Genomic DNA, 72,089 nt, shown 5'->3' with positions numbered 1-72,089 from the left:
GCAGAAGATGATCAATCAATCAATATAGAAGATCAATCACGTAGATCATTTATGAAATGCATCAATCAATCACGTGGATAATTTATGAAAGGCATCGATCAATCAGTATAGAAGATACTTTGAAAATATTCTTTCCAACGACCCACAAGGAAAAGGAAATCAAGGAAGCAACGAAAGGAAAAGTCCATTCTATTTCTGAAATGAAATCATCTTGATTGATTCACAAAAATCAACTCCCTTGGGTTGCTTCTCAATTATTTCACTATCACGCTGTGAAGAATGAGAGCCAATTCACCATATATATTCTACAGAAGACGTCAGGGATTCATATACTTTGATCAAACCAAAATCAATCTATTTGTCCTACTTCAAACAAGCACGGTAGTCTATCATAGATTTCTTGTGTAACTAAGAAGAGAATAGAGAGAGAGAAAAGATCACTGATGAGGCATTGTATCAATCATAATAGAGAAGAACAAAGTGATCAAAAAGCCGTTGGTGTATAACAACATCAACCCATATGTACTAAGTCACTTCATATTTGAAAGAGATTACCCTTGCAACCCAAGGGGACTAGACGTAGGATTCACCCTGAATCCGAACCAGTATAAAAATACTCTGTGTCATTTAATTTCTACAATTTTCTTTCTTATACTTTGTTTCGAAAATATCAGTCGACTAGAATACAAGTTCGTCGACTACCTCGAAAAAGAAAGAATAGTTTTTAATTCACCATCATTTTGCACTTTCAATTGGTGTCAGGGCTAGTCTCACACTTTTTGCTTAACAACTTGTGAGAAAAGATCATGGCAAATCAAGTAATTGTTGGAGCACTCTTTCAAGAAGGAACGTCACAAGTCAGGCCACCATATTTCAATGGACAAGATTTTTCTCACTAGAAAGTGCGAATGGAAATATATACAAAATCCTATGATGTCAAAGTATGGCGCGTTATCAAAAGGGGTAACTATCCATTACCAGCAGCATCTCAACCACCCGCTGATCCTGAAGATATAGATGAATACATAGACGAGCAAATGAAAGTTGTTCAGGTCAATGCTAAGGTACGAATTTACTCTATAATGCTATAAGTGGAGAAGAGTATAAGAAAATCTCAAGTTGTGATACATCCAAAGAAATGTGGGACAAACTGGAAGTCCCTTATGAAGAAACCAGCAAAGTGAAAGAAACTCGAATAAACATGTTGGTCCATAATTATGAACTCTTCTAGATGAAAGAAGGAGATTTCATCGAGGAAATGTTTGCAAGGTTCAAAAAAATCATTGGCTATATAAAAGCCTTTGGTAAACACTACTCAAGTGGTGATCAAGTTCGAAAACTTCTAAGGCATCTACCTACCACTTAGCAGACAAAAGTAGTCGCACTCGTATCTCAAGATCTAAACAAACTTTCATATGATGAACTATGAGAAAATCTTATAGCATTCGAGAAGACCTATCTCAAGAAAACAAACTAGGAAGAAAAGAAGAAAATAGTTGCCTTCAAAGCTACAATTAAATGACTTGAAAATGATATTGATGATGACCCATAAGCTCTTGAAGAAGAAATTGCCATGGTATCAAGAAACATAGATGGATTAATGAGAAGGTATAGAAACACAAGAAGGGGAAGGATGCCACCCAGGCAAAGCAAGCAATTCAATGAATGAATGCCCAGATCTTAAAAGAAAAGTCTCCAGAGGATTCAATAAAAATAAATCCTTCGGAAGCTGGAGTGATGAAGATAGCTCAGAGCACAAAGAAATAACAAACCTGTGCTTCATGACCATTTTGGAAAACAACATGAACATATACTATGGATGGTGGACCGATGAAGATGCATCAGAGGATGAATGCAAAGAATATGCTGAAAATTGTTTCATGGCACGAGGTGAAACAAGCGAGGTAAGATCCTATAACTGTGATAGATGTAATAAATTGCAGGATATTCTTGACCTTACTCTAAAGGAGTCTCAAAAAATATTGAATGAACTAAGGAGACTCAATAGAGAAAAGAAGGAATGAGAAATTAAACTTGAAGTCTGTGAAATCAAAAGAGATGTACTTAAAGATGAAGTTCAGGAATTGCAGATGCAACTTAATGGCATGCGCAAGTCCACCAGTCATAATTCTATCAAATCTAACCAGGAGACATACAAGTCAACTGGAAAAGAACTTACTAGAACTAAGTCCACAAGTACTAACACAAGTGGGAGATCAAAAACTGGATCAACCATGTGTGTCATTACTGTAACAAATTTGGTCATAAATACTCTTTTTGTAGATTTCGTAAATCGAATGTTTCAGGATAGATTTGGAAACCCAAAACTAATTCTGATTCAAGTAATACTAACCAACAAGGACCCAAGCAAGCTTGGGTATCTAAAATAAGGTGATAATTTTATTTTGCAGGAACACCACAGAAAAAGTCGTAAAGGAAAATGGTATTTAGACAATGCGTGTTCCAGTCACATGACGGGTGATAAGAATCTATTCAAATAAGTTACAAAAATAAATGGAGGAAATGTCAAATTTGGAGATGATTCAAGAGTAAATATAGTTGGTACTGACACAGTTCCATTCAGCAATAATTGCGATATTACTGAAGTATATCTAGTGGATGGAGTCAATTACAATCTTCCAAGTATTAGCCAACTATGTGATTCGGGGTACAAAGTTAATTTTAAGAAAACTGATGTGCTATTGAAGATGAGACAAGTAAAATTATTCTTCCAGGTAAAAGGTATGGAAACGTTTACATTCTTGATGGCATTGAAAATCTAGATAGTCATATCTATTTAGCATCATCCGATGATCCATGTCTCTGGCATAAAAACTCAGTCATGCAAGCATGCATCTTATTGAAAAGCTCTCCAAGCATGACTTAGTTATTGGTCTTCCTAAGCTCAATTTTTCTAGAAATCATGTATATGATGCATGTCAAATTGGTAAACAAACTAGAAACGCTTTCAAAAAATAATGTGTCTATTTCCAAGCCTCTACAATTGCTTCATATGGATCTGTTTGGACCTACTAGAACTGAAAGCATTATAGGAAAACGATATGATTTCGTTATTGTTGATGACTACTCACGCTTTACATGGGTGATTTTCTTATCTCATAAAGATGAGGCATTGAAAATATTTGAGATTTTATGTAAAAGAGTTGAACGAGAAAATGGGCGTCTTATAGCAACTATTCAAAGTGATCATAAAGGAGAATTTGAAAGCAGAATTATTGAAGAATTCTGCAACGATCAAGGATACACTCATAATTTCTCAGCACCAAGGTCACCACAGCAAAATGGAGTAGTTGAACGTAATAATAGAACTCTGCAAGATATGGCAAGACCATGATAATAGAACATTCTCTCCAAAATCAATTCTGGGCAGAAGCAGTTAGCACAACTTGTCACATTCTCAACATGTGTTTGGTTTGACCCATTTTGAAGAAAACTCCATACGAATTATGGAAAGGTAAGAAATCCAATATTGGATACTTTCATCCTTTTGAAAGTAAATATTTTATCCACAATAATGGCAAGGACAATCTTGATAAGTTTGATCCAAGGAGTGATGGAGGTATATTTTTGGGCCACTCGAATAATAGTAGATCTTTTAGAATCAATAATAAGCGTACCCTATGTGTAGAGAAATCAATTCACGTTATTTTTTTTTTAATAATAACTCTATGGCCGAAAAAGGAGATTTTGCAGGTGATGAAGAGATCAGCCAAAACCAGCCAAAGAATAGTGAACAGAAGACTTCAGAAGAAACTGCTGACAAAACGACTGAAATCCCACAGTCGACTAATGAAGGCATAAATGAGCACGATCAACCTCAAAACGAGTCGACTAATCAACATATGAAAACAATACCAAATGAGTGGAGAAGCGAACCGAAATATCCTCAGAAGTTCATCATTGGAAATTCAACTGATGGAATGAAAACAAGAGGAGCTTTAAAGAAAAAGGCCAACATCACACTCATATCTCAAATAGAGCCAAAGAAAGTTGACGAAGCCTTGAAAGACTCAAGTTGGGTTCAGGCAATGCAAGAAGAACTTGATCAATTTGATAAAAATCAAGTCGGGACATTGGTGCCCAAACCAACAAATACAACAATCATAGGAACCAAATGGGTATTCAGAAACAAGCTGAATGAAGAAGGTAAAGTTATATGGAATAAAGCAAGGCTAGTCGCTCAGGGTTACTCTCAACAAGAAGGAATCGACTATGATGAAACATTCGCTCTGGTAGCACAGTTAGAATCAATTCGTATTTAATTAGCATATGCTTCTTTTAAAGGTTTAAATTTTTTTCAAATGGGTGCTAAAAGTATTTTTTTAAATGGCTTCATTGATGAGGAGGTTTATGTTAAACAACCTCCCGGTTTTGAAAACTCGTAGTTTCCTTAACATGTGTTTAAGTTGACTAAGGCTCTCTATGTGCTAAGACAAGCACCTAAAGCCTGGTATGAAAGACTAAGCTCATTTTTGGTTAGTCGTGGATTTTTGAGAGGTAAGATTGTCACTACTCTTTTTATCAAGAGATCATCTTCTAGAAACCTCATTATTCAAATTTATGTTGATGATATTATATTTGGAAGTGATAACCCTGTTTTATGCAAGAAATTCTTACATCTCATGCAAACTGAGTTTGAATTGAGCATGATGGGAGAATTAACTTTGTTCCTTGGACTCCAAATTCATCAATCAGATGAAGAGATTTTTATTTGTCGGACAAAATACACAAAGGAGCTAATTCAAAAATTCGGAATGGACAATGCCAAGGCAATTGGGACTCCCATGAGTCCGGCTACATCTCTTGACAAAGATGAAGAAGGAAAATCAGTTGATGAATCAAAATATCATAGAATGATCGGATCTCTACTCTATTTAACTGCGAGTCATCCTGACATAATATTTAGTGTATGCAGATGTGCTAGGATCCAATCAGCTCCAAAGGAGTCACATTTAACTGTCGTGAAACGAATTATTAGATACCTTATTGGAACTATTCACATGGATTGTGGTATTCACGTCTTAATAGTTTTAAGCTTGAAGGTTTTTCAGATGCAGACCTTGCCGGTGATAAAGATAACAGGAAAAGTACAAGTGGAACATGTCAATTGCTTGGCAAATCATTTTTTTTCTGGAACAGTAAGAAAAAGGGATTAGTTGCACTGTATACAACTGAAGATGAATACATTTCCATTGGGCAATGTTGTGCTCAACTACTTTGGATGATTCATCCATTAACTGATTATGATCTTTTGTTTAAACCTGTTAAAATTTTCTGTGATAATTCTAGTGCTATATGTCTTTCTAAAAACCCTGTGCATCATTTTAGAGCAAAGCATATAGATATCAAGCATCATTTTATTAGAGACAATGTTCTTAAGGGCGACACTGAATTATCTTTTGTTAACACGAAAAATTAACTAGCTGATATTTTTACTAAGCCTCTTCTAGAGGATATGTTTTAAACCATTAGGAAATTACTTGGCATTAATACCTTTTCCAAATAAGGCTTTAATTTTTTTTTACTTGAAATATTGCGTATCAAATTACCTTTTCGTAAAAAAATAAATAAAGATCTTTTGTTATTGTGCTACTTTATTATGACTGCTTGTTGCATTAATTATACGCCTCCATTTTTAGCCTTTCTTTTCGCCTTTTTGGCTTATCAAGATGGAAACTGAATCAATAAGTCATGTCTCTTACCTTTCTCTGTCCCGTCAGTCATGTCGATTCAGTCTCGTTGCTTCACTCCTCTCTCCACCTCTATTAGTCCGCCTCTCTCTTGAAAAGTTCTCCGACCACTCCGAGGGTTTTTCGCCTTCTCAAGAGATCATCTCTGATAATGCTCGAGCAAAAAAGGTACTAGAAAAGCGGCCCATGGAAGAAGGAACTACAACGTACACTCCGAAGAAGGTGAAGATCGACCTGGACAATGCACTGGAGTCCGAACTAAACTATTAGGATTCTCCCAATAGAGATAAGTTTGTCTCCTTCAAAGGGAAGACAATCGCTCATGGAAGGATTATCAATTTGGAAAAGATGGAAGCCCTAAACTGCAAGGTAAAAAACTTCTTCACTTTTCAAGGTTGGACAAATTTCTTTGCCCCAACCCCTCTAAAAGTCTATGAAGACTTTGTTCGCATGTTCTATGCAAATCTCCGCTCTCAGAAATCTGACAAAATTGAGTCTCTTATATTAGGTCAGCGCATTATTCTAGACTGCTATACTTTTGATACCCTCTTTAAGTGTAAAAGTTATGGTTACTGTGCTTTGTTTAAGAACTCTTGGCCTGATGATTTTGAAGTGTCTTTTGAACAAGCCAAGGAATGCCTTGCTGATTCTCTGTCTGATCCCCTGCCACACCAATTAGGGCCCAGTGACATTAATTTTAAAACATGTATTCTTGCCTATATTGTTGCCACTACTATTCTCCACAGAACTAGTTCCTACTCAACTCTGTCTCAAAGGGACACCTTTCTGGTCTACTGTATTCTTACCAAGCATAAGGTGAAACTATCCTCCTAGGTAATAAATTTCATGATTGAATGTGCTGAAGATCCCTCAAGCCTACCCTACGGGATGGTCATTACTCACCTCTTCGAGACCTTCAATATCCCTCTTTCTAACTATCCCTATGTATCTGTTTCTAAGTGTTATAACAATAGGACGTTTGTTAGTATGGGATATGTCACAGTGGATGGTACTTGGGTAAAGAAGCAGGAAGTTGAAGTAAAAGTGATCCCCTCCAATTCCAAGGTAAAGGTTAATATTTCTCAGACTGCCATCAATAATCCAGAGCTGCTTGAAAAGATAACAACACTTGATGACAAGCTGACTGCCGTCAAAGAACTACTGCTGGCCACTCAGACTTCAGTTGGAGATATCTATGCACTTGCAAAAGAAACAGGTTCTGACGTGGCCAAGTTAAGAGTTATGGTACTGAAAACAATAGAAAAGACAGTGAAAACTTTCAAGGAGGTGCATGATCGAGTGGATGGAGTCTCAGTCACTTTGAACGCTAGCTTTAATCGCCTCAAAGAAGCTATCTGCAACACCCTTACCTATTCCCTACGTCGTTAAATCTGTGTTGGTTGTTTAAATGATTTCTTTTGGTCTTTGTGGGTAATTTTTCCTTTCCCTATTTTTTTTGGATACTTTGTGGATGACTGCAATACATTTATACTAACTTGCAGAATACGGCTCAGTCGACTGAGAAAAGATAACTACTGCCATCTGGATGATGGGGAGTCAACTCCAAGTACTCAATTTACCTCACACCAAATTGAGGGGGAGCTGACTAGAACATGGAAGTTAAATGAATTAAGTTTTTTTTTGTCATCATCAAAAATGGGGAGATTGTTAGATTTGGATTTTAATGATAGACAATAACTTAATTCAACTTGCAGGAAACCAATTCCAAAGGATGTCATGAGAATGGAAAAGACTCAAAGAAAAGATATGGAAGCAAAAATCAAGTTGTAACCGCGCGTTCTATGAAAACTGGATATTCGAATCAACCATTTATGGAATGCATAAATAATCAGCATAAGATGATCAATCAATCAATATAGAAGATCAATCGCGTGGATCATTTATGAAAGGCATCAATCAATCACGTGAATCATTTATGGAAAGAATCAATCAATCAGTATAGAAGATCCTCTGAAAATATTCTCTCCATCGACCCACAAGGAAAAGGAAATCAAGGAAGCAACGAAAGAAAAAGTCTATTCTATTTCTGAAATGAAATCATCTTGATTAATTCTGAAAAATCAACTTCCTTGGGTTGCTGCTCAATCATTTCACTATCACGCTATAAAGAATGGGAGTCAACTCGCCATATATATTGTACAGAAGGCGCCAAGGATTCATATACTTTGATCAAACCAAAATTAATCTCTTTGTTCTACTTAAAACAAGCATTGTAGTTTGTCATAGATTTCTTGTATAACTAAGAAGAGAAGAGAGAGAGAAAAGAACACTGATGAGACATTGTATCAACCATAAGAGAGAAGAACAAAGTGATCAAAAAGTTGTTGGTGTATAACAACATCAATCCATCTGTACTAAGTCACTTCATATTTGAAAGAGATCACCCATGCAATCTAAGGAGACTAGACGTAGGATTCACCATGAATCCGAACCAGTATAAAAATACTCTGTGTCATTTACTTTCTGCAATTTTCTTTCTTATACTTAGTTTCGAAAATATCAGTTGACTAGAACACAAGTTAGTCGACTACCTCGCAAAAGAAAGAATAAATTTCAATTCACCCCTCTTTTGCACTTTCAATTGGTATCAGAAGCAGAGTCGATCTAATTTCTCTTTTGAACAAAATTTTACACGTCATATATATATATATATAGACACTGCTTGATATAACTACTACGTGTCTTATGGATTTGTATATATCCAGAAGATCAAACAGTCATGTTCATTCTTCTATACCTATTATGAACTGGATTTACCGTTACTGAAGTGATATTGATTCATTCTTTTATCCCATTATTTAATCCTCAGTGTTTTGTTGGTAAACGAAGTTATGTTCTGCTATGTCAATGGAGATGTGAGTACTTCAGCTCAAGTTTCTTTTTTTTTTTTGTTAGTATCCAACTTGACCATATATGACTTAGGAGAAAACTCAGGCTTCAAACTGCCCCAATATCTAAAATCATGTTTGTTTGTAACAACATAGAGACCATACAATTCTAATGTGTAGGCTTTTACAATTAACAGTCATGAAAATTTGTTGAATAGGTACCATTATTGTAAATTTAAATTAGCACTTTGTACCACAAGGGGGATTTAGATTCTAATTGTAAATTCGGAGTAGAATGAAAGAAGGAAGGTGGGTTAAGATTTGACTAGAGGGATAGTATTTAGATTCTATTACAGAGAGTGATGCTTTAGCTTCTCTTCTAATTGTCTCTGATAATTGAGCACCCGTTAAATCTGCCTACAGATTAACAAACTTTATTGTGTTAGTGATGTTGACAAATCAATGTTGGATACTTTTCAAGTGCATCACCTGTTTACCCGAAAAATGGATAGAGTTGAATTTAAACGTAGTTCCGAAGATATGTGGTATAACTTAATACAGAATGCTAGGATAAATATAGATTGGAGAAAACGTAATCCCGGCAAATCAATTATGAACAGTGAATTTAGGATTTAACAAAATAGAATCAATCTAAGAAACTAGAAAGATCACTCTTGCTTATAGAGGAAATAATACAGTTTGTGATAGTCTAAGTCTTAAAAAAGATGCCCTCCCAGAATGATAAACAAGCTCTTTTATAGTGAAGGGGTTTGGCTCCAAGTATAATAAAATAAATATTCAGTGGGAGACCCATGATAAATCAGCTTTTCCATAATTTCTACCAAGATTCCCTCTAGTGGGATTACAACGGCTTTTGTCTGCGAGCTCGATCTTGCTTAGAATCCACGATTTTGGTTCGAGCTTGATTTCGGCTCGAACTCGTGATCTTGGTTCGAGCCCGATCCTGGTTCGAGCCCTCAGATGGATTCTAGGTCGATGCAGGTTGGTTTTTAGATTATCAACACGATAGATCTACCCGCGCCATGGTTCAGTTCTTGTTCGAGTTTGATTACGATATCGATCTCAACACGGACCGGCCTCCCCGGCTCTAGGTTAGTTCATGCCCCCCTTCGGGATCTTACTTCGATACACCACCCTTCGAACCGTACCGGACATGCCAAGGCTGAAATCCATTTCGACTGTATATAGATAGTCCCCTCGTTTCTCAGAAAGAAATATGGTGAGAAACGATATGATTTTCAACGGCTCGATCAGATTATATCTTGTCGATTCCATCAAATTCGACCATGACGCACATGATAGCTGTCCTGTCGGTTTAGTCTTTTGAGGCATTTAATGTATGTCAGGCGGTGGTCGGCCACTGCTAATAACGAACTGTCGTCGCTTTGAACCTATAAATAACTCTCACCTTTATCTTTTACCATTTTTGCATCTTCTATCTTCTAAAATTTTCCGATTTCTTCTTTATACTCTCCAGACTACCAAAACAAAAGTTGTGATTTCATTCCGAAAAGACCCCTCAATTCTACCAAATCTCTATCACTTTCTTCTACTCCTTATTTTTGGATTCAAAAATGGTGAAAACATCGCAAACCGTTCCTCAGAAAGAGAAAGCTTCATCTTCACATTGTGTCGCCGATGAGACACCGGCGGAGCCACGGCCAGAGGAGTATGTCCCCGAGGCATGCGTCCTTACTTCAGATTTTAAAGTTGATAAAGGTTCATCGGTCCCTGGCCGGTGTGAGCCGGTATCGAGGTACATGTGTTCGATTACTGAGAAGCACCTCGATCTGTTAAAGAAGGACTGCAATTGGGGGAAAAAAGAAGTGATAATACCTACCCCTGACGAAGACATCACTTCTCACGTGAAAGGGTTTTTGAACGTATATACTTACCCTTTCACTTTGGGTCCTCTCGATTCTGTCGTTATCGACTTCTGTCGACAGTATCAGGTAACCTTAGGCCAGGTCCATCCTTTTTTGTGGCGGATCGTTATTCCGATCCGATATTTTGTGAGCAAAATCGAGGGGATGTCGTTCACCCTCGATCATCTTATCCGGCTGTACCGTCCCCGACTTTTTCGGGGAGGGTTAATAAAACTCCAACGTCGGGCTACCAAGGCTTTGTTCTCGAGTATTGACAAGGACATGGACCGGGGTTGGATGAGCAGATTTGTTCGAGTAAAGACTTCGGACCTGATCCCGACTGAAAATATGCCCTTTCCCGAGGAGTGGAATTTGAAACGTAAGTGTGATTTTGCTGTTGCTTTTATTTTGTTCTTTCATTTGTTCTCTTATCGACACTCCTCTTTTCGTGATGTAGCGGTTCCCTGGATGCCCGGAGCGGTTCCCGACCTCAAGAATTGGGTACGGGATCTTATTTCGACTTTCACATACACCGAACGCTCATGGCGTGATTTGTCTAAAGGTCGGTGGGAGGCCAAAAATCACGGTAAGCTCATTTCTCGGACTCTGACGAGGCATTTCTCGATATTTTTAATAAGGTTTCCCATATGAAGGTTTGGGTAAGGACGCGGTCTTGAGGCCTCTGTCTAATGAGGAGGATGTCTCGACCTTCGTTCCAAAGCCGGTGAAGGAAAATAAAAGGAAGAGAGCTTCGTTGCCCGAATATCCAAAACCGAAGAAGAGGACGGCTCGTAAGCCAAACAAGAATGTTATTCCTTTGACCGTAGAATCCATTTTGTGCCTAAGGGATGAATAAGAAGAAGAGGAAGAGGATAATGAGTCCACGCTGGTGGTCCAGACGAAGAGAGCCACCGATGCTTCAACGCCGGCTGGATCGATGATGCTCTATGGGGCTCCGTCTCGAACTTAAAATATACCAGAGAGAGGTTATGGTAGAGTCCCCGAACTATCGGATGTCGAAGACGCCTCTCATCGGAATCAACCGGCAGGGGTTACAATCGAAGAGCCCTTCGAACCCCTCCAAGCCGAGGGGAATGCTCCAAGCGAGTCACTTGGGGCAGCAGCGATCGAGGACTCGCCTACCTTTCCCGCTTTTTCCGCAGGGGTGATTCGGGAAGCTCAAGCTCTGGGGGCCCTCGACCTAGGTAGGCCTCACGATGAAGAGGATCTGTTTTGTGACCTGTTTACTGGTATCGAGGATGTTGCCTGTGCCGGTGATGAATCGGATCTTTTTCACGGTTTGCGGCAGGCTTTGAACCAGGTGAGTCTTTTAAAAATCTTTTTGTTGGTATTGCCTTTATGTTCGTCTTTCGTTAACTTCGCTTCTTGTTCCTTCGTAGGCTGTGACGGTCCATCGAGAACAATGTTCTCGTTCCCAGAATGAGCTGCATCGATACGCGGCCAACCTGAAACGCGCTACCGATGAGAGAAACTCTCTCAAACTTTCCTTAGGGCAGAGAGAGGAGGAAATAAAAGATCTCCGGGCCGAGCTGGCCAAGGCTTATCGAGACCAGAATGATTTGTCTGAGCAGGTAATGATGCTTTTGAAAACCTATGGGTTCGATACCAGAACGATAGCTAACATTTCGATCTCACAGCTGCAGCAAAAAATCGAGATGATAGGGAAGCTGCGTGAGGAGGTCGATATGATAAAGATGGAATCCTTGCGGTGGAAAGAAGGTATGGACCGCTTTGCTGCAGAAAAAGAGACTGCTCGAGCCCAGTTATCATCGTCTGAAACCCAACTTCAGAAAATGAAGGAAAAAGGCCTGGTTCAAGCAAGAAAAATTGAGGAGCTCGAGGCTCGGTTGGCCTCAGTACTCGCCAAGGCCGAATCTGATGCTGAAACGGCAAAGACTTATGCGGATGCGCTCGTGGCCGTCTATCGGGCTAATGCTGAAGCTGCCCAAGTTCAGACAAGAAAGGCAGCCGAATCCGCCAATGGTCGGGCGCATTGGGTCGCCGAACTTGCTAAGTACCGATCCAGGAGAGAAACTCTCGAGGAGATTCATGCTCGCGGCATCGATCTCACGGAAGAGATAAAAAGGGCAAAAGAACTCGAAGCTGATGCTGAAGCTCTGGTTTTCGATGATGATGACGACAACGATGGGAGCAAAAGCGGATCCGAGAACGGGGGGAACCTGATAAAGAAGAGACCGCTCCCGATTAATTTTGTTGTTGTTGTTGTAGCCACCTATGTAGATAAATTTTGTGTATAGGCATATCTCTATGTATTAAACCACTTAATCAAACTTGAACCTCGTGGTCTCTGCAACCGAGCGAGCGTTTATTCAAACTTGGGGCAATGTAGCCCTTTAGACTTATTAATTGTCAATGATTCGATTTTGAAGAGAATATAGCCCGTAGGCTCGATCGAGTGAATGATTCGAACTCAAATTAATGCAGCCCGTAGGCTATTTGGTCGAGTGAGTGTTTGCTCGAACTGAAAATTAAAAATATCCCGTAGGCCTAGTGCATGAGCATTTACTAAGGAGTACAATAATAATACAATATCTGTCCGGAATGTAAATAAGACAGGAATAAGTAAATAGTACGATGGAGACTCTGTGGGCTTTGATACATTGCCTGGAATGCAGCTCACCATAAAGTCTCCTCAGCAACTGCGCCTACGCGCCAAGGTGAACACCAATTGAACCTGTCAGATCCTGCACATTTAGTGTAAAAGTGTAGCATGAGTACATAAATCAATGCGTACCCAGTAAGTATCGAGCCTAACCTCGGAAACGTAATGACGGGGGGTCGACATCGACATTTACTAGAGGTCCAATAAACCAATATGATAAATCATAACCAGATATGAAGCACAACAGCAATAATGGGGTAAAACTATAAGTTACATAATCTTCCAAAAAGTTCTTTTAAAGATATAAATTTCTTAGTCTCGTATTCTATCTCAATAGCTCAGATGTATCAAGTGCCAGTAACAAACGGATAAGGAATACCATATAAAATGCCAGGCATCAGTGGAAGGATAATCTCGTGAATATTCGGACGGCTAGCGATATAACGCACGATTATGCCGAGGTCGTACAGCTCGATCCAGAATAATGTGTACACTACCGAGGGTCAGCCAGCACGAACCATATATGTATCTATTATACTGCCGAGGCATCAGCTCGCTCTGAAAGAAAGGAAAGAACTTACCGAATTACGAGACAGGTGTATCCTGTGGCCCCCAATATCAACAAAGATAACGTTACCATTAAAATAGAGCAACTAATCTATTAATGCACACAAAACTTTTGGGGAACAAAGATTTGAGAGGAAAATGGAGATAAATGAAAGTACCTGAGGCTTCTTCTCGACCTCAACTTCTTCGACTATGGGACCTGGCATGGCTAACTCGGTATATGGTTCTACTACAGCTTTACTTTGAGGATGAAATTGTCTAAGGGGTTCCTCTGTTATGGGCCTATTTAACCAGTTAGCCCAGTTTCACTTCACTATTGGACTACTTCGCAAGGGCTCATAGATTTTCGAGTCCTAAATACTGACTTATTCAACCACTTAAAATAAAATTAGCCAAATGATTCGAACTCGAATTGATGCAGCCCGTAGGCTTAATTAGTCGAGTGAGTGTTTGCTCGAACTCAAAATTAAAAAATAGCCTATAGGCCTGGTCGAGTGAATGATTCGAACATGAATTGATGCAGCCCGTAGGCTATTTGGTCGAGTGAATGTTTGCTCGAACTCGAAATGAAAAATAGCCAGTAGGCCTGGTCGAGTGAATGATTCGAACTCGAATTGATGCAGCCTCTAGGCTTAATTGGCCGAGTGAGTGTTTACTCGAACTCGAAATGAGAAAATAGCCTGTAGGCCTGGTCGAGTGAATGATTCGAACTCGAATTGATACAGCCCGTAGGCTTAATTGGCCGAGTGAGTGTTTGCTCGAACTCGAAATTAAAAAATAGCCCGTAGGCCTGGTCGAGTGAATGATTCGAACATGAATTGATGCAGCCCGTAGGCTATTTGGTCGAGTGAATGTTTGCTCGAACTCGAAATAAAAAATAGCCAGTAGGCATGGTCGAGTGAATGATTCGAACTCGAATTGATGCAGCCCGTAGGCTTAATTGGCCGAGTGAGTGTTTGCTCGAACTCGAAATGAGAAAATAGCCCGCGGGCTTAATGGTCGCATTATATCTTAATTCTTCGCATGTTATTACACGCCCGGGTTTGGGCCAATTTATACGAGCATGGCTCGCTTCGACCATTTGGCTCTTTATAGTTTTCCTATCGGGACCCTGTTGCTGTGAAGTAACTCTCTTACAGGGCCTCGGATATCATTATAAATGCTGCACGACCAATGGTTGCCTCATTAAAAACCTTGCCGAAAAACCCATTTGGGATAAAACCAGTATAAGAAAAAAAGAGTGCAACACGTGCTTTCTGATGAGAGATCCGTCCCTTGTTCGGACTTCTGCAGGGGTCAGTTTTGAGATATAAACGAATATGGAAAGGTTATACCTAGTTTTGAGATATAAACGAATATGGAAAGGTTATACCTTAACAGTAGTACCGTTTTAGATGTGATACATTCTAGTTGCATGATAAGTGTTTGCCGTCCATAATGCCGATCCTGTACGACCCCTTTCCGATGTCCTCGAGTACCTGATATGGTCCTTCCCAATTTGGTCCTAGCTTCCCTTCATTCGGATTCCGGGTATTGATGGTAATTTTTCTCAACACTAAGTCCCCAGGCTTGAAATGGCGGAGCTTGGTTCTTCGATTATAATACCTTTCGATCCACTGCTTTTGGGCGGCCATTCAGACTAGGGCAGTTTCTCGCCTTTCGTCCGATAGTTCGAGGCTTGTGTTCATAGCCTTGTTATTTGATTCTTCCGTCGAGAATTGAAATCTGGCACTGGGTTCACCAACCTCGACTGGTATCAATGCTTTGGATCCATATACTAAGGAGAACGGGGTCGCCCCCGTACTGAATTTTGATGTTGTCCGATATGCCCAAAGGACTTCGGGTAGGATTTCTCTCCATCTCCCTTTAACATCGTTCAATCTCTTCTTTAAGTTTTGAACGACAGTTTTATTCATTGATTCGGCCTGCCCGTTCCCACTGGGGTGGTACGGCGTCGACAATATCCTTCTTATCTTGTGGTCTTCGAGGAATCTTGTTACTTTGCCGCCAATGAATTGTTTTCCATTGTCACATACTATTTCGGCGGGTATCCCGAACCGGCATATGATATGATCCCAAATAAAGTCTATAACTTATTTCTCTCTTATTTTCTCGAACGCCTGTACTTCAACCCATTTAGAAAAATAGTCAGTCATAAACAAAATGAATTTGGCTTTACCTTGGGTCGATGGCAGAGGGCCGACGATATCCATTCCCCATTTCATGAAAGGCCACGGGGATAGGACCGAGTGGAGTTGTTCTCCGGGCTGGTGGATCATTGGTGTGAACCTTTGACATTTGTCACATTTACGAACGAATTCCTTCGTATCTTTGCCCATATCGATCCAATAATACCCTGATCTGATTATTTTTTGGGCTAATGTGTCGGCTCCCAAGTGATTCCCGCAAGTACCCTCATGCACTTCCCGTAGGACATAATCGACATCTCCCGGACCCAAGCATACCGCCAATGGTCCGTCGAACGTTCTTCGGTACAGCGTTCCATCTGAAGCCAGAGTGAATCGAGCAGCCTTGGTCCGTAGGGTTCTGGAATCTTTAGGTTCTAATGGGAGTTTTTCGTTTTTCAAATATTCGATATACTTGTTTCTCCAATCCCAGGTTAAGCTTGTAGAATTTATTTCGGCGTATCCTTCTTCGATTACCGATCTCGAAAGTTGAACTACATTCCCCGAGCCCGTATCATCTACCTCAACCGATGACCCCAAATTCGCCAGTGCGTCGGCCTCATTATTCTGTTCCCGTGGAACATGTCGTAAAGTCCATTGTTTGTAATGGCGCAAAGTGATAAGCAGTTTATCTAAATACCTCTGCATTCTACCTTCTCGAACTTCGAAAGTTTTGTTTACTTGACTTATCACCAACAAAGAGTCGCAGTTGGCTTCAATGATTTATGCTCTCAAATTTCTAGCTAGCTCGAGACCTGCAATCATGGCTTCGTACTCGGCCTCGTTGTTAGTCAACCTGATAGTTTTAATAGATTGTCTAATAATGCCACCCGTGGGTGGTTTCAAAACTATGCCCAGCCCGGACCCCTTTACGTTTAAAGCCCCATCCATAAAAAGGATCCATATCCCCGATGATGTACCTGATTTCAATAGTTCTTTTTCGACTTCGGGTACGAGGGCTGGTGTGAAATCGGCCACGAAGTCTGCTAGGACTTGAGACTTGATGGCCATGCGGGGTCGATATTCTATATCGTACCCACTGAGTTCGACGGCCCATTTGGCCAGTCGGCCTGATAACTCGGGTTTGTGCAAAATATTACGAAGCGGGTAAGTAGACAATACGCATATGGGGTGATATTGGAAGTATGGCCTTAACTTCCATGAGGCGCTTATCAGTGCAAGCGCCAACCTTTCTAGGAGCGGATATCTAGTTTCCGCCTCTCCTAAGGTTCGACTTGTATAATAAACTGGGAATTTTGTACCTTGCTCTTCTCGAACTAGGACACCGCTTACGGCGACTTCCGATACTGCCAAGTACAAATAAAGTTTCTCATCGGTTTTTGGAGTGTGAAGCAGTGGTGCGCTTGATAGATATCGTTTTAGTCCTTCTAATGCTTTTTGGCACTTCGGGGTCCAAGAAAAATTGTTCTTCTTTTTGAGTAGAGAAAATTTTTTATGACTTCGATCGGATGATCTCGATATGAATCAGCTTAGGGCGGCGATCCGACCCGTTAGTCTTTACACGGCCTTCACGCTGTCTACGACGGTGATGTCTTCGACAGCCCTAATTTTATCGGGGTTAATCTCTATTCCCCGATGTGATACCATGAAGCCGAGGAACTTGCCCGAACCGACCCCGAAGGCATATTTTTCGGGGTTGAGCTTCATTTTGTATTTCCTCAGAATCTCAAACGTTTCCTGCAAATGAATTAAATGGTCCTCTGCGCGCAGGGATTTGACTAACATGTCATCAATATAAACCTCCATTGATTTTCCTATTTGTTCTTCGAACATTTTATTCACTAGGCGTTGGTAAGTGGCCCCTGCGTTTTTTTAGCCCGAAGGGCATCACATTATAACAATACGTTCCATATTTGGTGACAAATGAGGTTTTTTCCTGGTCCTCCGGGTTCATCTGTATTTGATTATACCCGGAATAGGCATCGAGAAAAGTGAGGATCTCGTGGCCGGCTGTGGCATCGATCATGCGATCGATATTGGGCAACGAAAAAGAATCTTTGGGGCATGCTTTGTTCAAATCCTTATAGTCCACGCACATTCTAAGTTTGTCCCCTTTTTTAGGGACTACAACTACGTTGGCTAACCATTCGGGATATTTTACCTCCCGAATGGACCCTATTTTGAGAAGTTTGGTTACCTCGTCCTTTATGAAGGCGTTCTTTCTATCGGACTGGGGTCTTCTTTTTTGCTTCACCGGTCTGAACCTATGGTCCAAACTTAGCTGATGCATCGTTATGTCCGGCGGGATCCCTGTTAAATCTAAATTGGACCAGGCGAAACAATCAATGTTATTGATAAGAAATTGAACGAGTTTCTTCCTGAGTTCAGGGCTCAACCCCATTTCCAAGTATACCTTTCGCTCGGGCCGACACTTGATTAATATGACCTGCTCTAGCTCCTCGATCGTCGATTTTGTGGCGTCGGAGTCATCGGGAATTATGAAAGATCGAGGGACCCTTTGGTCCCCATCCTCTTCGACTTTCTGGTTGTCTGGCTGGGTTGAAGTCGCTGTCTGTGATTGCTATTTGGTGTCTCGTTCTCCTTCCGAGCCCAATCCTTTTACCGGCGAAAGTGAGGACATTGGTTTGGCTTCGTCCACGACGAACATTTCTTTTGCGGCTGGTTGCTCTCCGTATACCGTTTTGACATCTCCCGACGCCAGAAATTTGAGGACCTGGTGTAGGGTCAAAGGCACGGCTCTCATGTTGTGGATCCACGGCCTTCCGAAAAGGGTGTTATACCTCATATCGCCTTCGATCACGTGAAACTTTGTTTCCTGGACAATTCCGGCCACGTTTATTGGTAAGGCTATCTCCCCTTTAGTGGTTTCGCATGCCATATTGAACCCGTTTAGGACTAGAGTTACAGGTATGATCCGATCCTGCAGGCCGAGCTGCTCTACTACCTTCAATCAGATGATATTGGCCGAACTGCCTGGATCGATCAACACACGCTTAATTTTAGTTTTATTTACGAGTACGGATATTACCAGTGCGTCATTATGAGGTTGGATGACCCCCTCTGCATCTTCATCACCGAAGGACAAAGTCCCTATGGGTGCGTAATCTTGAGTCCTAGATCGCTTTTCCCTCACCATCGATGTTTTAGTGCGCTTAAGCATCGGTCCCCGGGGGGTATCGGCGCCGCCGATGATCATGTGGATAACGTGCTGTGGTTCTTCTTGCTCGTTCTGCTTGCTGAAATCCCTACTTCTAAAATGGCTCTTTGCCCTATCGCTCAGAAACTCCCGAAGGTGCCCTTTGTTAAATAGGTGAGCTATTTCCTCTCTTAGTTGCTTGCAATCTTCCGTTCTATGGCCATGGGTACCATGATATTCGCACATTTGATTGGGATTTCTCCGGGCACGATTGGTTTGCATTGGTCGAGGCCATTTAGTGTCTTCGATGCGTCCGATGGCCGACACGAGAGCGGATGCGCCAACGCTGAAGTTATATTCTGATAATCGAGGTACTTCTATAGGCTCGGCATATTTGTCGAAGCCGCTTTTACTCATAAGCCCCCGAAAATTTTGTCCCCGATCAATTCTTTGACTATTCCGAACTGCGCTGCGTGTTGAACCATTATTTACTTGATCAGTGACGTACGATCGATATCGGTCTCTGTTTGACCTTTGCTCTCTGTCGATTTGCTTTTGATTAATAACTGTCCTATTCTGATGAACAGGTCCGTACGGGGCCCCCGACCGATCATCCTCAACCCTAATTTTTGATTGATATCGGTTGTGCACATCTGCCCAAGTTACCGTCGGATACTCGATCAAATTTTGCTTCAGCCGATGTGATGCTGTCGAACTTAGCTCATTCAACCCTTGGGTGAAAGCTTGTACGGCCCAGTCGTCGGTGACCGGGGGTAATTCCATGCGTTCCATTTGAAATCGGGATACGAATTCCCTCAGCATCTCTCCCTGCCTTTGCTTTACTTTGAAGAGGTCTGATTTTCTCGTTGCAACCTTTATGGCTCCAGCATGCGCTTTTACGAATGAATCTACTAACATGGCAAAAGAATTAATGGAATTTGGTGGCAAATTGTGGTACCAAATCATATCTCCTTTCGAGAGAGTCTCCCCGAACGTTTTCAATAGCACGTATTCGATCTCATCATCTTCCAAATCGTTGCCTTTTTTGGCACACGTGTAAGAGGTGACATGTTCGTTAGGATCGGTCGTACCGTTATATTTGGGAATTTCGGGCATACGAAACCTTTTGGGGATTGGCTTCGGCGCCGCACTCGATGGAAAAGGCTTTTGTATGAATCTTTTTGAATCAAGCCCTTTTATCATTGGTGGAGCCCCCGGGATTTGATCGACCCTGGCATTATACGTTTCCACCCTCTTGTCGTTGGCTTCAACTCATTTTGTGAGTTCCTCGAGCAATTTAGTAATTCCAGGAGTAGTCCCCGATTCCTGCTCGTTAGATTTTACTATGGCAGGCTCTGTTCTGGGGTGACCTCTCGAAGTAACCCCTGCCGAGCCTCTCGAAGTGGATTGGAAACCGGCCTGCTTTGTGCTTGAGTTTGGCTCTGTACCCGAGCTATCGCTAATTGCTGGGCTCCCAAGTGGCCCCGATCTCCTCTGGGTTTTGGGTGTCTTGGGCTACGGATCGAGCACCGCCCTGAATGCTTCTTTCCGGTTCGGAATGCTGGTTTGCTTCCAAAGCAATTTGTGAATTGACATCTAGTGGTATTTCGGCTCGAATCTCGGGTAGTGCCAAGTTGTTGGTTTCGTCTTGAAGGCCAGATTCGTAATCGGTAGGTGAAGCTATTCGGTCAGTGGCTATTTGTAGCCGAACTTGAATTGAAGGTGTTTTCGGAAATAAATGACCATTGTTATCCTCGGCCCCACGGTGGGCGCCAAACTGTTTACCCGAAAAATGAATAGAGTTGAATTTATACGCAATTCCGAAGATATGTGGTATAACTTAATACAGAATGCTAGGATAAATAAAAGGATGAATATAGATTGGAGAAAACGTAATCCAAGCAAATCAATTATGAACAGTGAATTTAGGATTTAACAAAATAGAATCAATCTAAGAAACTAGAAAGATCACTCTTGCTTATAGAGGAAATAATACAGTTTGTGATAGTCTAAGTCTCAAAAACGATGCCCTCCCAGAATGATAAACAAGCCCTTTTTTAGTGAAGGGGTTTGGCTCCAAGTATAATAAAATAAACATTCAGTGGGAGACCCATGATAAATCAGCTTTTCCATAATTTCTGCTAAGATTCCCTCTAGTGGGATTATAACGGCTTTTGTCTGCGAGCTCGATCGATCGTGCTTAGAATCCACGATTTTGGTTCGAGCTTGATTTCGGCTCGAACTCGTGATCTTGGTTCGAGCCCGATCCTGGTTCGAGCCCTCGGATGGATTCCAGGTCGATGTAGGTTGGTTTTTGGATTATCAGCATGATAGATCTACCCGCGCCATGGTTCGGTTCTTGTTCGAGTTTGATTACGATATCGATCTCAACACGAACCGGCCTCCCCGGGCTCTAGGTTAGTTCGTGCCCCCCTTCGGAATCTTACTTCGATACACCACTCTTCGAACCGTACCGGACATGCCAAGGCTGAAATCCATTTCGACCGTATACACCACCTTTCATCAACTGTCAGTATTGTTTCATTTTTTATGCTTGAAAAAAGTCTTTTCTAAGCCCTTAAGCTTTATTGTATAACGGTTGCACTTTGTATACCTAAGAAAGAGTTGCTTATACTGCAGTACTACTTTATATGTACATGTATTCTAATTATTTGTATGCTTGAATTAAGTTTTGAATTTTCTGTTTTACTTTGTTATTACTCTTGTACTGTTATAGAGTAACTGACGAGGATTATGTAACATGTTTTTCAATATGAACTACTTGTATACTTCAATGAGGAAATGCTGCTAAGTTGGGGTTTTAAAACATCCATGTAGTTGATTGATAAACTTATTTTTCTTGACGGATAAAAACATAGTCATTGATTTTCATTTGCTTTGCTGGTAGGGTGTTATAATTTTGTAGCCTGTTTGTATATACGTCTTTTGATGTTATGTAAGTATGTGTTTTGAAGGCTACCAGTTTGTGTATGAAAGGTAACCCAAATGACAATCTGCTACTTTTCTTAATTACCAAATAATTTTGCCACTTGACATTGCTGACTCCCTTCTGCTTCCACCTTGGAGAAACATGGATAACACGCTCACTTTATGTAACTTACTGGCATGTACATTTATATTTTTGTTAGCCGGTAAAGCATATTGGTCTTGTAACTGATGTAAATAAGGGTTGCTCAAAGACTAATGTCACGCCCCAACCTCAAGGAGCGCGACCGGCACTCAACCGAGTGGACCCGGTCGAGCAAGCCTGCTAGACACTATTTACCCGACTCACCTATGATCCAGAGAAGGCATGCTCTCATTATTTAGGCAGTAGAAAGTTCATACATATATACATTACTAAGTCGTTTCATTTTGTTACATCATTGTTACGTTTTAAAATACATACATTCTTTTGACTGAGTGGAACAAGAGCCCAAAATACAACATGATCTGTTGACCTTTCTAACACCCATATACAATACACATAGTGTCTACGGAGCCTCTAAAGATACAAAAGAGAGTAAAGATGGTGCCGGCAACAAGGCCCCGGCTATACCTCAAAAAGTGACCACAATATAAACAAAAGGTACAATACATGACCACGGAATGAAATGGGGCTCACCGAGTCCGCTGAGAAGAGGATGCAACACAATCTGTGATCAACACTGTCTGCTATGGAACCACCTGCATCCATTTAAAGATGCAGCTCCCCCGGCAAAAGGGACGTTAGTACTGTCGAATAGTGTTAGTATGTAAAACTAAAACATTGTCTCAATAGAATGAGCAATAATACAGGGGGAAACAGTCAAGAATGCAATATGGGCTTTAAATAACACTAAAACATCAAGTTAAGGATCACATAGATTTTTAAGTCAATTCCCACATTATTAGGTTGGATGGTTTTTAGTGCCAATATGCCACAATACCACCGTGTTCTTACACGGAGTCCGATCTCGGCCCGATCAGCTAGGCCATCTCATCTGAGACATCAACCATATTCACAATTTCATCCACAATACCACCATATTGTCACATGGAGTCCGATCTCGGCCCGATCGGCTAAGCCATCTCATTCGAGAAATCACCCATTTTCAATCAGTCATCTCACTTCATATTTCTTTCCCATCTTTTCAATACAATGGCACGAGTGACCCCAATTATAAAGTTATTCTTGGCGCTTGGCTGTATTTCATGAATCAGGTTCTTTTCTACATTTCAACACTTTTATTATCATCAACAACAACACCGTTTTTTTCATTCAAGGCTTTGATTTCACATGTGAGCAATTTAGAATCTAAGGCACATAGGGGCTTTTCACACAATTTTTCATAACAGTCTTTAGTCAAATTTGACTTGAATGAACATTTGCACAGACGACGAGATAACATGATGGAAACATGGGAATACATTTTACACATATATTTTCAAAACAAGCACATTCGGGATAGCAAATTCTAGGACGTTCATTTTGGGACTTGCATCGATTTCATGAATACCATGGGATTCAATTCTAAGAAGAGGGGGTTTAGTCAACATACCTCAATTGAGCTTCTTAAAATTCTAAGATGTTCCGGAATATTAGCAACTTCAATCTATTTTAGCAATATAGCAAAAATTGAACCAAAAATTAGAAAACTGATCATGATTCTAGATCGCTTGAGCATTTTATCAAATACTATGTGTGTATTAAGGTTCTATGGCCCTTTTATGAAAGCCTTCACCATCCCACACCCCATTCTTTTCTATCTTTAACGCATAACCTCCCCACGTACCTTAAGAATACATGCATACAAAGTAAGCACTCCCATCCCCATGAACTACCTTACTAATTGCCCATTCTAGTTATATTTTGAATTTAAGAGCTTGGTGATAGAATCTTACCTCTTAGGATGAAGACCTAGGGTTACTCTCTTGATAATCTTAAAAGGTTTAAGCAAGAATTGAAGAGAAATTTTTGATGAGGATCACTTTCTCCCTCTAGGACTCTCTCTCACTCACTCCAAAGATATCAGAAATAAGCTCAAAATGGTCTATGGGATGTGTTTTAACAGAATAGGGTCGGGTTTAAAAATCCCAAAAATGAAGCTTTGGAACAAGTTCTACGGTCGCATATGTGACCGCATAATGATTATGCGGTCCGCGAAATGACCGCGAGAGGTGGCTCTGGGTACTGGGCTGGCCTTCTTCACTCTGCGGCCATTATGCGGCCCGCAGACCTGTTCTATGGTCACATAATGCACCGCAGAACCTCCTTCTGAAAAAGTTTAAGGATGGCTCTGCGACCAAAGTGCAGCCCACGAAACGGTTATGCGGTCGCATAATTAGCCACGAAATTGACATAAAAAATGCCCCAGAAAACTGCCTCACTCTGCGACCATTTTGTGGCCCAGAGAGTGGTTCTGCGGCCGCAGAAATGCCTAGTTCTACCCAACATTTTCCTTCAACGCCCCAGGCACTTTTAACATTTTCTACTATTATTACCCTCTACACCTACTTTGGCATCACAGAATCTGGGTTTTTAGGAAAACTTTTACGAGGCCTTACATCCTCCCCCACTTAAGATCATTCATCCTCGAATGAGGATCAGGGTCTACTATTAGCACCTTATGCAACTTAGTTTTTCATACCCCACACTAGCAGCACTAAATTTAAATAACTCCCCAAATTTCCAAAAATTTCGCCAGAGTTTCCTTTGTAACTGAGCCTATCCACTTGTCAGAGAGCCCCAGAATCATATCCTAAAAACATGTATACAACCAACGATGTAACATAACTCATAACAATACCAACCGTGGCCTCATGTAAACAACATATAATCAAAAGGAACACCTTTACATTAACTGAACAAGTGATACAAAATTCATAGGAGACAAGTTCATATAAAGGATTACACAGCTATTCAAACAAGTAAGGATACTTCTTATTCATCTCTTCCTCGGCCTCCCAAGTGGCCTCTTCAACCTGCTGGTTTCTCCATAACACTTTTACGAAGGCAATTTCTTTCTTTCTCAACTTTCGGACTTGTCTTTCAAGAATGGCAACTGAAATTTCTTCATATGAAAATTCTTCATTAACTTCAATGGTCTCAATCGGCACAATAGCGGACGAATCTCCAACTACCTTCTTCAACATGGATACATGGAATACCGGGTGCACTAATGACATCTCGGGTGGTAGCTCAATCTTGTACGCCACCTCACCGATCCTATGAATGATTCTGTACGGTCTGACATACCTCGGACTTAATTTCCCTTTCTTACCAAATCGCATTACGCCTTTCATGGGGGAAAGTTTCAAAAAATACCCAATCATCTTCTTTGAACTCCAAATCCATACGACAGACATCTGAATAGGACTTCTAATGACTTTGAGCAGTCTCCAACTGCTCCTTAATGGTCTTAACTTTTTCCATAGCCTGATGCACGAGGTCTGGCCCTATCAACTCTGATTGCCCAATTTTGAACCACCCAATGGGAGATCTACATCTCCTACCATACAATGCCTCAAATGGTGCCATCTGAATACTAGCATGAAAGTTGTTGTTATAAGCAAACTCTATGAGTGGAAAATGATCATCCCAACTACCCTTGAAATCAAGAATACAAGAATGCAACATGTCCTTAAGCGTCTGAATAGTCCGCTCTGCTTGCCCGTCAGTCTGTGGATGGAAGGTTGTACTAATATTCACCTGAGTACCCAAACCTTGCTAAAATTTCTTCCAAATATATGCCGTGAACTGAGCCCCTCGATCGGAGATGATAGAAACTGGAGTGCCATACAGCCTGACTATTTCCTTGATATACAACTGAGCATACTGTTCCGCTGTGTCGGTAGATTTAACTGGCAAGAAATGTGCTGATTTCATGAGCCGATCTACAATCACCCAAATTGAGTCAAACTTGCGTGGAGTTCGTGGTAATCCTACCATAAAATCCATATTAATCATTTCCCACTTCCACATTGGAATTTCTATGTTTTTTGCCAACCCACCAAGCTGTTGATGTTCGGCCTTCACTTGTTGACAATTCGGACACCTTGCCAGAAAGTCTGCCACATTCCTTTTCATGTCATTCTACCAATAGACTTCCTTGAGATCATGATACATCTTTGTAGAGACCGGGTGAATGGAATACCTGAAAGTGTGAGCCTCGGTCATGATTCTTTCCCGGAGACCATTTACATTCGAAACACATAGTCGCCCTTGGTACCTCAGTGTACCATCATCCATGCCAAGCGCAAAAGCCATAGTCTTATGTTTATGAATACCCCCCTTCAGCTGTACCAACAATAAATCATTGTATTTCTTCGCTTTGACTTCCACAACAAGCGATGATTCAGCCCTATTTTGCACAATTACCCTTCTTTCACTAGAGTCCGAAAGACAAACTCCCAAACAGGCTAGCTGATGAACCTCTCTGGACAGCGGACTTTGACATGCCTCCAAGTGAGCCAAACTACCCATAACTTTTTAGCTAAGAGCATCCGCCACAACATTGGCTTTCCCCGAGTGATACAGAATATCGATGTCGTAATCCTTGAGTAATTCAAGCCATCTTCTCTGCCTCAGATTCAGCTCCTTTTGCTTGAAAATATATTGGAGACTCTTGTGGTCCGTGAATACATCTACATGGACCCCATACAAATAATGATGCCAAATTGTTACACCCCATAATTTCGTACGTGAAATTACGCCATAAGTAAATTGATGAAAGCTCGGAAATGAGATATTACATCCCGCATTTTTCGTACGTTAAAGTTTCATCGTAATTTAATCGACGTAAGTTCGGGAATGAGATTATTTTAAGATTATAAGCATTTTATGCTATTTCAAACAAGTAACGAGTAAATTTGTGAAGGTGAGAGGGTAAGCAAATCGAAGAAAATAAATTTCGTCGAAGTTCGACATTTTGGGATAAAATACGACCGAGCTAAAATATCCGGTATTTATGGACTAGTACCATACAAGGTACCACATGGCCATGATAGTAAGGTGTATAAGGTGTGTTAAAAGTAAGTAGTAATTTAAGTAAGTTGAGATAATTCTTAATTATGTGGATGATTGGGTAATTAATGATTTTTGGTGGGAGATTAGCTAATTAATTACAATATTTGGATAATTCTACCCCCCCCCCCAACGTGGCTGCCCAAAGGGGCCTTGATGATGAGTATTAACTCACACAAAAAAAGTGGCAAATTTTGGAGGGGTTCTTTGCTAAGTCATCAGCTAGTGGGGTCCACACCTACTAAGGTAAGACTTCTTAAATTCAACTAATTTCATACAAGAATATGATCATTTCACAAAGAAAGAGTACGGTGCAATTTCATACAAGAATGATCAATTCACAATCTTCAAGTCTACTTCACAAGAAACGTGAATTAGAACTAAGGAAAGTGACGGATTTTGGGTAAATGTTCATACAAAGTTACACTGCATAATAGCAACGGGATTTGCAATTCTAATAGAGCACGGTACAATCTTTCTCAAGAACAACATACGAATTTTCTCCTACTTCGATTCGCCGTTACGTGTTATCGCAATCAATGAGTGTTAAAGGGATTGTCAAAAGAATCGGTTCAGGTATGTTAAGGCTAAGCTCTTCCTTCATTTTGCATGATCTGGTAATTACACAAGTGTGATAACGAGGTATAAAGAAAATATTCATGTCCCGAAATTTATGTATATTTTTCCTTGTCTTGTAAGTACAATATTCAATTGAGTATTTCCTTCTTCCAGTCAAGAGAGTAGAGAGTCTATATATACAGTATTACAGTATTTTCATTACCATCGAGCTATAATCGATGGCCAGACCCCTATTGGGCAACCTCTGATCAGATGGTAAGTTATATACCGAGCCTATTGTGGCCGAACGCCTATGAGCGAGTCTAGTTGGTCGATATGTACGAGCCCAGTTGGCCGAGATACAGAGCCTAGTATGGCCGAGTGCCTATGAGCGAGCCTACTACGGCAGAGCAATTATATATATACCGAGCCTTATATGGCCGGACAACTATTTTACTTACTATATTGAGAGAGTTGAGTCAGTATCAGCAGGTAAGCATATCTTCAGATTATTTTTGACTCCCAGTTACTTTTAGTTATTATATTATCAGTTCGGTTTCAGCTTTCATATATTGCCTTACATACTCGATACATTATTTTGTACTGACATTCCTTAATAGGGGGGGCTGCATTTCATGCGTGCAGGTTGAGACAAACAGACGAGTAGACCTCTCCATGCCTTTCGTAGTTGCCGGGTCTAGAGCTTTATGTACATCTTGTGTATATATGTATATATGTTATGAGTAGGTCGGCGAGCTGTTCCGATCACAGTATACCCACCAGTAGAGGCTTGTAGACATATCCTGTCGGTTAGTGCAATATGTTGGGTTGGTAGGCCTTTTATGTATATTTTGTTGCTGTAAGGCCCCTGAAAGTTTTTCTAACGAGTTAATATTTTAAAGTACACCAACGGTATTTAGGAATAACGTGTTAGAGTATTAAAGGAGACCCATGGAATAGAACCACATTGTTTAGAAATGAAAAGTATATGTTTAAGGTGTGTTGAAACATACTAAGGAGTTTTGTGAATGGAAAGAATTCGTGTGGAACAAGAAGGATACATTAAGTGGAAAGGATGTCCCAATTTGCATAAGATCCTACTTCAAACGTATGTTTCTACCAAACTATAATGACTTATGAGGTTATCTACCTATCAAATTAGAGCCCTTTGAGTCTAGTTTCTAACACTTCAAACCGTTTGTCATTCGGACATTCCTACAAGAAGTTATGATCAAATACCCAAAGGCTGGCCTGTAGCTGGCAAGGCCAGGCTAAAGCGAGCTAAGACCAGGCTTTAGCCTGGCGAGGCCAGGTCTGTAGCCTGGTCCGAAATATTTGGAGTATCCATTCTTCTATTGTTATAACCCGACCCAACTTCGATAAATAAGCCTTGAAGCTCATTTTGGATCAAAAATCTGATATTTTTAGAGAGAAGTGAGAGGGTTCTAGAGAAAGGAAGAAGCTCAAGTGCTTTGTTCATCAAGATCTTGTCCAAGCCTTGAAATCCAACAAGAAATCCCTCAAGTTCTTCATCTAAGAGGTAAGATTCTATGCCTTAATTTTCAATTTTGAATTTGGGTAAAAGATGGTTGATTTGGAGTATGATTCTTGGGTGTGAGAGTATTATTTATACATTCATGTACCAATAAGTTTTATGGGGAGATTGTTGAGCTCAAATGGGTAAATATTGGGTTGTGAAGTGAAAGAAACCTTGTGGAAGAATCTTGTAACTAATTTGCACATAATTGTTAGATAAAATGCTCAAATGAGCTGTGACCATGAGTATCTTCCTAATAATGGTTCAATTTTGTTATGTCTCAAAATAGATTAGGATTGCTAGAATTTCCAGAACGTTTTAGTATTTTAAGGAAAGCTCAAAGCAAGGTATATTGGCTAAACTTTCTCTCTTGGAATTGAATTCCATAATTTTTCCGTAAGTTTCAAAGTATGGGTTACGTATTAAAAGGTTATGGCTTTAAGTCGTGTTTCAATGAAAGATAGTATGCCAAATCGTGTGAGAAAATCTCAATATTCTTAAGACTCTTAATTGCTCATACGTGTACCTAAAGTCTTGATTTGGAAATGTCTTATTGCTGATAATCTATAAAGATGGTTGGAAGTTAAATAAGTTAATTGGGGATATAGAGTGTGGCCAATGTACCAAGAATTTAAGTTATGATTGTGTCTAGTAGTGCAAATGATTTGAGAAAATACGATAAAGAATGTAAAATGAGCTTCGACTCAATTGTTTAAAAATGACTCCGAAGATAGAATTGTCTAAAAGCTTTTGTACTAAATTCATGCCCATTAGTGGCTGCTTTAACTAATGCTTTGATTTATAAATATATCTAGTGTGATTCGATTTCTATATACTCATGTGTTGAAATTGTACATTGTCATTTCTGGGAAAGAGTATTGCAAGAATAAATGGTGTATTGACTGTTTATGATTTTTTTATGTGTGTTTCTATTGTTGGTTGGTATGCCTCATTCTTTGGGAAGAAACCATTTGTGTTTGAAGTTTCCATTTCAAATGGATTTGAAGTATATGATTTCTGAAATATCCTATATGTTGATACTTGATGGCGATTTTTAAAATTCAAAGAGGTGAAAGTGTGGAATATGAAATACGGTCATCGTGCCACGAATAAAGAATCTTGTGAATGGCCTAATGAGCCAAGGAAATATTGTCGTTGTGAATGACTGGAAATACTAATGAGAATTCTTACAATGTGAAAGATGTTGAGGTGAGTACAATTGTATTTATGATATTTCTGTTTGCAAATCAAATCAAAACTATTTTTGGGAGCATCATTAGCAATACCGAGGAAGGGTGGGTCATAAGGCCCACACCTGAAACTACACGTGCCGGTGTAGGGGTGGATTGGGATTATTCCCCTTATTTGGGATGAAATTGAAATCTTTGGAAATTGTGATATTATTCCCCTTAATAGGGATGAAACTGGAACCTTTGTGGATTGGAAAAGTCAACCCACACGGCATATGTAGGAAGGCAGCCTAGCTGATCGGGTGGAGATCAGATGCCATATTGCGCATATGGTGGTACTACTCTTGGTAACAACTTTCTTTCGCATCACATGTCAAACCACATTGTTCGTGGGGAGATGGCCTAGCCGATCGGGCGTGATCGGACTCCGTGCTAACAAAGATGGTGGTATATCGGTGCTAATGATCTCCCAACCAAAATTATATATGAAGTTCGTATTTTAAAAATTATTATGTTTTAACTGGACGTTTGGATATTGTTGATTGTGACTTGCTGTTTCTATGTGTTGCCTTTTCTTATATGGGCATTCTATTTTGAAAGAGGATTTTTAGCTATACATACTAGTGCTATTCGACAGTACTAACGTACCTTTTACCGGGGGCGCTGCATCTTTAATGGATGCAGGTGGTTCTTCAGCATGAGGCATTGATCAGTGATATAAGTACACTCTTTTCAGCTGATTTGGTGAGCCCCACTTTATTTTGGGGTCATGTATGTTTTGTTTCTCATGCACTGTGTTTTGAGGTATAGTCGGGGCCTTATTGCCGGCATTTCCATATTACTCTTCTATTGTACTTAGAGGCTTCGTAGACAGGTTGTAGGTTATGGTTGATATTGGGAATTGAACTAGAAATGTTGGTACTTAGAAATTAGGATTTTCATTAATTCTATAAACTTGTAATGTTTTGGAAATTATGAATGAAGATGCTAATGGGAGGAATGAAAAAGGAAGTTGTTAATAAAATCTTTTCAGTGATTGATTAATGGAGTACATCTTCTCTTTATTCATGGATGAGTTTGGGTAGAAGGAAGTTTAATAGGCTTGCTCGGCCGGGTTCTCTCGGTTGAGCGTCGGTCGTGCTCCTTGAGTTTGGGGCGTGACAGTTGGTTTGCCAATTGTAGTAGCTATGACGGCCTTGTTGGCCCAACTTTATATTGATATTTAGTCATCATTCGTAGTTGTCTTGCAATGAGGCCCATGGACAAAGTATGACATCACATGTTCAGCGTTCCTTAGTCGCAAGTTGGTACACAAGGTTAGGTGAGGCACCAGGTGCCGGTCTCGTCCCCCAGGTTTGGGGCGTGATAAAAGTGGTATCAGAGCAGTTCCGTCCTAGGGAGTGTACAAGCCGTGTCTAGTAGAGTCTTGTTTATGGGTGTGTTGTGCACCACACTTATAATCAGGAGGCTACAGGGCATTTAGGACTGTCACTCTTTCTTCTTACTCTAGATCGTGTGGTAGAGCTCACTTATAAGAATTCAAATTCCGAATTTCTATTTTATTCGTAATAAGACGATGCCTACATTCAGAAAGACGATCGATAAGAGATATAGCGGTGGAAGTATTGAGTTAGAGGAATTAGATTTTTCATCTTGCTTATGATGAGTAAATGAGAGGTCTTCAGCAGATCATGCGTGTACTAAAAGGTGTAGGTTCTTTATAAGGAGCTTTTAGGAAAGAATACTTATCCACTCTTACGGTAAAAAGGAATAACGGAATCGAAAGTTAGACACGAGTTGCAGCAAGTAAAAGAAGCAAGGTGAAGAAGGGTACGAGGTACCCAGTTAATAAAGATTATCATTATTTACCATTCAGGAAGGGAGATATAAGCATTTTGAATTACCTTCAACAGTAATAGATGTACGTACAATCGGCCACACATATCTCAGTCATGCCCTATGGGAGCTAACAGATATGGTTTAAGAGAAGGACATGATAGCAGGATCCGACTAGGGTTAGAGTAACCCAAAATGATGAATGGATTGTTTGCGTTAGTTGATATTTCTGAAGGATATTACAAAGGTGCTAATGTATCGCCTTGTGAGATATCTAGATGGTGTACTCTAAAATAGTACAGCTAGATATGAGTACTACAAAGATGTGCACTGGAATCCTGGAAGGGGTAAATATTACCTTAGTGTGGCTCCCGTCCCTAGTAGAGAAATAATGTTTGGAAATTCGAAGAGCCAATGGATGGAGCAAGGAGAGCTAAAGGCAAAAGAATGTTTGGTTCGAATTTTCAGAATAAAGTGATAAATAGAAATATTAGCAGGGAAGTACGAAGAGAGATAATGAAGCATTATGAGTGAGATGTGATACATGGATGCCAATGGTAGAGTGTTAGAGAATCTATAGTCAAATGAAGAAAGAGATGAGAGGTGATGGGCCTTAAGACAACAATAGAGTATAGGCCATACAATCATATCCTCATTTCGAGAAATAAGTTCGCGACTCTAACGTGATTAACAGAAGGGAAAGTTAGACCCCAGAGTAATAGAAATCAGTATGGACTGGTGAACAAGATAAACTAAACATGAATTAGAAACTGAGTAATTTGATAATAGTCAACATCATGAGAATTTCAGATTGCATTCCGAAAATAATAGAAAGGATAACAGAAGAAGGTCCATGATGAATTCAGAGAATGGTCATTCAGGGAGGCGCTTCCCCACAGCAAGCAATATGAGCAAAGTTAAGCTTAAGGGACTGTATGTGCCAGTTACACTAAGTGTCACCATCACGAGTGAGGAATTTTGTTATCCTTGGTACAAAAAAAATTACCGCAAGGCGAGTATGGGTCATTGATGATGTGAAAGGACGCCAAAGATGAAGATGAAAAACATCTTTAGGCAAGTCGTCATAGCTCCAAGTCTTAGTATTCCCCTAAATGGGGGAATATGGAATGATAAAGGAAAAATGCAATAAAAATGAGAGAGGGATGAGATTTCACTTATCCAAATATTATAGATATGCTATGATTCTAGAACGTTATGTAAGCACGACGTCAAAAAAAGGAAGTAAGGGTTCCTTCCTGGGATGTTATTGATAGATAAGGCGCTAGTACGTGAGGAAAGTTAAGGCAAGGAAATAACCCAAGAAAGATTACGCAGAATATGGATATGAGAATGGGCCGACGAGTAGTTAGTAGTTGATTTAGGAAGAGCCTAGTCATGACTAGACAAGAAGTTATAGACAAATCAGTAGATCATGCAAGATAAATGTAGTAAACCCCAACATGGAGAATTCAGCCTCGCAGTAATGTCATTATAATACTTGAGATATATTCAAAAAGGAGTCGGAATAGTTAAAGGTACCGTATGAGTGTTACGGGGATAAAAGAAAGTGCCATTGGGAAGGCAGTCAAAATATCAGTTCAGAAGCAACCCTACAAGCACGAGGGCACAGAGGTAAGCAACTACGGATGATTATAGGTAAGGAAGGACATCAAAAGGTCCGTAATAAGCTCACAGCTTTACAAGAGTCAAGAGTTCTCCCTAAGTACTACAATGAAAGACTAGCTGAGGAAATAAGGAAGAAGGCTTCAACCTAAGCATAGTGACCTAAAGAGGAAACGGTCACGTAACAACAGTCTCACAACAACATTGTATGCACTCCATAAGAAAATGGAACCTACCGTGGCTAATGAACGGGAAGTAAAATCAGAAGTGATATCCAAGATCATATGAGTTGTATGGAATTCCAATATGTGTGGGCACTAAGATAAGCTAAGTATGCACACACAAGGGGGAAAAAAGACCATGAAAAGTAAAAGCTTATGTTTAAAGAAAGCTGAGAAGGAACAAAAGGAATTATTCGATCAATGATTCGGAGTTAGTTACGTTATGTTCGCACTTAAGAGTTTGGAGTTTTATACATGCAGCATATACAGCCGTAGAAGATTTCGGTATAAGTTAAAAGAAAGAATTTAGTCCAGGTCATAGATCGAATTATTAAAGGATTATATCATGGATATTCCATAGCGCCCATGAAAGGCTAAACATAATAACTAATACCATGAACCGCAGATCAGGAGATAGCTTAAGCCTACATAAAGGTTGATCAGAAGAAGGAGGAAACTAAAGAGTTACATCAGCGAAGTAAATCAGGAATCTGATTATTGGACTCATAAATTATAGAAATCATGATTGAGCACATTACAAGGTCACTCTTAATATCAGAAGTATAAGAGGGATAGTACAACAAACATATTCTATAATGGCCCTACGATAAAGCCGGTTAGAAAAGTACCAGCCTTATAAGAAGTCAGTACGAAGCTCCCACCGGATTGTATATGCACCAGAGGTGCAAGTATTATAATAGAGCTTCAAGTTATGGACGTGAATTACACCTAGGTAGAAGGGAGGTCATGAAAGAGATAGAAGATACGATGCGAGATTTTAAGGTAAGTAAGGTAAAGGTGAACAACGTATGAGATACTCAAAGGTAGAAGATCGTGAATAGTCCATACTTCGGATAAAAGGCTAGAAGCGCGGGGATTCAATATCTAGGAATAATAATGGCATCGTCAGTAGCATATCTTCTAGCCTATGGTCTAGGTATCGAAAAGCCGGATTAAGAGAGTAAAGAAGAGTTAGAGATGATATGATGTCTCGCTTGATATTCCAAAATGACATAAGGAAATCTATGATGCAAGCAAGTTGAAAGGTTTCAAGTAATATAAATAGATTTGTAAAGGTCGAAAACTATTGTATGGTGACGCAACAAGGTTCTAGAAAACATAAGTAAGGATAAGAACGGGCGAGTGAGAAGGTAACGAAAATGGATAAGTCCTCAGGATTAAGCCCATGAAAACAAGAAGAGCAGATGATTTCTCTAAGTTATACAAAGCTCACTATAGCCTGAATGAACTCAAATGAGTCTAAGACTAATAGAATTTAGAAGAGATAGAATGCTGCCCTGGTAATAGAATGAGGGTGTAATTGTGATAGATAAAGGATGGCATTTGGGCCTTCGATTGAGTAATTATCTGACGAAGAAAAGAAAGGGATCCCATGAATTGGACAGGATTAAAATACCCATGTAAGGTGAATCACATTGGGATGCTGTGAGATACTGTTATGAAATCATGGTATCGCCATAGGTGGATCAGTATAATCATTTCAGATATTCCCCGATGAAACGTGAACCCTAGCGGCAATGTTACATAAAAGGTTAAGTTATGTGAGGTAGATTATAGATCAATGTTGAGGTGAATCAACAATGGTTGGATAAAAGTTATAAAGTATGAGATGAGATTAGGCTGTCATTCTTAAGAATAACAGTAATGTGGAAGCAGTAAAGGACATAGATTTATACATACTGGATAAGCAATGAAAGTAACCTGGAATTTGGTAGCAGACCTCAGTAACGAGAGATCGAGGTAAGAGTTATGGTATAGAATGACCTACTTAGATACAGTAAGGTCATACGGATGGATAACCAGGTCTATGAAATAAGATATAGCAATGTTCGTAAGTTCGACAAAATACCAAGTGAAGAACTTCAGTAATGGCTAAAAATCGGAGGAAAAAGGAAAGAAGAGACGCGTAAGCGCACTTATAAGGTCAGAGTCGTACAGGCTACATGATAGAATGTAGCAACAATTACGAGATTGGAAAGATTAAAGGGGGGGAAATGTCCTGACCTTTGGAATTATTCACAGAACAGTTGCCTAGATGGCAAGGAGAGTACTAAAGTATTCGGAAGACATAAAAATGATAAGAGCACTAGTCAACATTCAAGAAAGAATGTTCCAAAGGGGGGAATAATGTTACACCCCATATTTTTGTACGTGAAAGTACGCCATAAGTAAATTGATGAAAGCTCGGAAATGAGATATTATATCCCGCATTTTTCATACGTTAAAGTTTCATCGTAAGTTAATCGACGTAAGTTCGAGAATGAGATTATTTTAAGATTATAAGCATTTTATGTTATTTCAAACAAGTAATGAGTAAATTCGTGAAGGTGAGAGGGTAAGCAAATCGAAGAAAATAAATTTCGTCGAAGTTCGACATTTTGGGATAAAATACGGTCGAGCTAAAATATCCGGTATTTATGGACTAGTATCATACAAGGTACCACATGGCCATGATAGTAAGGTGTATACGGTGTATTAAAAGCAAGTAGTAATTTAAGTAAGTTGAGATAATTTTTAATTATGTGTATGATTGGGTAATTAATAATTTTTGGTGGGAGATTAGCTAATTAATTACAACATTTGGATAAGTCTAACCCCCCCAACGTGGCTGCCCAAAGGGGCCTTGATGATGAGTATTAACTCACACAAAAAAAGAGGGCAAATTTTGGAGGGGTTCTTTGCTAAGTCATCACCTAGTGGGACCCACACCCATTAAGGTAAGACTTCTTAAATTCAACTAATTTCATATAAGAATATGATCATTTCACAAAGAAAGAGTACGATGCAATTTCATACAAGAATGATCAATTCACAAGAAACGTGAATTAGAACTAAGGAAAGTGACAGATTCTGGGTAAATTTTCATACAAAGTTACACTGCGTAATAGCAGCGGGATTTGCAATTCTAAGAGAGCACGATACAGTCTTTCTCAAGAACAACGTACGGATTTTCTCCTACTTTGATCCTCCGTTACGTGTTGTCGCAATCAACGGGTGTCAAATGGATTGTCAAGAGAATCGGTTCAGATATGTTAAGGCTAAGCTCTTCCTTCATTTTGCATGATCTCATAATTACACAAGTTTGATAACGAGATATAAAGAAAAAAATCATGTCCCGGAATTTACGTATATTTTTCCTAGTCTTGTAAGTACAATATTCAATTGAGTATTTCCTTCTTCCAGTCAAGAGAGAAGAGAGTCTATATATACAGTATTATAGTATTTTCATTACCATCGAGCTATAATCGATGGGCAGGCCCCTATTGGGCAACCTCTGATCAGATGGTAAGTTATATACCGAGCCTATTGTGGCCGAGCGCCTATGAGCGAGCCCAGAATGGCCGAGATACAGAGCCTAGTATGGCCGAGCGCCTATGAGCGAGCCTACTACGGCAGGGCAGTTACACATACTATATTGAGAGAGTTGAGTCAGTATCAACAGGTAAGCATATCTTCAGATTATCTTTGACTTCCAGTTGCTTTCACTTATTATATTATCAGTTCAGTTTTAGCTTTTAGTATATTTTCTTACATACTCGGTACATTATTTCGTACTGACGTCCCTTTTTTGGGGGCGCTGCATTTCATGCGTGCAGGTTGAGACAGACAGACGGGTAGACCTCCTCATTAAGTGTTGCCCGAGTTCATCTTGATCGGTAAGCTCCATGCCTTTCGGAGTTTCCGGTTCTAGAACTTTATGTACATCTTGTGTATATATGTATATATGTTATGAGTAGGTCGGGGAGCTTTTCCGATCACATTATACCCACCAGTAGAGGCTTGTAGACATATCATGTCAGTTAGTGCAGTATGTTGGGTTGGTAGGCCTTTTATGTATATTTTGTTGGTTTTCCAGTTGTAGTAGTTATGACGGCCTTGTCGACCCAGCTTTATATTGATATTTAGTCAGCATTCGCAGTTGTCTTGCAATGCGGCCCATGACCAAAGTATGACATCACATGTTCAGAGTTCCTTAGTCGCAAGTTGGTACGCAAGGTTAGGTGAGGCACCGGGTGCGGGTCTCGCCCCCAGACTCGGGGCGTGACACAAATCTTTAATACAAAAACCACTGCCGCAAGCTCTAAGTCATGAGTTGGATAGTTATTTTCATGATTCTTGAGTTTCCTAGAAGTATAAGCTATAACCTTGCAGTATTGCATTAATACACACTCAAGCCCGATCCTTGAAGTATTGCAATATACCACAAGCCCTTCTGTACCCTCTGGCAGGGTCAACACCGGCGCCGTAGTCAATTTTGATTTTAACTCCTGGAAGCTCCTTTCATAAGAATCGAACCATTGGAACTTAACCGCTTTCTGAGTCAATTTAGTCAACGGAGAGTCAAGAGTAGAGAACCTCTCCACAAACTTCCTGTAATACCCTGCTAAGCCCAAGAAGCTGCGAATATCAGTTGGAATTGTAGGTCTAGGCCAACTCTTTACTGCTGAAATCTTTTGAGGATCAACCTTAATTCCTTCTCTAGAGACAACATGACCCAAGAACGTGACAGATTCGAGCCAAAATTCACCCTTTGAAAATTTCGCGTACAATTGGTGTTGATGAAGAGTCTACAACACTGCCCTGAGATGATCGGCATGGGCCTCCCGACCTCGTGGATACACAAGAATACCGTCGATGAACACTATCACAAAGGAGTCAAGGAAAGGCTTGAAAACTCGATTCATAAGATCCATGAAAGTTGCCTGGGAATTTGTTAGCCCAAAAGACATTACCAGAAATTCAAAGTGCCCATACCGGGTTCTGAAAGTTATTTTCGGAATATCCTGCTCCTTGATCTTCAATTGGTGATACCCAGATCGTAAATCAATTTTGGAGAAGTATCTAGCACCCTGTAACTGATCAAACAAATCATCTATTCTTGGTAACGAGTACTTATTTTTTATTGTGAATTTGTTGAGCTGTCGATAGTCAATACACATCCTTAGTGATCCATCTTTCTTCCTCACAAAGAGGACCGGTGCGTCCCATGGTGACACACTCGATAGGATGAAACCCCTTTCTTCTAGCTCACTTGAGCATTTTATCAAACACTATGTGTGTATTAAGGTTCCATGACCCTTTTATGAAAGACTTCACCATCCCGCACCCCATTCTTTTCTATCATTAACCCACGTACCTTAAGAATACATGCATGCAAGGTAAGCAGTCCCATCCCCATGAACTACCTTACTAATTGCCTATTCTAGTTATATTTCAAATTTAAGAGCTTAGTGATAGAATTTTACCTCTTAGGATGAAGACCTATTGTGCTTCTCTTGATAATCTTCAAAGGTTTAAGAAAGAATTGAAGAGAAATTTTTGATGAGGATCACTTTCTCCCTCTAGGACTCTCTCTCTCTCACTCCAAAGATATAAGAAATAAGCTCAAAATGGTCTATGGGATGTGTTTTAACGAAATAGGTTCGGGTTTAAAAAACTCCAAAATGAAGCTCCGAAACAGGTTCTGCGGTCACATATGCGACCGCATAATGATTATGCGGTCCGCGAAATGACCGCGAAAGGTGACTCTGGGAACTAAGTTGGCCTGTTTCACTCTGCGCCCCGCAGACCTGTTCTGCGGTCGCATAATGCGCCGCAGAACCACCTTCCGCAAAAGTCTAAGGATGGCTATGCGATTAAAGTGCATCCCGCGAAATGGTTATGCGGTCGCATAATTGGCCGCGAAATTGACATAAAAAACGCCCCAGAAAACTGCCTCACTCTGCGACCAGAACGGGCCGCAGAAATGCCTACTTCTGCCCAACATTTTCCTTTAATTCCCCGGGCATTGTTCAATCCAAAAAGTCCAAATTAATCTCTACGTCTACTTCCGCATCACGGAATCCGAATTTTTAGGAAAAAATTTACGGGGTCTTACAACTAAGCAGAATGATCTCCTTTTGGTTTGAATTTATTTTCTTCGTTCTGCGATCCATCCAAGTTATGATGCTTTATTAGGTCCGAAACACAAATGTACAAGGAAACCTCCATTGTGTTAAATCGATACGTATGTAGTGTATTCATGTAGTTGGAGAGGTAAATAGATGTTGTAGATGAAAAATAAATATCAGTGAAATATTGATACTGCAGACATAAATCCTTATCTTCAGAAGAATATTTGCATGGTCCGAAAGAATTTGGAGTTAGCATTAGTAAACCAAATTAACCATCATAAGTACTTTTTGGCTTCACTTGTTTTCCATTATTTTTTAGACACAAACAAGAGGAGATTTGGTGGAACTTAAGAACATAACGTAATGCATATTATTCTTTATTAATAAAAAATATTACTACTTATTTTTTTGAGCTTGGGCCTGGGCTCAGCACGGGCCAGCCCGTCACTAGTATAGATATGAGAATCTGACATAATTGGTCGTTCGACACTAACTTAAGACAATCGCTAGCTTATTATATTTGATATAGCCAAAAGCTTATTGCATTGGCTACAACAAAACATTCACTAACCCACTTTATCTTTTTCATTCTGCCTCTTTGCTACGCCAGCTCCACCATCCAAACAATTATCATAACCCATCATAAATATCAGTCTTTACTTTCTCAATCCAGTCTCAAATTCACAACCCAAAACCTGCACATATATGCATATTTTCACTCCTCTCCTACATCTTCACTCATTAAAGAAAAACTATCCAGTAAAAATATTTTTTCAAACATCGCCTGTTGTAAATTTTCAATCTAAATTTTCTTAGAATGGTCAGTATATGCAACTCTTAAAATACGATAACAACACCCTTCTCATCCACACAAAAACTTCCACTATCCATCGCCACCGCACTGTCGCCGCCGCTTTTATGGGATATAATGTAGTGTGAGGCGAGTTTGAAAATAGTTTTTGAAAGAATAATGCAGAAAGTCGATGTTCTTGCAATCTTTCCATGTTTAAAATTATTGCGCCTCCTCATTTCATCTCATATCATAATCTTTGACTGAACACAAATTTTATTTTATTTTTAATTTAATTTATGTACTATTATATTATTAATAGTAAAAGAAATTTAGAAGTGTTGGGTTAAAAAAAATAGTTTAATAGATAAAACATATACTTATCAAGTTTAATGTTTAATTTATATACTCTCTCATTGACACATTCAAGATCATTTGGCTCTCCTAAAGACCTTAACGACTTATTAGTTCCTGTAGTAAGAATGATATTACATGCACTTAATAGATTTTATTTTTAGTCAAGATATGTTTACACAAAAAAAAAATTGTTGTACATGACGGGACGGGGTGTATTGAAGTCTTTTCGGGTTAAGACTGAACATGTATTGCAATCGCGTCGCTGCCATCTCTAAATTAGTTAACAAGTTTGAAAAACTTATGTCTTCAGTTCGCCCCTCTTTCTTTTAGTCCCATGACGTTGGTGTGAAGGGATGCTCGAGTTTCCATCACGTGACTATGTTAGAGGTAAAGTATTGCTATATAACTAGAGTTCTCCTTAATGATAAATTTAAATTAATTTGTTCTAATTGGAATTATCTTTTTGAATTGTAGAAGTTTTATGATTGTTCTTTCTCGGATAACTATGCATAACATTGAAATATATACTAAATAGACTGTCACTATATAATTTATATACAATAGTCCGTCACTATACAAAATAGACTGTCATTATACAAACAATATACTAAATAGGCTGTCACTATAAAAAATATATACAAAATAGACTGTCACTATACAAAGAATATACTAAATAGACTATCACTATACAATTTATATACAATAGACTGTCACTATACAAAATATATACAAAATAGACTGTCACTATACAAAAATTATACAAAATAGACTGTCACTGTACAATTTACATACAATAGACTGTCACTATACAAAAAAAAATAATACTAAATAGACTATCACGACAAAATTTGTATAAAATAGATTGTCACTATACAAAAAATATACAAAATAGATATTTCGGGTTATTATATATAATATGTTTGGGCCGGAGAGATATTTCGGGTCAATAGAGAAACACATGAGTTATTAAATTTTTGAGGGGCTATAGAGGGTCATTTTCTCTATAGATATAGATTGGAGCTTATTATCCAGTTGATCCGATACCGCTTCGTCGGAAAACTTTACTAAATATGTATATGTAATTATTATGCAGAAATAACATAACGTTTATAAAAAAGAAATGACATTACCTGAAACAAGTAGTTGCTTAGCTCGCCGGGTCAAGTGCCTCTTTTGCTTCTCTTAGGTCGTGGATACAAACCCCAGCAGCATGCGCTTTATTTTTAAAATTTTTATGCCCCATCTACTAAAACATTACTCTTATATTAACTTCTAGGATGCTAGTCCCATTGTTAGTTGTCATGTTTTTTTTGGTGTGGAAGTTGCTTAAGACCAATTTGCAAAATCAAGTAAATGATGAGCTTTTGAGTAATTATTTGATGCCTTTATAAAAAAAAGAGGTATTTGGAAATTATTTTTAATGAAGATACTAAATAAAAATAAAAATAACAAATTCAACTTAAAAATGAAAACTCATCGAGCATAGTTGTCGTAATAGTTTGAATATTGTTTTTCTTAATATGATTCGAACTATATTTTTTAATATGATATTGTTACGTAGATATGTTTATTTATTCACTTTCTTAAATATTGACACAGCTTAAAAACAATTCTGCATACGCCGCTGAAAAAGTCACTCAATTAAGGGCAATTGTTTATGAAAGTTACTTTTTTATTTTATATCACAAAAGTCATTCTGTTTTTGTCTTTCTCACAAGGTCACTCACTACACTTTTTGACTTTTTTATTAAAGTTAAATATTTAAAAAATAATAAGGCACCATTAAAATTATTGTTTGACTCGCTCTAAGACCCGACCACTATCATTTATACCATTTTAATTTTTAAGCCTCATTAAATAGTAACTTATTTTTTTGTTAAAATCGTAATCGTGTACCTTAACTCATTAGTTGCAGTTTTCTTTATGAACAACATTTTTTGTTAAATGGTGTTGATGTGTTAGCAGCATTTGACAGTTCGATGGTAAAGATTATTTATGTTTACTCTCTACTAATTTGAGGAAGATTAAACCTTTCAGGGGTCGTTTGGTTTGAATACGGCTTATGTCGGGATAAGTAATGCTATGATTAGTTATCTTGATATTATTTTTATCCGCTGTTTGGTATGCTGAGATTAGTTATTTTGGTATTTTTAGTCTTTTACTTTGTTGTTTTATCAATGCTATCATAGATTGCAAGTTTTAATTTTTAGAGGCATTTATTTATTGATTTTAATTTCTTATCTTAACTATTTATATTGAATTTATCAGGTTAGTAGTACTATTTCATTTATCTGAGCAATACTCTTTTCATTTAGCATATTAAAGGATTATTTTTGCAATCCTTTATTACTCATATTAAATGACTCAACTTCACCAGCTAATGAACTTTTTTAGCCTATTAAACGCGGATGAACTTTTGCTCGTAATGACCATTTTAAATACTGCTTTTTTGCTCATAGTAAATGAATTTTAATGAGACTAAAAAAATAAAAAGGGTATATATGATAACGGGTCGAATCTCGGAGCGAGACAAGAAAATAATTTTAGTGAGTGCCTTATTATTTTAAAAATATTTTGCTTTAAAAAAATTAAATAGTATAATGAGTGACTTTGTGTGTAAGATGGTAGAAACAAAGTGATTTTTGTGATACACTATTTGACCTTTGTTGACAAAAGTTCGTTTATACATTAAACAAATTTAATTTTACTACTAAACACTAGTCAATATATGCAAGAACAATATTTAGTCAATGTAACAATTCAAAAACTTTTACTGTTCAACAATTTTTGGTTTCTTCTCAACGAAATTTCAATATATTATACTATGCGCACACGCGCAAATAAGTACCCAGAATTTTTGGAATATCTGTATATTCAGGACAAATGAACGTTTTATTCCTATTAAAATCAATATTTTAACAATTCAAAAGTCAAATATAAAGTTTATTATGTATGGTTGTCAATAGTTATCTATATGAAATGCGTATACTACTTATAAGGCTTTTACTCAATTAAAATACTAAAATAGTATCGTTTTGAGATGCTTCTTACCCTCTCTAATTTTTCTTTATCTCTCCTCAAACTTTTAAAATAATTATATATATCAGTTATTTGGAGCAAATATATATTTAAAAAATAATTAATGAATTCTTGCTTTTGTAAAATGGCGCACTTATCTTGGACTAAACTGATTTAGTTAAAAAAACACTTATTTTGAACAAAGAGAATAATATAAAAAAAAAACCTTCTATGTTACGCGGTAGTCTGAATCAAAAAAGTATACAAGCATTACAATGCCGAAACTTGGAAATGTGATCTTTAATGTTGAATGAAAATTAATTTAGTAGTTCCAATGACAATTACAAATGCTCAAGAATCAAGATTTCATCACCCCCTCGTGAATCAAATAAACAATCCTCTACCCATTAAACCAAATGTCCCTTTTGAAGGAGACAACAACAATTATGGTAATAAAATTTCACAACATTTAAAAAAAATGATTGAAATCAGACAATTAATGAACTAAGTGCCCACATAAGCATGAGAATATCATATGACTTCCATGACCATTTTCATCTTGCTCAAATAACCCTTTTCTTGACTCATTAGGAGGAGCAATTTGGCCACCAATGAACAAAGAATTATTCATATTTGAATTTGATAATTGATTGAAATCATCAGGTCCGTAAGCATTATTGGAAGCAGAAGCTCTTCTTTCTGCTTCAAGAAAATGGCCTAAAGATGGGGTAGAATTGTTATTTATATTCACTGCATCAGTACTTAGCTTTGAACAAAGAGAGAATAACCAAGTCCTTGATTTGTTGTTATTAATCTTCTTCTTGTCCCTTAATATGGGTTCAACTACTACTGTTCTTCTTCTTGTTGATCTTCTTGAAAGCTCTAAAATGCTGGTAATTCCTATGAGACTCCCTAGAGTTATGCTCTTGTCATGAAAGAAAGAAGCAGTAGACTGCAACAACCAGAGAAAAGAAAGTTTTATTCAAAAATAAGAACAATAACATATCGAGTATAATTAGGTCTGAGAAGGGCAGAGAGTACGCATAGTCTTACCACTACCTTGTGCAGGTAGAAAGACTGTTTCCGATAGACCCTCCATCATGAGCTAAACTACATTCTCATAAAAGTGGCCAATTGACCACCCTTCGTCTAAAATTTACACTATATATACAGGTAAAATATTAGATTTTAGAATTAAAAAATATATATTGAATACCCTTTATCGAAGAATTATTTTCACTTCAAATTTAAACACTGAGAAAATTCCTAATTTCGTCTCCGCAGTGTGGCTCAAAGCAAGCATGCAAAGTTCTATTCAATTGTAGAATATTGACTTTATGGTCGGTCCATTACTTGATTATGAAATTCATCTATATTAAAGAAAAGAAAGATAAAAAGAAAGAGATATTTGTCTGTTTAAATTATTAGAAGAAACTCTTTTTCTTTCTGAACCTGAGTCAGACTGGGAAACATAATAATTGAAAGGCCATGTGTAAAGAGTAAAGTGCTTCCCCATCCCACTTTTGATAAGACATTGACCCCATAGTGATGCAAGAAAAAGGCATTATAGCAATATATATAACATGATGCATGCATAAAGGAAAAATCAGCACACGAAAAGAATGAGATAGTTCTATCCTTAATTAAAAAATTTAATTTTGAAACTCAGAAATAGATAAATATGTGATAGCATATGCTTTTACCTTTTTATAATTTAATAGACTTATTTGACAAGAATCCGGATTAATTAAACTAGTAAAATCCTGATATTTGGATGATTAAATAATAGAAAAGAAAAAAAAAGCAATGGCACATTTACATATCTTCCTCTTTGCTCTATTATTGATGTATTTTGAGACGGAGCAAGGGAGCACAAGGAATTCATATATACTATCATTCGCCGAAAAATTATACTATATATAAAGCGAGACTTATATTTTTATGTATACATAGTAGAAGTATGTTGAATCCCCTCTTAGTAAATATGGTGGCTCCATTACTAATTGTATCCTCAACCAACCAAATTTACATCTACTATTTTCTAATTTTGGATGTAGAGAATATTCTATATAAAAAGGAGCTAAATTTAATTTATATGAAAAAATAGAGACCTCAGTATCAAGATCAGAAGAAGAATCAGTGGAAGAGGAAGGAGAACCAGTGATCAAAGTATTGAAGGAAAGTGATCCATTAAATCCACGGTTTCTGACTTGCCCAGCTCTCACATTCAATGGCTGCAGTCCAAGTGGCCATCCTTCTTCCTGCAGAATCAAAATTTTTAATTAACTTCCAAATTAAAAGGTAACAACAAAAAACACAAGAATGATCAAATCCACAAGATAATACCATATTCAATAAATAAACCAGATGAGCTCAAACATAAAAGCAGAAGGAATCCCATTTTTTATGCTAAGGAGGGGGAACTTAGGACAAGGAGCCACTACGAGTTACAGTCTAGTAGTACCGGTGAGAGTCATTTATATAATAGGCGTCAGTTGGATTCTCACGATCTCACTTTCCTCTAATGTAATAGGAAGAAAAATAAGGAAAGAATTAAAAAAAAATTAAGGACAAAGAAGTACGTACCTGTTGAGCCATAGATTAACTTGACTACTGGTTTGAAGAGACTGATGGCTTTAAAGACTAAAATTGGTGAGAAGGGGACAGTGAGAGTGAGGTCATTTGAGAGAAATAAAAAACTGTCATCTCCACTGGTTTACATACTCTCTTTCTCTGGACAAGAAAAGAAAAGTAAAAGGACAAGAATTATAAGAATGTGCTGGAACTGGAACTAATGGCAGTACAGTATATATATATTCGAAAGAAATGTAACTTGGTCTTCAACCTTCACACCCTGTCTTATGAGTCTGAGGGCCACGGTTAGTGCAATATAGTTTTTTAACCATTCGGCATCTAAAAACACACTGACCTGACTAAGTTTAATTTGCATAGCATAGGGCTCATTATAGGGGATACGCTTTCTTCATTTCTAGTGCTTGGACACGAGAATTTTAATTTATCTCATAACACTCTTTGACGGTGTTAGTGCAATTAATATAGTTACACTTTATTATTATAGATCCCACATAGTTGCACTCCCTTTCTATTTTTATGAAACTTCTTGGTAGAATCCAACAATCATTATTAAACCATATTGTGTCATCATAATTACAAAATCCTTACATTTGCTATCAAGGTATAACAGCCCTTTTTACCCCAATTTAAGACTAACTATGCTTTGCTAGTCAAAGTTCACACAGTTATTAAAGTGAGAATTAAAATTTGTATTCATTATATTGAAAGTGAGTTTAAGGGCGACAGGTAAATGGAAAAGAAATAAGAGCTTGTGGTTTGAACAGGATTTTTGCCTAGTATGAGGTCAAAGTAAAGCATCCAAGAAAATAATTGTCAATCATATGAAAAGAGAAAGGGGGAAAAAATGTAAATGGGTAGGTGTCGGAGAACAGTCCGGACCATTATTAAAAACTTTTACTAAAAACGTACACACTACCCTCCCAGATCCCAGTAGTGAGATTATATTGAGTGGTTGTTGTTGTATATGAGAGGACAAAAAATTAGAAAATACAAAGATAAATAATAAGTAATGAATTAACTCTTAGAAAGTCAAGACATACACATCCAATTGAGAAATTAATGCACTGACATACTCGATCATATGAATATAACATAATTCAAATGGGACTAACTAGCCCTGAGTGAAACAGTAAAAATTTACCCACACCCCAGATATTTATACTAAATTAATCAATTTACATGGTTAAGTAATTTAATAGGAAGAAAATACAAAAGAAGTCTATATACATACCCGTGTATCTAAACTTCCTTGACAGACTTTTCATTTTTTAAGAAGCTACTGTGGATCATAGATCACATTCTTCAAGAACGGCGATGTCAACGGAGATCATTAATAGAAGTATCACCATCACAATAATATACACAATACTCGAAATATACATCTAATTTAACCAGAGCTAGTGTCGGTGTGTCAGATGTTAAAAATATTCTACTTACAGTGCTATTAGGTCCTTTGCCCATTTTCACATTGCCGCTTAAAAACAAAAAATGACATTTTGGGTCAAAAGGTATGGCAAGCTCATCTGCTAGTAGATGATGAAGACAAGCTAACTGTCAATTTATGGTATAAAATGCCAAACAGAAATGTCTTTTCATATTATCAAACTTGGAAAAGTATAGCAATAGTGTATTATCAGCCCATGCCGCAGCCTGGTGTATTATTACACACGGGGTCACCAAGATTGAAAGTTGGTGTCGCGTTAAGGAGAGAATGAAGTGAGAAAAAAAAATATATAATAAGTCAAAGTACAGGATAGGCTTTAGATGTTACAAGCACACTAGGTGTGTACTACAGTTTATACAACTTCTTTCTATACTTGTTTCCATGGCTTTTCATATTACCCAATATCAGGTTTGGGGTTGAGTGAACCTTCTGTTAGGAGGAGACTTGTTATAATGAGTATTCTGTCTTGATTAATGGAACTACAAATGACTCGGGTATGGAGGAAGTTACTGTTTTGATTGTTCTACCGGTTACTCTGGCTCACACCAGGTCGATATTCTCCAATTCCAAGCAAGTCCTGTAAATGTTTACACTCATTGAGTCTCTTTAACAAACTAATTTTATAATAATACGAAATTGATGATTATTAAAAGGAACAAATAGTCCAAACAGCAGAAAGTGAATGGTACAAATAAAGATGACTGGCAAGAACAAGAACACGAACAAGGATAAGGAAGATATGTCACGGACCATGCACTTTCAATATGCACAATGCCTGCATGATTGGGAAAAAAGAACACTGATAAAAAGCTTCTATATTCTTCTTCATATCCCCCACTACTTTGTGCCATTTAATTGGTTTAGCAACAGATCACAGTTCAACTTTCCTATGGGAACGGAAAGTAGGAAAGGGTGATCCTAAGGGATTTCACACTGTCTTTTGTCAAACTCACAAGACATGCTTAGTTATACAGAAACCTGATACAGACATAGAATTAAGGTGTTGCAAGAATTTCATATTTGTTAGGATGAACTACAGAGATATAGAGCCGGACAGTGTAGACTATCTGACTCTAGAAATAGTGCTCCAGTTAGCAAATTAAAAACAAGTGACTTAAAAGCAGTATAACATTGTAGAACCGAACTATATGTAAATCCATCTCTATTTGTGACAAAGGCAAAACCGAAGCTGGGAAATACACAAACAGCCATACGTTTAGGCTCTGCGCATATCTAGACTACTACTAAGTTCAGGCTAGACAGCGACTCAAAGTGACACTGTTAGGCTTGATAGCATCACGCGAGCCCAGAAAACTGAAATAGGCCTCAAAGCAGTTTTACTTTTCTAGCTGATCGATGCAACTTATATGGATGAAACAACACCAGAAACCCTACTCACAAAGAACAATGAATTCACCCCAAAATATTGTAAGATGGAGTGGCAGGCAGTTGACAGCAGTAAAGCCTAAAATCATTATAGAAATTGCTCCACCTACACAATAAGCAGTGAGCAAGACCAAGAACTAATAAAATGAATTAATCGAGGACAAACAACTTATCATTTATAGGGTTCCTAAGATAGGATATTTATGTACCTGACATGCTTTATTTTTGGCTCTAGTTTCTGCTGTGCTGGGAATGTCATGATTTGGTTTTAGAAACTTCTTCTCCCGCCGCTCACATGAACCCCATCCATCTGAGAACCTACCACCCCTAGGAACAAACCAAAGAAAGGGCAAAATGGAACAAGCTGAAAAGAATATAGCAAAGCAACATGTTTCAATAGGAAGAGTGAGCGAATCAAAAGAACATACTGCATATATGCCCGAACTATAAATTCAGCATGCAGGACATTACGGTTCTCATCAAACTCGATGGTCTTGTCTTTAATTTCATATGATAGATTGAAGTAAAAGGATATCTTCCTCCAACCTGCACAAGTATGATGCTGTTTATGCAATAAAAGTTAGCTGAGAGTAGAAGAACCAATGACCCAAGCCTGATAACTTACCAGCCTTTTTTATGAAGGGATTTCCAGAAATCATAGTGTAGTCACTTTTCTCGAGAATCTGTGAAATGTTTATTTGCTTAAGTGCTGATGAAACCATATTCATGCATACACAAAACTTTAGGACAAAACAACAGCAGTAAATGCTGATTATAGATGTTAACAGAAACTGACAGGCAGTATAGTTCTATTTATCTTGAAGGTGAGTTGTCACAGGCTATTTTATTAAAGGTGCAGATATTGCACAGATTTCTAGAAGATAGTTTTTTCCTTGAAATTTGAAGATTTTTCCCACAACGATATGCTGATCACTTTAGTACAAAAATACTGTTCTCATCAATTGCTTGTACTTCTCTACTACCGTATTTCGTTTCTCTTGATTCAATTTTTCTTCAATTATTATCAAATTCCAATGTTGTTTAGGAAGCTGAATACTTCCATTGCCATTAACGAAAACTCGATATCACAAGACTATAGAGAACAAGCGATGAGATTGCATCTGATGTCAAATGTTAGATAGTTATGTAAATAATATGAATTAATTCTAATCCCACATAGAATAGGAGTATGATATGTATTGTATAAATAGGGCTCATTGTATTATAATTAAAACAGAATATCAATAATAGATTTTTCTCCTGTGCATTCTCACATGGTATCAGAATAATCGTGAGAGATTTATCGTTGTGCATAAATTCCAGCGACTCTGGAAAGAGAAATCAATCAACTGTAAGTCTTTTTCCGACAAACACAAGTCTGCCGTAAGTAAAAAGCCACTTTTCGTTAGTGTTGTGCAAAAACCAACACCACCACGAAGTAGATTGGCCTTCGGCGACCAACCCATAAAAAATCTCCGTCAGAGAACCCTCCACGCGCTCCCACGCGCCGCCGGAAGAAAATTTTCCGACGAAGTTCCGACGTCACGTGCCGGCGCGTGGGGCCCTTTCCGGTCACTTTTTTGAAAATTTTCTTTGGGACAGATTGTTCGCAAGGAAATTCCGAGCCTACCCATCCAAGTTACACAAAATTCTGACCACTTTATATTTTTCCGGCGTGAACAGTGATTTCAGAAGGGTTTCTGATTTTTCCACCCGCGTGAAAATTATAATGTCATTCGTATCAGAAGCCTTTGACTCACAACCCGTTGGATCCAATGCATTGAATCCAATCCAGATGGTTTCTTTATCATATTATATTGAGTTCCTTCAGTACAAAGCATGTAAACAAACATCTTCAGAGATAGCTTCCGTTGTTCAAACAGGTAGTAGCGTGACTCGTGTCTCCCAATCTTCAACCTCCAAGTCTTGGGTCATTGATTCAGATGCATCTAATCACATTTCTAGTAATAAATCTCTTTTCACTACTATTTCATGTTCTCAATCTCTTCCAACAGTCATGATGGCCAACGGGTCTCAAACCGTGGCAACTGGAATAGGTCAAGCAAGTCCACTTCCTTCCTTACCTTTAGATTCAGTTCTTTATGTTCCCGAGAGTCCTTTTAATCTCATAGCCGTTAGTTGCTTAGCCAAATCACTTAAATGCTCTATTTTATTTCTTGATGATCTTGTTTTTATACAGGAACACAATACAGGATGGATCATTGGTATCGGACGTGAATCAAATGGACTTTATTACCTTATCCTTGCAAAATCACATAGACTCACATCTTGTCTTCGTTCAACAACTTGTCCTATTACTGATTCACCAGATTTATTACATAAACGGTTGGGACATCCAAGTTTGTCAAAACTTCAGAAAATGGTACCTGGTTTATCTCAGTTGTCCACTCTAGAGTGTGAGTCATGTCGGCTCAGTAAGCATACCCGCTCTCATTTTCCTCGGCGTCTTGATAATCGAATAGAGTCACCTTTTACTTTAATCCATTAAGATGTTTGGGGTCCTAGTCGGGTCAGTTCTACCTTGGGATTCCGCTACTTTGTCAGTTTCATTGATGATTATTTCAGGTGCACTGGATATTTTTGATGAAAAACCGATCTGAGTTGTTTTCTATTTTCCAGACCTTCCACGCTGAAGTTCAAAATCAATTTGGGGTTTCTATCCACACATTTCGTAGTGATAATGCCCTAGAGTATTTGTCTTCCCCATTTCAACAGTTTATGAACTCTCATGGGATTATTCATCAAACATCTTGTCCATACACATCCCAACAAAATGGGGTAGCTGAAAGAAAGAATAGACATCTTATTAAAACTGCTCGTACCCTACTCATACAATCTCATGTTCCGTTGCCCTTTTGGGGGGATGCAGTTCTTACATCTTGCTATCTTATTAATCGTATGCCATCTTCAGCCATCCAGAATCAAATTCCACTCTCTTTCCTGTTTTCCCACTTACCTTTGTTCTCTCTTCCACCCCGTGTCTTTGGGAGCACTTGCTTTGTTCATAACCTTACTCCAGAAAAAGATAAGTTAGCTCCTCGTGCTCTTAAATGCGTATTTTTGGGTTACTCGAGAACGCAAAAGGGATATCGATGCTATTCTCGTGACCTCCAGCAGTATCTTATGTCTGCTGATGTTACCTTCTTTGAAAACTAATCATACTTCACAGATGCAAGTAATCAGTTAGATATTTCTGAGGTGTTACCAGTTTCATTTTTTGGAGATTCAGTTAGTATCTCCCATTCATCTTCCTCTATAACTCCAGCTTCACCACCTACAGCTCCAGTTGCAGCTCCACCACTTATAGCTCCTGTTCCACCACCTAGTCTAGTTCAACCTTCTACAGCTCCACCACTCCTCACTTATCATCGTTGTCCGCGCCCAGCATCAGGCCCAACTGATTCACGTCCTGCACCTGACCCTACTAATAGTGCGGACTTGTTTTCTCTTAGTCAACCAATTTCACTACGGAAAGATATACAGTCCACACTTAATCATAATCCTCATTATGTCGGTTTAAGTTACCATCGTCTGTCATCACCCCATTGTGCATTTGTATCATCTTTGTCCTTTGTTTCTATCCCTAAGTCTTGGCGACATGCTATGATTGACGAGATGTCTGTTTTACATACGAGTGGTACTTGGGAGCTTGTTCCTTTTCCTTCGGGTAAATCGACTGTTGGTTGTCGTTGGGTGTATGCAGTCAAAGTTGGTCCAGATGGTCAGGTTGATCGACTTAAGGCTCGTCTTGTTGCCAAAAGGTATACTCAGATATTTGGGTTTGATTACAGTGATACTTTCTCTCCCGTGGCTAAAATAGCTTCAGTCCGCCTTTTTCTATCTATGATTGTTGTTCGTCATTGGCCTCTCTATCAGTTGGACATTAAGAATGCTTTTCTTCACGGTAATCTTGAAGATGAGGTTTATATGGAGCAACCACCTGGTTTTGTTGCTCAGGGGGAAGTCTAGTGACCTTGTATGTCGGTTGCGCCGGTCCCTCTATGGTCTAAAACAGTCTCCTCGAGCCTGGTTTGGTAAGTTCAGCACAGTTATTCAGGAGTTTGGCATGACTCGTAGTGAAGTTGTTCACTCTGTGTTTTATCGGCATTCTGCTTCAAATCTCAGTATTTATCTGGTGGTTTATGTTGATAATATTGTCATTACCAACAACGATCAGGATGGTATTACTAAGTTGAAGCAACATCTCTTTCAGCACTTTCAGACTAAGGATCTAGGCAGATTAAAGTATTCTCTAGGTATTGAGGACGCTTAGTCTAGCTCAGGTATTGTAATCTCACAACAGAAGTATGCCTTAGACATTCTTGAGGAGGCAGTAATGACAGGTTGTAGACCTGTTGACACTCATATGGATCCGAATTCTAAACTTCTACTAGGACAGAGGGAGCCGCTTAGCGATCCTGCAAGATATAGGCGGCTGATTGGCAAATTAAATTACCTCACGGTGACTAGACCTGACATTTCCTTTCCTGTGAGCGTGGTAAATTAGTTCCTGGATTCTCCCTGTGATAGTCATTGGGATGCAGTTGTTCGGATTCTTCGATATATAAAATCAGCTCCAGGCAAAGGACTATTGTTTGAAGATCGAGGCCATGGGCAAATTATTGGGTACTCAGATGCTGACTGGGTAGGATCACCTTCTGACAGACGTTCTACGTCTGGATATTGTGTTTTAGTAGGAGAAAATTTGGTGTCTTGGAAGAGCAAGAAACAAAATGTGGTTGCTCGGTCTAGTGCAAAAGCAGATTATCAAGCAATGGTTGTGGCAACATGTGAGCTAGTTTGGATCAAACATTTGCTTAATGAGTTGAAATTTGGTGAGATCAGCAAGATGGAACTTGTGTGTAATAATTAAGCTGCCCTTCATATTGCATCAAATCCGATGTTCCATGAGAGAACTAAATACATTGAGATTGACTGTCACTTCGTCAGAGAAAAGATACTCTCAGGAGATATTGCTACAAAGTTTGTGAAGTCAAATGATCAGCTTGCAGATATTTTCACCAAATACCTTACTGATACTCGTATTAGTTACATATGTAACAAACTCGGTACATATGATTTGTATGCATGCAAATCCAACTTAGGCCTCATTTATTTTTTTTAAGATTAAGACGTCTGAATCTGAATACACATCTGAATATCAAGATGTGTATTAAGATTAAGACATCAGAATCTGAATACACATATGAATATTAAAATGTGTATTAAGATCTGAATACTAAATGATTATGACTGTTTGATTTTTAACATCTGAATGTAGGCAATTTATCTTTATTTGAAAATTAATAAACATAAAATTCAATTAAAATGCTAATCAATCTAATATTCTATGGTAGTTGCTGATGGTGATGGCTAACGGTGGTGCTTGTGAATCCCGACTAGATGCGGCAGTTGGTGGTAGTTTTGGTTGATGGTGGTGGTTTAGGGTAGTAACTAGTGGTAATTGGTAGTGGTGGCTATTATGATTGAGGATGGTGGTGGTGGGTGGTGATAGTTAGTAATGACGGATGGTGGTGGTAGTTGTGATTGAGGAAGGTGGCGGTGGGTGGTGGTAGTTTATAATGATAGGTAGTGCCGGCTATGATTGTTGATGGTGATGGGATGGTTAGTTGTGGTAGTTGAGGTGGATGAGTGTTGGTTGTCGTTGAAATGATGGTGGTGGGGATGGTGGGTGATGGTAGTCGATATTGGTGGCTATGATTGAAGATGATGGTGGTGGTGATTGAGTATGGTGGTGGTGGTGGTGGTGGTTGAGTATGGTGGTGGTGGGTGGCATGGTGGTGGTTGATAATGGTTGGCGGCGGTGACAGTTAATAATGAATGTGGATGATAGCATCTTAATGAAATTAAGTCTCTGTTATAGATTTTAATCATACAGACCTATTCAGACCCATTAAGTGGTTGTGAAGTAAAAAAAACAAACACACTTAATGATTAAGATCTGAATAATTAAGATTCCGACTTTAAACTAAGTTGCTCCAACACGGCAATTTCGGTGTCGTACCGGTGTCGACACGACACTGACACGGGTAAGGGTGTGGAATCTGTGTCGGATCCGGTCAGACTAGTTCGGGTGCGTTGACCAAAAATTTGGGGAATTGATTTCCCTAAGTAAAGATTTGAAGAGATGGAAAACGAAATACCTTCAATTTCGCTGCTATGTAGTAATTTATACTAGTCCTTTTGTCTCCTTTTAAGCTTTTTGTCTTGGTCAATCTTTGAGTTTCCATGCTGCAAGTTTCTGAAATCAAGAGCTCTGTGTTTTTGTTGTTAGGGCAGAGAAGTTGTTGATGGGTGGATTACTGGACTGAGGCATATTGGGAAGGGCTCGAATGGGTGTGTTGTACCGGAAAAAACCAGAGACAAGGAGAAGATTTTGTTGGGGAAGATGATTCAGAAGGACTGAAGAAAGGCGCAGAGAAGAACGACTGAAGAAGAACACCTAGAAACTAATTAGGAGAACTAGTCTGTTAATTGATACATATATTATAATATTTTTCCACGTTAGTTTATAAGATAAATATTACAAATATTATATTCAAAAGTTTTAAGTTTATAAAAATTAGAGTTTTAGTTGTACCAAAATAATTAGAGTACCAAAATAATTAGAGTTTTAATCAAAATAATAAACAATTATTTAATTGTAAACTAAATTTTCTTTTTTTATGCTTTAAAGGCACACATTTTTTTATGTGAGTAAACTTCATATATATTACAAATAAGTATTTACTCTAAATAAACAAATTCTATTAATTAACCTAATAATACTATTTATAAATATTTTTTCTCTATTAATTAGCATATTATTTTTTTGATAGAACATGATCGCGCGAAGCCTAGAAAAATTTATAAATTGTACATAATAAAATTGACCCCTTTGTTCTCCATTATATGCTATGTTGTGATTTGTGACACATATTGTAATGGTAATTGTAAATCACATTATTTGAGAATGAACTAAAATAATTTAGAAAAATGTCAAAGAAGAATAATCGCGAATTTTAGAAACCAAATCAAGAATTAGAGCATTTAAGAACACTTCATTTATATTAGTTAAAGTGAATATGAATTATTTGTTCTTCCTATAAAATCAAGTGGGTAAAAATCTCATTTAATAGTATAAGTTTTGATATAACGAATTGCACAAAGTTTAATCACATATTTCTTCGGGACTACAACTTAACTTTATCCAGTTAACCATTAATAAAACATTACGATATATTTAGGGCATTAATGACATTACGATATATCTAGTTAAACATTAATGACATTTATTTCATTTAATAGTATAAGTTTTGATATAACGAATTGCACAAAGTTTAATCACATATTTCTTCGGGACTACAACTTAACTTTATCCAGTTAACCATTAATAAAACATTACGATATATTTAGGGCATTAATGACATTACGATATATCCAGTTAACCATTAGTAAAAATCTCATTTAATAGTATAAGTTTTGATATAACGAATTGCACAAAGTTTAATCACATATTTCTTCGGGACTACAACTTAACTTTATCCAGTTAACCATTAATAAAATATTACGATATATTTAGGGCATTAATGACATTACGATATATCCAGTTAACCATTAATGACATTTATTTCACTTTATTAGTATAAGTTTTGAAATAACGAATTGCACAAAGTGACATTTATTTCACTTTATTAGTATAAGTTTTGAAATAACGAATTGCACAAAGTTTAATCACATATTTCTTCGGGACTACAACTTAACTTTATCCGGTTAACCATTAATAAAACATTACGATATATTTAGGGCATTAATGACATTACGATATATCCAGTTAACCATTAATGACATTTATTTCACTTTATTAGTATAAGTTTTGATATAACGAATTGCACAAAGTTTAATCACATATTTCTTCGGGACTACAACTTAACTTTATCCAGTTAACCATTAATAAAACATTACGATATATTTAGGGCATTAATGACATTACGATATATCCAGTTAACCATTAATGACATTTATTTCACTTTATTAGTATAAGTTTTGATATAACGAATTGCACAAAGTTTAATCACATATTTCTTCGGGACTACGACTTAACTTTATCCAGTTAACCATTAATAAAATATTACGATATATTTAGGGCATTAATGACATTACGATATATCCAGTTAAACATTAATGACATTTATTTCACTTTATTAGTATAGGTTTTGATATAACGAATTGCACAAAGTTTAATCACATATTTGTTCGGGACTACAACTTAACTTTATTCAGTTAACCATTACGATATATCCAGTTAACCATTAATGACATTTATTTCATTTCATTAGTATAGGTTTTGATATAACGAATTGCACAAAGTTTAATTATATATTTGATTAGGGCTAAAATATAGATTTATCTAGTTATCTATTAATAAGGCATACGGCACTACGATGATATTATTCTTAAATAAATCACATTTATCACATTAATAAATGTCTATTTAATGTTAGTATATGCGTTAGTCTATATGTGTTAGTATATGTGTTAGTCTATAAATCACATTAGCATTAGTCTATTTAATATATGTTTATTTAGTTGTTCCCCCACCGTTGGTTTTCCCCCCCAAAAGTACAAAAGTGACCCATAAGGCTACTAATTCGTTTCAAAAGTATTTTCTCACCAAACAAAGTCCCTCAAAAGTCCAACCGCCTGCTGCCTTCATCTTGTTTACCATTCCAAACGCCTACTGCCTCCAAAGTCCATTCCATTTTGCTGCATCTTCATCTTCTTCTTTACCATTTTATTTAGCTCTTAAAAATGTCTTCTTCTACCTCCTCAACAGCAAATCAAAAGGGGAAAGGTTTGTTAAGGCCAATAAAAAGTGTAGGCTCCGACTTTGATGATAAACCTCTTTGGAACCATGTCAAAGTTCTTTCACTTACTCCAAATGGTGGTGGAAATAGAATATGGTCATGTAACTATTGTAACAAAAGAGTTACGGGATCATATTCTAAAGTCAAAGCTCATTTGTTAAAAATCTCTAGTCAAGGTGTTCAAATATGTAAAGAGATAAGCAAAGAAGTTTGTGAAGCTTTGAAGCAAGAACATGAAGAAGCTGAAAATAAAAAAGCATATGTACAACTTGATGCGAGGAAAAAGTCGAATTACGTATCGCTTCCTGAAGGGTCGGATTTATCGCATTTTAAAAAAAGAAAAGGTTCAAACGTTGTAGCTCTAGAGAAGTCATTCGGCATTGAGAATAGAAACATCACTGACAAAATGGTAGCCCGCATGTTCTACGCTTCAGGTTTATCTTTTAATTTTGCCAAGTCTTCTTATTTTAGAAAGTATTCAGAGTTTTTGGCAAAGACTTCTTTACCCGGTTATGTTCCGCCAACGAACAATAGGTTAAGAACTACCCTTTTAGCTCAAGAAAAAGTTCATATTGATAGAAAATTGCAACCTATTAAGGATGCATGGAAGAGAAAAGGGTTGTCTAATTGTTCCGATGGATGGTCGGATATTAAGAGGCGACCATTGATAAACATAATGGCGGCTTCTAGTGGTGGTCCAATATTTTTAAAATCAATCAATTCAAGTGGCGTTGTGAAGGGTGGAGAATATATAGCTAATTTGTTCATTAAATCAATTGAGGAAGTTGGTGCAAGTAATGTTGTTCAAGTTATCACTGATAATGCAAGTAATATGAAGCTTGTCGGTTCTACGGTTGAGCAAACTTATCCACATATATTTTGGACACCATGTGTTGTTCATTGTTTGAACCTTGCACTAAAAAGCATGTGCCAACCTTCCAAAAAATCAACTCAATTTATAAATTGCAAATGGATTTTAGATTTGATTGGTGAAGTTAGTAGCTTAAAAATTTTTGTGTTGAATCATGATATGGCTCATGCTCTTTTTCAAAAGCATTCAGCGTTGTCTTTGTTGAAAGTTGCCGAAACGAGATTTGCATCTCATGTTGTCTTGACTAGTCGTGTTCATCAAGTGAAAGCATCTTTGGAAAGAATGGTAATGGATGATGATTGGAGAAACTATAAGGGAGATAAAGTGATTGAAGCTAAAACGCGTGAAATTAAATCCCTTGTAATGAATGACGAATGGTGGGATAAGATTGAGTACTTTTTAAAGTTTACCGAACCAATTGTGTCTATGCTTAGAAGTGCCGATCTTGATGCTCCAAAGTTACATCTTGTTTATGATATGTGGGATACAATGATCGAAAAGGTGAAAGTAATTATCTTTGAACAAGAGGGAAAAGATCTTATTGTCGGGCAATCAGACTTTTTTTATACAATTCAAGAAATTCTTGTTGTTAGGTGGAATAAGAGTAACACCCCTTTACAGTGTATGGCACATTCTATGTTCTTATCAAGGTCATGTTCTTCGACAAAAACAGTAAAAGCCTAAAAGGTATGTTTTCAATTTTCTTTATCTTTATATATCCAACTCTTTTACTTATGTAATTATATGATATTTATTATTTTTTAATATACTTTGTGTAACCACTAACTTGTAGGAGAATATGAGAATGGAAGAAAATCAAGAAATCGTGCCTGCAACTTGAGAATAAAAATCCACACAATACAAGTTATAGGTAAGTATTCCATAAAGTTTCTCATAATGTAGAGATATTTTTATTTTTGAATTAATTTTAGTCGGATCCCCGCACCCGTATCGGTTCTAGGATTCGTATCCCCGAATCTAAAAATTTTCATCTCAAAGGATCCGACCTCTAGATCCGCACCCGTGTCGGACACCCGCACCCGTGTCAGAGCAACTTAGACTTTAAAAACAAATGCACTTAATGTCTGAGATCTGAAAAATTAAGATTCAGACCTCCATTAAGTGCAAACAAATGAGACCTTAGATAGTTATGTAAATAATATGAATTAGTCCTAGTCATACATAGAATAGGAGTATGATATGTATTGTATAAATAGGACTCATTGTATTATAATTAAAACAGAATATCAATAATAGATTTTTCTCCCGTGCATTCTCACATCAAAGAAGCATAATGTTCAAAGAGAAAATAAGACAAGTCTATCGCCAAGAAAATCAAACTATGGAAAAATTGGAATGAATCCTAAGAAAATTCTGCAAATGCATATATCTTATTAATATGCTAAAGAAATATAGGTGAAGGCAAAGTTCATGAACAAGAAGAGAGAAACACTTAAGAGCTTTCACTTAGAGTGCATTGGAATAGATCAATGAACATAAAGCTAAGTCAAGTTACTAGTTACAAGTTACAACGACATTGAGAAAGAAGCTATTATGCACTATCAATTCCTGTTAATGCTCTACTATCTTTGTTCCAAAGTTTTCATTGATTCGGCTTTCTTTTATTTATAATCAAATATCAATGTTGTTTAAGTGGCTGACGTCCTTCCATTAACCATTAGAGATAATTTGAAATCACAAGACTATAGAGAACAAGAGATGACATTTCTTCCGATGTCAAAAGAAGCATACTGTTCAATAAGGGGATGAGACAAGTCTCACCAACAAAATAAAATCATGGAAAAATGGAAACGAAACCTTATAAATCTACGAATAGCATACACCTTACTAGTATCATAAATGCAAAATAGGCAAAGACAAGGATCAAACAAGAGAAAACAGAAACACTTATAAAGCTTTCTCCTCAAGTACATTGAAATAGCTCAATGAGCAGAAAGCAAAGTTACAACTTGCATCTACATTCGAAAAGTAGTTATAATACATACTATGAATTAATAGATTATACTCGCATAACAACAGATAAAATAGCAAATTCATGCTAAATTTCAGATCGATGACATCATTTATCATCAGTAGTTTTTACTTACATTCTGTATTTGTTAGAAAATTCATTCAATATGTATAATATCTAATTGCGACCCAGTAATTAAGAAAGCTATGAATCCCGAGGGTAGATCAGAACCCATAAACTTAAAATCCTGACTCCTATGTTTATCATGCCATAACTCTCTAGCTAAATTAATATATCTAGACAATTTGCTGAACTAATGATATACGCAATACCAACTCCACGAAATTTACACGAAATTGAACAAATATGATTAAATAAAATGAAAATTGATGAATTTTACCGCCATAGCTGCATTTTGATACTCCTTGAACAGAGAAACAGATGGAAACTGACCGGCCAAGCTATGCCTCATGATGCCATCTCTGTCTGGAGAACTTTCCGATCCAGTCGGACTGTTATTGCGATACCGGAACCAGAACCGGGGACTTCCTCGTCACTGGCGGCGACGAATAATTAGTCACGTTCGGCGTGCGCTGCACGTGCTTTACTACCGCCATCGGTTTCGGACTCGTCTCGTTCAGTTCCGAAACGCAGTTAGTGTTTGACCTGGAGATTTTTTGTGGTCGGTGATTTAGTACCTCACCGTCACGGTGATGATTCTGGAAGTTTCTAGGATTAGACTGCGGAGAAGGATTTGGAATGTGAAGAGGTCGAATTGGAGAGTGATTGTAAGGTAGAGTTTTGCGGTATTTGGAGACAGTGGTGGTGGAGGAGGCAGCAAGTGAGGCGGCGGCGGCGGCGGAGTCGATCACCGCCCATAATGCGGCGTCGTCTAGGTCCTTATCGTCAATAGCGTAACTCATAGGAGAGTTCATTTCTGTATTTTTAAAAGTTGAGAAAAGAGAACAATATGATCGATTTTCGGAAATTTATAGGCATGGAGCTTCGTTTGTTCTAAGCTGCTATTTCTTCTGCTTTGCAGATTGGGAGGTGAATTCTGGAACCATGCCGCTGTGTAAGAATTCAAATTTGAAATCGGTCATACGACGTCGTAACAAAGTTTGTTGTGGTTCGATTTTTCCCTAAAATGAAACCAAACCAAGTAAGTCGGTTCTTCAAATATTTGAACCAAACAAAACCACTTAAGTCGGTTTTTTATCGATTCGGTTTTTTGTCGATTTTTTCGGTTATTTATTGGATTTTTTTCTTAAATATGAGACATACAATACCAAACACATATTCCGGAGATTACATTTTCAACGTAACACTATCAAACCAATTGCTCTTTGATAAATCTATCATTTACCAAGATATATTGATGATAATTGAATCAAATAGTGATGAATAATTTAAGTATTCAATTAAAAATCAATTATTTCCAACATGAAATAAATTCTTGTACTTAGCAAAAGAAAACTATCAATCAAACTAGAATGTAAAGACAAAGAATTAGATTATTATAATAGTAAAAAACTAGACTAAAAATACATACGACTAATATGAACCATAAAATTTTAGAAACTTTGTATAAAATATACATATATATAGGTGTGATAATAAATTTAAATAGTTACTTCTATAGTCGGTTTGGTTCGGATTTTTTCGGTTATTTTTTTATTAAAATCAAAATCAAACCAAATTTGATCGGTTTTTAAAATTCAAAATCAAAATCAAACTTAATCTAAAAGTATAAGTTTTTTAATCGGTTTAGTTCAGTTTTCGGTTTGGTTCGGTTTTTATTAACACCCTGTGCATAAGCCGTGGAAAAGTTTGCGTGCCCCCCCCCCTTTATTAGGCCTTTAATATTACATTTTTCAAAAGCTTATAGACTTGTTTCGAGAAAAACAAAATTTTCATGTTTTTCAATTGTGAAAAGCTTTTTAATTGACTAATTATTCCTGAACTTTTTTAGGCGAACATTTCTACATGCCTAGTGGATCTTAGACCTCTGAATTAGAAGGGTAAATAAGTTGATAATAAAAAAAAAGAAAATCTGATCACAATTAAAAAATGTGTAGTCCGTTTAGTCTTAAATAATACTCCCTCCGTTTTAATTAGTTATTACGCTCCTAAAAATTTACGGGGCAAAAGTTTCGTGTGACTATAAAAACTTCTCATTAAGGGTAAAAATAGATAAAATATAAAGTTTAAAGTTAAATTATTTTTAAATATTTAAATATATATTTTTTGAAATGAACTAATAAGAAAAGTGTGACAATTAAATTGAAACCGAGTGACTACAAAAGTTTCACATTTGCCATAAGTAATTGCAAATAACAAATAAGTAGCATAAAGATACTTGGGATAGAGCAAAAGGATATTTTTGGAGGAGTATTTCAGGCAAAATAATACTCCCTCCGTCTCATATTAATAGTCATGGTTACTAAAAATAGTTATTTCAAATTATTAGACAAAATTAATTATTTTTTTCTCATTTTACCCTTAGGAATGATTGTTCTTGAAGATGGAGATGACACATAAATAGAATAAATATTCAATGAAGATAGATTATATTTTAAGACATAAATAAGAATAAAATAGTAAAAAATCTCTTCTAATTAATGTTTTTAGGGGTCGTGTAAAAGAGATATATATATATATATATATATATATATATATATATATATATATATATATATATATATATATATATATGTGTGTGTGTGTGTGTGTGTGTGTGTGTGTGTGTGTGTGTGTGTGTGTGTGTGTGTGTGTGTGTGTGTGTGTGTGTGTGTTCCAAATATTCTTTCTCAACGTAACACCAAATATTTTTTGTTAACTTCAATCAAATTATGTCTGAATAGATATAAGATGATATACTGCCTACAACTATTTGAGATTAACATAAAGAAGAAAAAAACCTATTTGAAATAGAGATAGTTGTTGAAATTTCTCCTCTTGAATCTGTATTCAAGAATCTGTATTCACTGTCCATCGCTACTCTTCCATAGTGAAGCCATTGCACGATTCATTTTAATTTTGGGGGCGACAACAGAAGCAATATTAGCGGACAGTTAAGAGAACCAATCAGTCTGTAAAATGGGTAAAGCCCTTTTCTTTGCGCAGCTAATTTCTGTGTTATTGCACTAGCTTCTACATATTTTGATGAGTATTTTCATTTATGTTTCTTCACGTCTGCTTGTTTTATCGGATAATCTTTGCTTCAATTATCGTTAGAAAATTATCCTCGATTCAGTTATCACTGAACATCTCTAGTTATGTTGCTTTAGGTAAATGGTCTCCATTTTTTTATATTTATAAAAAGGTAAATGGTTGTCGTCTTTGTTGAGACATAATTAAGCAAATAAAACCTTGTTCTTTTCAACATCTTAAATTTTTAGATAAAATGGTCACACAGAGTAGGCAGAGATCCGTGGTTTAAGTCTTATCAACATCCATTATCATTTCGAATTTCCATGTGTTTGTCCCATTAAAAAGAATCGGGCCAACACGTGAAGGGCGTGCTGAGATATAATTAAATAAATAAAAGTATGCTTTTGCTAATAACCTAAACGCACATCCCAGAAGAATTCCTTTCTTCATTCTTCAAACAGTTTAACCTTGGATTTCATAAGGGCATTGTCTTGTGTTTTGATAAAAAACCGAAGGATAGCTTAGTATCATCCTTTCCAGGCGATGCTATAAGATTCTTTTTAAATCTGTTATGTCATACGTGAGTTTCACAAAGTATATTTAGTCCCTAGCCGATAAAGGATGATGGTGTAGTTGATCAAGGACCAGCTAAAAATAGTCTAAAGATTCATATTGCGGACCCCAACTAATACGGGATTGAGGTATAGTTGGTTGATTGTTGATTGATCTGTTCCCAAAATAAGTAAATGTGCCAATGAATTTTCTCTTGTATCTGTGACTTGAAACGGCTAACCTGTGAGACACTTGTTAAAAAAAACAAAGTTTTGCAAATGCTAGTTAAAATGCATGCTATTGTACATTGCAAGTTAAAATGTTCAATTGTTTGGAACATTGAACACTGTGATCTCTGCTTGGTCTTTCTAATGTAAAAGGTACTAAAAGGAAAAAATTACCCGTTTCCCCATTTACTTATCAACATTGTGAAGCCAATCGCTTCTGCCTTGTTCAGTGTAACTTGAGCTCGACTAGGTCTTAAACATCTAAGTATTATAGAAAAATTTCAAGCTCAAGAACAGAATATAGGTCTCACTTTGTTCCCTCAACAACAATTTATGTCAGATCTCTAAAGAGATTGGTCTGACGACCAGCTTTCAGAGGTAGCCCAAAATTTTGATACACCCTGATCTCACCTCCCAAACTTGCTGTCACAATTACCATGCCCCATGCTGTTGCTTGGACAACGTTGCTGCCATTGCTGTTACTACCATCTTGAGACCAGGAGGAGGACCAAGAGTGTGAGCGTGAGCTGCTGGATGCAGATATAGAAGGTGAATCACCAAACCTAGTTGATGAAGAACCTGATACAAATGATTCACTGGGACCAATACCAGAATCTGTCCGAGAAAGTTGAGCTAAGTCTTCCTCTTCCTGGCTACTTTGGACTCTCTCCGATGCATTAACTTTTATGGGTAGAGGTGGCAAATGTCTTTTACTATTTGCCACATCAGGGTTTTCTTTTGTAGGAGAGCCAACAGTGGGATATGGGGGCGGGAGGAAGCGTTTTGAATGCCTTTTTGAGTGCATCTCTACAAGTGGTGGTTCATTCTTTACACTACCTGGCCATGGGATGGCAACTGAAACATCTTTGCATTGAAAGCGCTCGTGAGCTTGAACAGAGACTGAAGTTCTACGTTTACCGGTGGGGGTCTTAGGTTCTTCTCTCTTCCAGATGTAGACATGAGAGTCTTCACTTGCACTTATGACATACTTCCCATCTGAACTGAACGAAGCTGCAATTTGGCTGCTTGTATTTCGGAAACCTGATGCTACCACAGAATAGAACCTTGGTTTAGAGAACACAAGGATGTTGTTTGAACTCTCCAAAAGAGTATATCAGAGAGAAAATACCTCTAAACTTATAGATCATCTCTGACCCGTCAAAAATTCTGATACGAGAATCAGCTGAAGTTATAAGCACTTCTGCTGGGTTCCATGGGGCAAACTGGAAATAAACAAGTTCAGCTTTCATAGGTGTTGAGGAAAAGAAGACTGTATACTTAGACAGTAGTAACTCTAGAAAAGAGAAATACCTGTAAACCAGTGACCTTCTTGAGTTGAGAATTTTTCTTAGGCTGAATGTCGATGTTGTCTTTTTGTTCCAGTTTGCATTCTGAGGAATAAACACACATTGGAAGTCAGCAGCTGCATTCCTCTGGAAATTATCACATCAATAAAAGATGATAAGTGATGCATTACTTACCGGAGGTAGTGTACACACGACAGCTGCCTTTATGTGAGCCTATTAAAGCACCCTTCATGAAAGGAAAAAGGGAATATCAGTGATACTGTTTCACATTTTCCCTTGAGAATCATAAAAATACTCAAGATCATACCTTGTGCTCTTGCCTTTTTTTGTGTGTGTGGGGGGTGGGGGTGGGGGAATAGTTCTTTTTCTTTGTCTCCTAATTTCCCACCGCCATAGTTGCGTGTGTGTGTTTTGGGGGGGGGGGGGAGAGGGATTATTTTATGTGGTTTGGCTTGATGATGTTCTTTAATGACACAATTACTCAAGAAGGAGAAACATGCAACAACAGAAATTCATTTTATATTGAAGAACTATGCTACATTCTTGAAGTCGGTTTTAGTTTCGCGAGAAGTTAATTGTGAATGCTCCAATACAATTACCAGTACTACCTGGCCATCTGGGGTGAAGCAAGTAGCAGTGACCATTTCATGAAGATCAGTCCAATCTACAACTTTCCGATCAGGTATATTCCAAATCCGAACCTTTGCGTCTAGAGAACCGCTGATGAAGTAGTCATCATCCATTGGATTGACCTGTATGCAAGTAACTGCCAAACCATAAACTCAATAGATGCAAGTGATGGGAAGAAATCATCATTTAAAGTCTTCTATTAACTAGCTACAATGTAATTTGGCATCTCACCATAGTCATTATGCGCGAACATTTTTAAGCAACTTTGAGTTTCAATATCCCATAGCCGAACAGTCTTGTCTATCGAAGATGAAAGAAGTAGCTGCATCCAAGTTTGATAGTGCATGTTAGTATGTATGCTTTAATAAGTGATATTGCCTCCATCCCAATTTATATTACGGTGTTTGAATGGGCATGGAGTTTAATAAAGAAAGAAAGACTTTCGGAATTTGTGGTTTAAAATAAGTCATAGATATTTATGTAGCTATAAATCATCTCATTAAGGATAGAGTATGCATTATAAAGTTAAATTAGATGTTATTCCTTTTGAGACTGACTAAAAAGGAAAGAGTGTCACATAAATTGGGACGCATGGAGTAGTAGATATTACTCCCACTGTCCCAATTCATGTAATAGTATTTGACTGGGCACGAAGTTTAAGAAAGACATGTAGTATTTGAAACTTGTGGTCTAAAATGAGCCATAAAAGTTTGTGTGGCTATAAATTATCTCATTAAGGGTAAAGTGGGCGTTTTAAGGTTAAATTGTTACTAAATGGGACTAACTAAAAAGGAAAAACTTTCACATAAATTGGAATTTGGGGGGGGGGGGGGGGGGGGTTATCAAAATTACTGTGGTTTCATTTTCTCCCTGCTACAAATTTGTGTCATGTTTAGTTAACTGAAATGAAAGTGCAGGAAACTGACCTGAGATCTTGACCAAGACAGGTCCAAGACATCATCCTGGTGACCTTTAAGAGTGCATACTGGTTTCTCTGAAAGAGCAAAAACAGTTTCTGGTACATTGACGTACTCCGGAATTGAGTTTCCCTTTTTCTTATGGGAGACCTTCCCCCTCTTCCTTCTTTCTGATGCCATATGTCCCATCTCTGGCAGAGGAGGCCGGTCTGAATTGGTCCTTGCAATGGGATGAACAGGGGAGGTACTGAGAGAGCCAGCCATTGGATGAGTAGGTGAGATACTTGCAGCACCAACAACAGAGTGTAAGTCATTCATAACTTCACATTCTTGCACTTCCCATATATGAATTAATGTATCTTCTCCTGCAGTTGCTAGGTAGCGTGCGTCCGAGCTGAACCTTATGGTCCATATTGAGCCCTCATGAGCATGGATTTCCTGACACAAGTGCATAGCTGTGAGTTCCTTGTAGGACTTTCCATGCTGGCGGACTTTAATCCATTTGGAGGAGTCCTTATTTGGTTTCTGATGTTCCTCAGGCGCCGTTTGCTCACGTTCTTTATCAATAATTTTTCCGCTCATGCTATGTGCTACTCCTTTTATGTTCTTCAAAAGAGCAACTCCCCTTCTCTTGCTATTTCTGAAGCTTTTACTCAAATATGAATTTGCGTTTAATTTCCTCTCATCATCATGATTTCTTGAACCATTTACCCGGCGCATCAGTTCCTTTACAACAGGAGAATATCCCACATATTTCTCAAATTCATCCATGGTAAGCTGCTTTCCTGTCTGAAGATCACTGAGCTTATTCCACATTCCCTGTTCGTTAGACTCTTTGACAATGAACTCCTTTCCAGTGTCCAAATTCTTTATCAAGAAGAATGAAGCAAAGCCCACGTCAGGATTCCCATTCGACAATGTGGATGACATATCACTGCCATTTTGCATTGACGATCCACTTGTGTTCTTTCTGTGTGACATTCTAACCGAACCAGCTAATTTGCATATTCCTAAGCTCGGTGCCAAAACACCTGAAAATGTCCTAGTGAGCCGCTGTTTAGAGATTTCACCAATTAGCTCCTCTTTCCTTTTCTTGGTATTCACAGAAAAATATTGTATGTCTCCGTCTGATCTCGACCTGACCAGCACAATTGGCTGTGAAGCTGATGGCTGTTGTTCTGGATTTAATTCTTTTGCAGGAGAATATTCAGCCTTTGGTGGTTTGGAATCTTGGCTGGTCTCAACTTTTCTTGAAATGGCTCGTACAATCTTGGCGCTTTTGAGCTTGAGGAGGTCCTTATTGCTTGATAACCCCATGCCTTGAAGGAGACGCCTTCGACGTTCCTTGATATCACCAGGTTCAGCCATCCACATGCCATAGTCCTCCATGCTGGTGAAAGAATCAGAAACTGCCTCAATCTCAATCCCTTGGAATTTCTTTATGGAGGCTGAGGAAAGGGTCGAGACAAAGGAGAGGCGGCTATCCTCGAATTCATCATCGTCGTCTGATCCTGAGGATGCCAAGTCAAAGGGAATGGCTGTTGAAAGCCGGTCACGGGACTCAAAGAAGTTGTCATCATCATCATCTTCTCCAAGACCATCCCAGTTCATCGTTAGCGTCCTGCGGTCCATTATAGCACATTGCCAAGAAGAAAATCAATGGAATATCAAACGAAATACTGCATGATTAGAGAAACTTGGGTTGTCTATTTTCTTCATTTTTTCTTTTCCCTAATGTTCTATTCTTGTTTGTTCCCTAGGGGAATGACAGAGGAAGGAGAGACAGAGAAGTGGAAGAGAGAAAAATAAGGTAAGAAAGACTTTTGTGATTGTCTTTTTGGAAATTGGCTGGATTGTAAAGAGGGAAAAGAAACGGTTAATGAAATGTTAACACTTACTATTACATCTCCTCACGTCTATGTCCCTCACTTTGGCATGTAGGTTCTAATGTCTTTGCATTTGTGGACTTTTTGGGTGGCCCCTGTATTTTATTAATTTAAGTTTCTCATATTTGTTGCCATTCATCATTCATTTATTGGATTAATAACATTTGTTTTGTGTGATGTGCCTAAGATATGGAGAATTTGGAAGGTTCGTGCATTAAAAAAAAAATTTAGCGCTTTTGAAATAGCTTTATTTTTAGTACTATAATAATTCTGGCAACAAAAAAATGTTGGTAGTTATGTAGGCAATAATTGTATTAGCTTAATATAGCTGTCATAGTTTGTGCCACGAAGTTTAACCTCTTTTTTTAATTTAAAATAAATGAACGGAAAGATCTAGAAATGACAATGAATTATTTGCATGTTGTATAAAGTTTATTAGTATGATTATAGCTAAACTATATGTGGTGAAATTCGTTCCTCGAATATTATATCATGGAATCAGCTTGAAAAGTCTTGACCTCAAGCTCATTCACTTGGGTCGTTTAGTTCGCATACTAATTATGTGAGGATTATAATAAAAGATTTGCATACGTAGTGATTAATAATGAAGATTTAAGTATATAATAAAAAAATAAGAAAATAATTATTTTACATGAATTACTTACTTCAAATTAAAAGTGAAAAAAACAACTAGTTGCCCATTGACGAAAACTTGTACATATCGATCGAGTGTACGGGTATTGGGATAGGAATAAGATCCACTTGATGGGAGAAAATTTCATTATCAGAACTTACCGTTAAAAGGAAATATTTGATCTTAACTAGGCGTGTTGTTAGTAATAAAAGCGAAATATTAACATCTTTTTGCCCTCAAGTGCCTTTCTTTCTATTTGATGCTGTAAATCACACGTAAATACAAAGTCAAAAAAGCGTTTCCACATAATGAAAACAAAAAGGTAACATGATTATTGGATTTGAAAGTAATAAAATTATTTTACGTACAACTCAAAGAAAGTTGTTAGAGAGCATCAGAAGTAAAGATACATATGGGTTTTTTTTAATTTCAAATCTCATTTACATTGAATTCGGAGAATCATTAATAAAGATTAAATTGAGATGTAATGGCGAAAATCCAGATTGATAGAAGGGGTGGCCATTGTCGGAGGAAGATGGAAAAACAGAAGTTTTACCCATTTTTTATTTTTGAGTATTAGTTCAAAATTTTAATTAAATTGATAATTAGATTAGGCTTAATTAATTAGTCACATGTCGTAAACTTGGCACATTTTAAAGTTAATAATTGGAGCGTGTATCATACGCAACTGGAAAGTAACTTCGGGAGGCAAACACATTAAGGGCTCGTTTGGTACGAGGGAGCCCTTAATGTGTTGTGAAAACATTAAGGGCTCGTTGTGAAAGTAAAGAGATAACTTTCATATATTTGTATTCTGCTAAAGACGACAAGAGTGGGTTGCTTTAGTGGTTAGCACCCTCCACTTCCAACCAAGAGGTTGTGAATTCGAGTCACCCCTATAGTAAGGTGGGAAAGTTCTTAGAGGGAGGGAGCCGAGGGTCTATCGGAAACAGCCTCTCTACCCCAGGATAGGGATAAGATCTGCGTACACACTACCCTCCCCAGACCCCACTAGCGAGATTATACTGGATCGTCGTTGTTGTTGACAGAGCACCGGAAAGAGAGAGGTACTTGATGATTGAGTACACCACGAGCAAGAGGTTTACAATTGTTGTGAAGTTAGAACTATGGTATTTGAACTTTGTCCTAAAGTACAATTGTTGTAGGCTTCTGTTCATATTTCTATGAGCAGTGAATTTCTGTTTTCTGAATGTAAAATTGGCCTTTGTAGGCCTAATGTCTGTATGAGTACAAATGCATGATTTCATTCTTTTCAAATTTATGGTACTATTGAGAACTTTATACTAGTGTTGTCCAGAAATCTCTTGTTAGTGTTTTCTTTGCTCTTCGGAGAAGAAGTACGTCGAAAAGAAGACGAGGAGGAGGATGAACAAGAAGGAGAAGAGTGAGTAGAAGAAGAGTGGGTTTTAGTTGCTATATTTGGATTTTGTGGGTATATTTGAAAATTATTACGTATAAATGTTGATTATATTTTAAACAGCAACAAAAGCGGCTACTAGTGCACTTAGACGATCTCCAACCCTAACACCATTTTTTTTTACGCCAAACGCTATTTTGGTGTAAGATTTGGTGTTTCGATGCTCCAACCCAACATC

General features: G+C 37.8%; 3 protein-coding genes and 2 long non-coding RNA genes across 8 annotated transcripts in view; 2 read left to right on the top strand and 3 right to left on the bottom strand.

The window, feature by feature from the left end:
- The window catches only part of LOC107809061 (uncharacterized), a 3,036-nt gene extending 2,427 nt beyond the window's left edge, over window positions 1-609 (top strand). The window contains exon 3 of the long non-coding RNA XR_001653328.2: window positions 1-609. This exon is cut by the window's left edge and continues 153 nt beyond it. This is a non-coding gene — a long non-coding RNA (uncharacterized LOC107809061).
- Window positions 610-44,305: 43,696 nt separating this feature from the next.
- Window positions 44,306-47,079, bottom strand: LOC107797771 (uncharacterized). 3 transcript variants are annotated; one of them, XM_016620692.2, is made up of 4 exons: window positions 46,941-47,079; window positions 46,598-46,744; window positions 46,123-46,272; window positions 44,306-44,963 (listed from the first exon to the last, which is right to left on the bottom strand). In XM_016620692.2, exons 2-4 carry the CDS (start codon window positions 46,607-46,609, stop codon window positions 44,508-44,510), a joined length of 618 nt encoding a protein of 205 aa, XP_016476178.1. In that variant the 5' UTR covers window positions 46,610-46,744; window positions 46,941-47,079; the 3' UTR covers window positions 44,306-44,507. The 3 variants fall into 3 exon arrangements, with proteins under 3 accessions (XP_016476178.1, XP_016476179.1, XP_075087412.1); XM_016620693.2 differs by having other exon boundaries at window positions 46,857-47,001; XM_075231311.1 differs by lacking the exons at window positions 46,598-46,744; window positions 46,941-47,079 and adding an exon at window positions 46,358-46,536.
- Window positions 47,080-48,323: 1,244 nt separating this feature from the next.
- On the bottom strand, window positions 48,324-61,680 carry LOC107797773 (uncharacterized). The gene is made up of 5 exons (XM_075231313.1): window positions 61,568-61,680; window positions 50,062-50,119; window positions 49,865-49,982; window positions 49,646-49,763; window positions 48,324-48,627 (listed from the first exon to the last, which is right to left on the bottom strand). Exons 1-5 carry the CDS (start codon window positions 61,637-61,639, stop codon window positions 48,574-48,576), a joined length of 420 nt encoding a protein of 139 aa, XP_075087414.1. The 5' UTR covers window positions 61,640-61,680; the 3' UTR covers window positions 48,324-48,573.
- A 2,281-nt stretch (window positions 61,681-63,961) lies between these two features.
- On the top strand, window positions 63,962-69,860 carry LOC142169506 (uncharacterized). The gene is made up of 4 exons (XR_012699468.1): window positions 63,962-64,270; window positions 67,009-67,088; window positions 67,984-68,054; window positions 68,152-69,860. It is a non-coding gene; the product is annotated as an uncharacterized LOC142169506 (long non-coding RNA).
- On the bottom strand, window positions 65,100-69,585 carry LOC107817597 (uncharacterized). Of its 2 annotated transcripts, none has more exons than XM_075231293.1 (7): window positions 67,963-69,585; window positions 67,268-67,358; window positions 67,015-67,172; window positions 66,581-66,632; window positions 66,411-66,490; window positions 66,229-66,322; window positions 65,100-66,146 (listed from the first exon to the last, which is right to left on the bottom strand). In XM_075231293.1, exons 1-7 carry the CDS (start codon window positions 69,583-69,585, stop codon window positions 65,431-65,433), a joined length of 2,814 nt encoding a protein of 937 aa, XP_075087394.1. In that variant the 3' UTR covers window positions 65,100-65,430. The 2 variants fall into 2 exon arrangements, with proteins under 2 accessions (XP_075087394.1, XP_075087398.1); XM_075231297.1 differs by having other exon boundaries at window positions 65,100-66,140.
- Window positions 69,861-72,089: the final 2,229 nt, after the last annotated feature.

The sequence above is a fragment of the Nicotiana tabacum genome, chromosome 2 (assembly GCF_000715075.1).
Source record: "Nicotiana tabacum cultivar K326 chromosome 2, ASM71507v2, whole genome shotgun sequence".
Classification (NCBI taxonomy): Eukaryota; Viridiplantae; Streptophyta; class Magnoliopsida; order Solanales; family Solanaceae; genus Nicotiana; species Nicotiana tabacum.
The sequence above is the reverse complement of the archived record's forward strand: the minus strand, read 5'-3'. Positions and strand labels throughout refer to the sequence as shown.

Excerpts from the sequence above, each read along its gene's own strand:
- LOC107797771 (XM_016620692.2), bottom strand. Across the intron at positions 44,964-46,122 it reads CTTCTGATCTTGATACTGAG|TCTACTGCTTCTTTCTTTCA; the intron begins GTCTCTATTTTT and ends TGGTTGTTGCAG.
- LOC107797773 (XM_075231313.1), bottom strand. The coding sequence starts at position 61,639 with ATGAGGCATAGCTTGGCCGGTCAGTTTCCATCTGTTTCTCTGTTCAAG. Across the intron at positions 49,983-50,061 it reads TCCCTTCATAAAAAAGGCTG|GTTGGAGGAAGATATCCTTT; the intron begins GTAAGTTATCAG and ends ATACTTGTGCAG. Across the intron at positions 48,628-49,645 it reads CCAAAAATAAAGCATGTCAG|GACTTGCTTGGAATTGGAGA; the intron begins GTACATAAATAT and ends AAACATTTACAG.
- LOC107817597 (XM_075231293.1), bottom strand. The coding sequence starts at position 69,585 with ATGGACCGCAGGACGCTAACGATGAACTGGGATGGTCTTGGAGAAGAT. Across the intron at positions 67,173-67,267 it reads GTTCGCGCATAATGACTATG|TTACTTGCATACAGGTCAAT; the intron begins GTGAGATGCCAA and ends ATGGTTTGGCAG. Across the intron at positions 66,633-67,014 it reads GCTTCACCCCAGATGGCCAG|GGTGCTTTAATAGGCTCACA; the intron begins GTAGTACTGGTA and ends CCTTTCATGAAG.